This window comes from Anthonomus grandis, chromosome 1, assembly GCF_022605725.1.
Source record: "Anthonomus grandis grandis chromosome 1, icAntGran1.3, whole genome shotgun sequence".
Classification (NCBI taxonomy): domain Eukaryota; kingdom Metazoa; phylum Arthropoda; class Insecta; order Coleoptera; family Curculionidae; genus Anthonomus; species Anthonomus grandis.
The window spans coordinates 20601371-20673459 of record NC_065546.1 but is presented as its reverse complement, the minus strand read 5'-3'; the positions used below and the strand labels follow the sequence as shown (position 1 = coordinate 20673459).

Here is a 72089-nt window from a genome sequence, read left to right as displayed (position 1 = left end):
ATTTACAAATGTCTGGAGGAATAGCTGGAGTTTTTCGTAGAAAGTTCGGCTCGGCAAGGGGTGCAGGGAATATGTGTGCTAAATTTCAGAAATATTCTAATGAAAGAAGTTTTGAATCTTATACTATTTTATGCTTTACTATTATATAATTTTACGGTGTAGGTCCTTACACTCTTCGACCTTCATAGCAAACTCCCATAAAAGCCAATAGAACAGTGAACCATCGATTGAATGTTACACCCTCTGAATGTCCAGGATTAATATTAACCGGAAACAAAAATGAATTTGTGACTTTAGTAATAGCGGGAAATCTAAAATTTGGTTATGGTATAATCATATAAATTTGTTTTACCACTAACCAAAATTCTTTATGTTACTCTCGACACGTGTTTCGCAACACGATGTTAACATCTTCGGGAGAAGAATAAGACTGAGTTTACAGATAAAATTAAATTTAAAAACAGTTTTAATTTTGTCCCGTAATGCTAACACGTTTCGAGAGTAAAATAAAGATTTCTTCTTTCTTTATTTCTTATCTTATGATTTTACTAGACCGTGAGCTTGAAATGACTGGAAAATGAGTGTTTTTTTCGGAAACTATATTGGGCAGATTGAAAAAGTGCCAAATGGGGATTGTTTAGTCTCCATATTAGACAAAGTCCTCCATTTTGTTCCCGTTTCTTCACTGTATTTTTTGCAAATCTATTCGCTCTTTTGATAATTTATTCTTTTCTGCATTTTTATTTGGTTTGGATGTCTTAACTATCTCATACACATTAATATTAAATAAATTAAAACTAATACTAAGAAATATAATGCTTCTTAACTCTAAAAAAAATATAAAAAAATTGATATCAATATTTATTGTTTATTATTGTTTGTATAGCTTCCCTATAACTTTGACATATCGAGTTTATTAGCGGTCTCGAGAGACTTAGGGTATGTACGGTTTTGAACTGTCAGTACAGGATTGTACTGTGCTGATTTTACTGTAATTTGTCGTTCCGATTTTATACAGCGTGCTGTTTTGCTCCAAAAAAAGAACAGTTTTCAGCACTGTTTTCACAACCACAATAACAAAAACCACATAACCTATAAAACTTTCGAACAAACATATTTCCTGTGAAAAGGAAAATACACATGTACTTTTGTGCCTTTTACTTTCTGCAGTGCAGTATGTACACAATACACTATTGAGTTTTCTAAAAAATTTAAAGGGCTAAAGAGCGCAAATTTGTGGTCTTAGGAAAAATTGTGTATACCTACATTACTCATGAAAAAAGTAAATTTCATACACTCGTGTAAATTTCAAAAACATCACCACTTGAGTGAAAAATATCACTTTCTTCACTAGTAATGTAATATACTATATTATCTTTTGAATTTGTACCTAGGTACCTGAAATGCATCCTAAATTCCTCTTCGGAATATAGGTTTATCACGTTTTCCAAATAATTTGGAAGGCGAATACGGGCCTGTCCTTAAGCCTATAATTGGGCAATATAAAAGTCTTCTTGGTCCAGTTCATCTTCCTCGTCATCAGTTAATAATAAAACGGAAACGGTGTTTGCCACTATCATGGCTGCTACATTATTGGGGTTCATAGCCATAGCTTTTATTTTGAACAATTTATGTTTTGAACTCCCACAACGTAAACAAGAAGATTCAAGAAATCAACATCAACAACACTTCTGACAGTTTTGACATTCCCCCACTATTTTACTGTATCTACAGTAGCTTTTATCCCCAGTCAATCCAGTAAAGATTAATGACGTCACTGACGCATTTATGACGTCATTCAGTACTGAATCAGTAAACTGAAATAAATATTGGAACGACGTCCAGTAAATTCAGTACTGACAGTTGATAACGGTACATACCCTAAAAGCGCCTTATACGACAACATCATGACTTTATCGCTCGAATGAGATGTCTTAAAGTCGCTTATAGCCATTTACTCGCTAAAATATGGCTTAAATAACGGTAATGAAATTGACGACGCTAATGTTTGACGTGTGACCTGTCACGAACTAATTTTTTTTTTATTGACATTGTTTTTAAACCATCATTGGGATTCCAAAATCACACACTAAAATCTTGACACGATGACTCGATATGACTAATTCTAAATAACATTGTCAATTGTAAGTATAGAGGATTGTCTAGTTTTTGGCGATTTGTAAAGACAAGACGCCACTAAAAAGCACCCGATTCCCGTCACCATTCATCTCCGACTGTCCCATTCGGATATTTAAATATTATGTGAATGGCGGGATTGGCGGGCAACCAAAAAAAGAGCAATTCTTTGGGCGGACATGGACTTATTTGATTTTGGATATTATTTAAAATTACTATAGTTTATTTTTGAAAAAGTGTTATTTGAAAAATGTATTTTTCTACTACCTTGTAAGAACATTTTTAATTTTATTTCCCTGCCTAATTGAATTTTTTTATTTGACTATATCTTGCTTATTATTTTTTATAAAATTAATTTTTTACATTAAATTGTGCTTATTAATAAAAATCAAAGTAGAAATTATGTGAATACTGTAGGAGCAGTGTCATTTCCTCACTGTGGATGCTTTTGCTGGATCAAACTTCATCCACGTAAGGAAATTATGCACGTTGCTCCCTTTTGTTATACAATTAACTATTATTTTTTTAAGTTCTCTATATGTGGACATATCAAAAGGAAAAGCCCAACTTAAACAATAGGGTATTGTATATTTAGAAAAAATAAATAAATGGAAAACAAAATTTATAAAATATTGTAGTATTGTACTTTAATTTTAATCTGAAATATATAAATGTTATTCATCTTTTTGAAATAAGTACCTATTTTTTTAAATAACTTTTATACCTAGGTAGGGAGGAAATTTTGGTAAGTGAAAACACAATGGATTTAGTTATACTGTTATATAAATGTACCATATATTAAAAGTTTTATTTTATAAATGCTGCAAAGACAAGTATATGACTTAGTTGAAAAGAAACTTAATTATTTTATGCTAAAATAATAATTTACAATTTGCAGTTTCGATTAATACTCATAAGAAACTGCAAGAAACTTATGAGATAGGTAATATTTTTTCAAATATTTGCCTAAAACTTACATAAAAAATTAAAATACACATATACATACATACTTCAAAAATTCAAAAAAATATCAATAAGAATTCATCGAGTTTTAAAGAAAAAATTAAAATTAATCCTAACTCCATGTTTCTTTTTCCAGTTAATACAAATGAACTTATAATGCACATTAAAACATTAAAAAATAACTCAGCACCAGGGGAAGATAAAATTTCAACAAATTTAATTAAAAAAGTACATGTTCATATTTTAAAACCTTTAATTTACTTAATAAATTTGTCATTTTCAACGTTTAACTTACCCTCTGATTGGAAAGCCTCTCTGGTATCTCCTATATATAAATCAGATAATTGTGATGAAACTACTAATTATAGACCCATTTCTCTCATAAATAACTTTGCTAAGATATTTGAAAAATGTTTAAAGTCTAGAATAATGAATTTCCTGGAAAAGAATAATCTTTTATATAAAAAGCAATATGGTTTTCAAGATAAAAAAAAATACGGAGAAAGCCGTATTTGATTTAGTTAATAATATTAACATTAATCTACAAAACAGAAAAAAAAGTTTAGCAGTTTTTATGGATCTTTCGAAAGCCTTCGATACCGTTTCACATTAAATTCTCTTTAACCGTTTAGAAAAAATTGGTATTCGAAACGGGCCTCTTAACTTACTAAAAAATTATTTATCAGATAGAAAACAATTTGTTAAGATTAATAACACAATGAGCTCTCCTAAGTACATTAAAACCGGAGTTCCACAAGGGACCGTGCTGGGACCAGTACTCGTCCTTGTGTATATTAATAGTATAGGAAGCTTATTGGACGACTGCGAAGTTATTACGTACGCAGATGATACTGCATTATTGTTTTCTGATAAGTCTTGAAAGAGAGTCTTTAAAAAAGCCGAAATTGGCCTTAGTAAAATGTATGAGTGGCTCAACAATAGTCTTTTAAGTTTAAACTTTAATAAAACTTATTATATGAGTTTTTCCGCAACGTCAGTAGATCAACCACCGCCCACAGAGATTGTTATTCATAATAATGACTGCTTATCGCATAATGATGCATGTAATTGTATCAAAATAAAAAAAATTGAAAAAATCAAATATCTGAGGGTTATACTGGATCAGTATCTTAAATGGGGGGAACATATTGCATTCGTTAATAAAAAAAATAGGAATATTTTCTATAAATTGTATCAGGTACGTGAAATCCTAAATGTAAAAATGTTAAAAACTTTATATAACGCACTAATAGAATCCAATTTAAGGTACTGTATTATTATATGGGGTTGCGCGTATAACATGATGGTATAATAGCGTGTATAATATGAAATATTTATATCCATTCCACTTTAAACTATGTCCATACTACATTATCACCAATTAATAGTGATTCTATCAACTATCTCACAAGAGCAACAAAAGAGATAATTATGTTTATTCTATTTAAACGTACAAATGTGACCCAAAGATTTGTAACCTATTATGGACCAGTTCTTTTTAACACACTGCCTGCTGAATTGAAAAAATATTATAATTATCCAAAAATTTTCAAAGCCAAAACCAAACAATTTTTATTGAAAAATCAAACATTTTTTGAAACGTTGTTCTGAGTGTGTGGATATTGGGTTATTTTAGTGCATATTAGTCGTAATTTTTACTACCTTTTTGTTCTCTCGCCTGCATAGCGGCCGGGCTGTTGCCGTTCTTAACCTCTTAATATCTGTGCCATTTTGGAAGAGGAAATCTGCACACAAGGTACGTCATTAGATGGCCTTAGGCCGATTCCTTTTCTTGGATTTTTACATTAGGTATATAGGTATTTAACGTTATTTTTCTTCTCTCATGAAATAGGGTTGTTATCTATTTTTATTTGTACCTATTTTTCCTATGTAACAATAACACTTTTGTATATAACTTTATGTAATATATTTGATTTTGAAATTTGAATTTAAACTTAAAACTATAAAAATATACCTACTATTATATAAAAAAAATACTGATAAATAGAAACAAATATACAATTTATTATTTTTATTTACTGCTCCTTCTTCTTCTTTGATGGAAAATAAACTTGTTTCTCCATTTTTCGTTTACCTGTATTTGTCTTATTTACCTGTTCCATCATTGATGTCAGTTGTCTCATGCCCCTAGACATTTACAGGTATATGTTAATACATCTTATATAACTTTATAAAAAGATAACTTACTTATCATAAGTTTCATCATTTAAAGATCTTAAAAAGTTTGATACGTCCTCAATTTCAATTTCTCTTGTTGATTGCTTGTTCAATCGTTGTACTGCTACTTGTTGATTTTCAGTTGTCTTCTCATTAACAAACGTTTCAATTTCTACACTATGGCTAGTTTCAATATTATTGGAAGAACATTCCCCAAGGAGTTCATCTAAAACAGAATTGCTTCCCTTCCTTTAATCACACACCATAAAGACAATACAAAAATAAGGCTTACAGCCATGCTACTGGTGATCATCCAGGCTCGTTGTGTGGATACCCTAAAGGACTATATTATAATGTTACCTGCACCATAAATCTTGACATTTAAACGAGAAGGACATACACCATTCATTTTAATGGAACCACTACATTTTATTGTTCTCTTACTACATTTGCTTTGAAATCCTAGAAACAGCTACACATTAGGTACATGTTTATAGCAATCTTTCACTAAATAGTACAACGAATATGTACAGTATGTAATAAATACTTTGCTTGAATTGAAATTGCTACAAATTTACCTCTAAAATCGATTCGATAGCAACAATATACTTTTTCAATCTTGTCTTCAATTTTCCTTGTGGGAACAAGTGCATAGTTTGTGCTTATTTTATGCTCTCTTAAGTCTTAACTATTCCTCAAATCTTTCTTCGCTGGAAAAATGGAAAGTTGAGGACTCTATTTTGATATCACGACTTACCTGTAAATGAGCTTCAAGTTTTTGGTAAGTCCTACAAGAATATGACTTTGAGTTATCTGGGAGCTGCTGCTTATGAATAACCTTAATATGTTTGTTCTTAGCTGAAATGGAAGAAAACATTTTACTGCATAAGTGGCACATATTTTTGTTGATAGTTTGGGCCGTCCATCTTTACAGCTAAAATCGCTGAATTGGAATTAATACAGCTTTTCAAGTATTATTTTAAAACACTATAAGCAACAATATGGTCAATATTTCACAAAGAAACAGGAACAAGGAAAGTTCAGTATAATCGCAATAATCGATCAAATTAGTTTTGACGATTATTGTATTATTACCAAACGTATTTAACTGTTTCTCAACACCGAATTATTGTGAATTGTCTGTCTGTGTTGTTTATCCATAGAATAATATATAGAGTTGTTTATTTTTCTATATAGACCTTTGCTAATTACAAACTCTCATTTGATTTTTATAGATATACCTATTAATGTGGAAACTCTGTTTATAGAAGGAAAGTGGAAGTAGTAAAAATATACAGAAAATAAGTGTTCTTAACTAAATTTGTCAAGTAGACATAAGCAAAAATTTAAATGAAGATCATCAGTTTCATGGTATTAGGATTTATAACATTGAAATTTATCAGAATAATAATACAAATAGTTTAAAGTGCCTGCATCTATCACAAGTTAATTGAAATTTTGTCTCATTTTAGGTCAGGATAACTTTTATAAATTTTAATGATATTCTTAAAGAAGTACAAGAAAAATACTCAGATCTAATAATGCAACTATCTTGTCGCGTCTATTCCTAACTAAATATAACTTTTTATTTTATTTTTTTTAACATAACCTCCCAAAAACTTTAATTGTTTTATTTCCATGCAATTGGCACACCTGAAATTTGTCAGAGTGGCCAAGATCCAAAGGACACAATCACGGAAAATGGCAGCCACCTAGTAGTGGTCATTTACTTTTCATTGAATTGGCAGTCCAGGCAAGGGCGTACCCAGGATTTCAGCTAGAGGGGAGCAGCTCATACCTTACTTATACTTATACTTTATTTATTCATTCATAAAAATAATACATCTCAAGCCAAATATATGATATTAATTATAAACAATGGAGCATAGCTCTGTGTGTGTATAAGGGTATCTAATTAATATACCGGGTGACACACAGAAAAAAGGGAACACTTAATAACTTTTTTCTTTTGAAGATAAACAAATGAAATTTGGTATATCGATAGAATGGTTATAAGAGCATCTTTTGACATATTCTATTGTTTTCCATCACTTCCGGTTTAACAGGAAGTGACAGTAACTCTTATTTATTTTAAATGGGACACTTGGTATATTATTACGTATTTCGATAGAAAATACTGAAAACAATGATACTCTATTTGCTACCTTTTATTTTATACTCATAGAAAAAATCATTTTTTTAAATTTTAAAATAGGGTGCCATGAATGCCTCAAAAGTTTTAATTTTTATTCAAGTAATCACGGAAAAATAGTTTTCATTGCATTTTTCATTTCATGACTTAAATGTTTTACACGCCTATTTAAAATGTCCAAACCATTAATTTTGGCATTTACTTTATTTTTTAAATAGCACATTATTGGGAACAACCACTTTTAAAATGCGGTTTCTTTTTCCCAATAATTTGGATACTGACCCGTGTGTGTTGGTTTTCTATAAACTGAAGTTCGTAGATTTCCACTGACCTTTTTAACGAGGACATCTAGGAAAGGTAGAGCTGAGTCCTTCTCTGTCTCCATCGTGAACTTGATTGTTGGTCTGAAGTTGTTGAGGTGAAGCAGAAACTCCTGAAGTGCTTTTTCCTCTTTGTCCCAGTTGATGAAGGTGTCGTCCACATATCGAAGCCAGAGCTTGGGTTTGCAATGGGAGGCATCTATTGCATGTTCCTCGAACCATTCCATGAAGATGTTGCACTGAGTTGCACTGAGAGTTAAATCGGTTGTGTGGTGACAGGTGTTTATACCGTTTATACAACTTTTATAATCATTGAACTGCTGTCTATTTTCTTTTTTTCTGACATTTTTCTTTGGCTGGTGATATATTTTCTATTTTTCTTTTTTCTTTTGTTATCTGTTACTTTTTGATTTTCTTCCAGGTTTAGTTTAGGCTTCTTAACGGGCTTCTTCTCTATAGATAATTCCATTTCGTCTTTGTAAAGCATGGAAGTTAGCACAGCCGATTATCCTCTTCTCCTATAATTAGCATTCTTTTTTCTTTCTACGTAAGGAAATAGAACTATTTGTTTAGGTGTTACCTAAAATTTCGTGGTGGTGTACGAAAATGAGGGAGTCGCATTTCCATAAAAGTAAACATTTGGATCTTTTCTTTAGCACTGTCATACCCGTCTCATCGATGTTGTAAATCCATTTGAAAGGTTTTTTTTTGAAGCACCTTACAAAGTAAAGGAAAAGTATACAACAGGTCTTTTATAGCCTATAGCTCTAGCAATGACGTTGGCTCAGGTGTGCGAAATTTAACGTTTGAATGTCTCTCTAAAAATGTATATAACCAAGTTTTACTCGCCAGTTACTCGGAAAAAAAATCACAAAGTCACAAATCGAAAACATAGCAAGGTGAAGTTGAGTAGAATTGGACTTAAAAGCATCTGGATATAGATACAAGCTAATAAAAGTAAATAAATAGGTTAATATTAAAATTTAAATCCTGAAAAAAAAACCTCATAATTTTGGCCATATCAAATTTAAATAAATAAAATATAGGCTATATAGCATTTATTCAATTGGTTAATTATTGATTCAGCAATTTAGCCTCTAGCGTAGAATAAACATAGATATATGGCGTTGGGTATAACGGGATAGTGTCCTGTTTTACCCAATTTCCAGGTATTCCATTTTACCCAACTTCACATGTTTAAATGTGTTTCTAAATTATCACAACAAAAGAAATGTTAAATATTCACTTCTTAGAATACAGCAAAATACCTACAGAATCATCAATACACACCCTTATTGAATTGCCGACCTTTTGAGAAACCCTTCCCTACTTATATAATTATTTAATTTTTAATTAAGATGGAGTAATTATTTTGTCTGTAATTTTGTTTAAAAGAAAAAATTTAGTTTAGCATTTTCATTTCATTAAACATACTTTTTTATGGCCTTATAGTCTCTCCTGAGAAGTCACTAAAATATGGGATAAAATAATGAGAAAAAACAAGCTAGTTTTATTATTCTCAGGCCTCTGACCCTTTTCCGGACGACAATTTTTCATTTCTGTCTCTCCAGGTGAGTATTTTACACGTAAAAACCATTTAAAAAACTCATATGTTTTTATCCGATGCTGATTTTCAGAATTATGGATTTGTCACGGTAGTCTAATTAGTGGGCCTCCAAGCTCTCCAGACCTCATGCCACTGGATTGAGAGGCTCTAATTCAACGCCTTATAAATGCAGCAGTATATGTCAAAGAATGACATAAATCACTTAGAAAAGCAACAACGGCCCTTTTCACGGGCAAAGTAGAATGTGCTTAGACGTTAATGGCTGTATTTTTGAACAGTTGTTAAATAGCGCCAAGATTAAAACCCTATTAATAGATTTTACGATATATTTTGAAAACAAATAAGAATCGCATAAGGGCATGCACTCAGCATCTCAGGCGTGACAGAACTAATCGCAACGGTTATTCTTGTTTTTAAGTCAAGGGATTTAGCTGTGTAGATAGTATTTTTCATGAATCCCCATAAAAATAAGTCTAATGATGTCAGATCAGGAGATCGTGCTGGCCATTTCATCGATAAAATTCGCTCAATCAAAATCATTCGTTCAAGTAAAATCGGAATCTAAGTTTTAAAGACAGTCAAAAAAGTAAATTCTTATTAAAGTGTTTTTTAAGTGTTATAAGAATATAATTGCAATTCTTGGTTGTACGTATTTAAGTTTCTTTTTGTACATAGGAGGCATTTAGAAATATATTTAGATGGCAAAGTAATTATTTTTAGTTTTTTAAATGAATCCCTTACATCCTCTCTATACCCACGATCCTTAACAACTCGCAAGGCCCGCCTTTGCAGTCCAAAAACCCTCTCTATCCAAAGTAAATTGGATCTGGATCCAAGTAAACACCCAGAAATCTCACTGCATCAGACCTCAACACCCTTGTCTTCAGTGTTTCACCTAACTGGATCATAGATGTTTCATCTAACTGAAAGCATTTGTGTCGTCCGAAAAGGACACCACTTTTGCCTCCACAGACCGAGCCCTCAGGTAGTCCATGGGCAATAAAATTCTCCGCCGATTTGCATAGGCTTTCTGGGTGCGTCCTACAAGATATGTTTTAAGAAAAGCAAGATGGCACATAAACCATAATGTTTCAATTCTTCAAAAAGGATCTCGTGGAATATGCGGTCAAAGGCCTTTGAAAGGTCGAAAAATGCTTCTAGAACAGTGAAGACCCTCATTAAAGCCCACAATTACATACTCCAGAAGCTCCAATATTGCCCCTGTGGTAGACTTGTCTTTTTGCAAACTATATTGGAAATTTTTTACAATATTTTGTTTTTTAAAACGTTTATAAAGTTTGTCTTTTAGTAGCTTTTTAAAGATTTAGAAATTGTTGGTATTAAAGAAATCGCTCTATAGAAGTATATTTTTTGTGTATTTTGGATGGATTTTTTGTGGATAGACACCACTAATAAATTTTAAGACATTTTGGGTTAACTCCCTGCTTGATACATAAGTTGAAAAGTTTGATTAATGGAAAAATAATATATTCTCTAATTTATTTTAGGAAAAGCACATTTACACAATAGAGTTGATTATGATCTGGTTAGAAAGTTTGCGAGACTTTGGTCAAATTTTGTCAATGTTTTTTTTTTACTGGTAGCGCAGTGTTAGTCAGGATAAATAATTATATTTCTAATAGTATTAAAGTATTTTCAGATGTGCTTCAGGGTTCGCATATTGGCCCCGTCTTTCTTAACTTGTGCATAAGAGACGTAATTGTTCATTTAAAGCATCTTGCTTTTGCTGATGATTTTAAACTGTATAAGCCCATTGAGTTATATCCTGATGCTGATCTACTTCAATTAGATCTAAATAATTGGCGAGATTTAAGCAAAATTCTGGAACTTAATATAAAGAAGCATGTATTTGGATGTATGTGTTATTTGCAATAGCCAAAATAGACCACTGCCCGTGATTTTTACCCACAGCGTGTTGTGACTATTAGGCTTTACCCAGAATGCGTTGAGAGGTAAGTGGTCCGTATCAGTCTGCCACAGGTGTGTGCACCGGCTACCTCGTTTATGCTATGTGATTTATTGTGTTAATTTTAACACAAAACTTGAACGAAGATGATTGAACTTGAGATCAGTTGAAGACAGGTCGCCGTTATTATCAGGCGAACGATATTTATAAATTGTCAACTAGACCAAAGTAGCACTACAAAGGAAGCGACATGGGCTTAAATTACCATGTAAACAATACCGTAGATTAAAACAATATGATAAGTTTATTAATATGGATTAAAGTTTCTTATGGGGATCAAAATATTTATATTGGAAATGTCGATAGGCCACCTCGTACAAATATCAACGAATTTCTGATCAAATTTGAGGACATTCTATGGGAATTTTATCTCAAATATAGTAATATCTTAAGTTTTGGAGGTTTTAATATATATTTTTTAGATTATGAAAAACCGCAAACAAAAAATGTGATAAATGTTCTTAATGTTTTTAATCTGAGGCAGGTTATAGATATACCTACAAGAATAACAAAACAAAACAAAGGTAAAAACACAAAGTCACGGTCTCATCAAATCCATATAATTTTTTAAAAGCTACACATGTTTCGCTCCTATCGGAGCATCATCAAGCTTAGACCTGCACAGATCACATTACAAATCTGTTGTAATGTTACAACTTCGTGTCAACTCTGTGCTTTCAAAAGTATTAGAAAAAATAATGGAATATCAAATCAATATATTTTTAAATAGAAATAGAATTCTTCCAGAGAAACAATCTGGTTTTATATTGGGATTTAGCTGCAATACTGCTCTTTGTGACATAATAGATGATATAGTCAGTGCTCATGATCAAAACCAAGCAACTGCTTTGGTTCTATTAGATTATACTAAAGCGTTCGATATGATGAATCACAAGTTGCTACTCGCGATTTTAAAATATGTTGGTTTTGAGGAAACCGCTTATAATCTTGTTTCTTGATATTTAACTGATAGGTTTCAAAGGGTAGTTGTAGAGGATATATTTTCTGATTTAGAGCGGGTAACGGTAGGGGTTCCTTAGGGTTCAATATTGGGACCTTTGTTTTATAGTATCTTTAGCTCAAATATCGTAAAATCCCTGCAATACTGTCAGTATCATCTCTATACGCTGATGACACGCAAATATACAAGTCTTTTCCCATTAGTAACTCTATTAATGCAAATGATGATATCAATTATGATTTAAACAAATTATTAACTGTGTCAAATGATCATTTACTTAAAATAAATCCCAGCAAAAGCGTGGCTATATTATTTTGTCCTGCAAATTATCGCACGATTCTAATGGATAGACTGAGCATTAAATTAGGGGATGATTATATATCTTTTAAGGATTCTGCGAGGAACCTAGGGCGCATCTTAGATAACCGACTTAAATTTAAGGAACATGTGAGTCTGCTTAAAAAAATCATTTTCAAAACTAAAATTAATTTATGCACACCGTCATTCACTGACTTCTAAGACTAAAGCCTTATGTGAATCTCTAATACTATCAATTTTTAATTTTGGCGATTTGGTCTATGGTCCATTTTTGGATGTCGTTGATATAAACCGTATTGATATACGGAATACGACGAAGATAACCTGTCTCTTATAAGCTAAAAGAATTGGGGTGGCTGAGCATGGTTAAAAGCACTCTTTGTGTTTATTTTAAAAAATAATAAAATTCAAAAGTCCGCCCTATTTGTATAATAAGATTAGATTTCGGACAGATGTTCATAATCTAAATATTCGACAATATATTTTAACAGTGCCAAATCATAAAAAAAAACTTTTTAAGAATTCATATTTGATCCATATTTGATTCTATTCATATTTGATTTTACTGGATCTGCAGGGTGTTTTAAAAACTATATGAAACAAAATATTCTCTCTGGTCCCTGAGAAGTAGTTTAGATTTACGATTATTATTTTCTTTATAATTTTTTTTAGTCCTTATTATGTATTAATTTATATTAATAGTATCTAGTGTTTAAAATTTGATAGTGCTAATTTCCGTAAAGTATTATTAAATATTCTATAACCTTTTCTTGTCCCAATATTTGATTAGCAGTGCCAATGTATATACCGTTATTTGTAGAATCTTGTCAATTCAAGGCTTCAACAGCCCTTTTTTTGTGTAAAGAATGGAAGCTGAAATTGCCTTTTATTCCATGAAATTTTGTTTTTGTTTTTTTTTGTATACAGTGTATTATTATTATTATTGTAATATTGCATTATTTTTATGGAATAATAAAAGTATTATTATTATTATGTAATCCTAAATGCATTAAAAGCATTCCTTGTAAAAACAAATAATTTTTTAGTTACGTTTAACCTATTTTTCCTTTTTATTTGTGTATTATTTTCAATATCACTATCCAACACATGCCTAATGTAATTATGTGCTTTAATAATAAACCTTTAAGTAAAAGTTTTTTTTAATTCATTATTTTATTAAAAACGTATTCTGGGAAAATCTCAACGAACAGAACGCGGTTGTGGGTATATTAAGTAACCCACAACACTTTCTAGTCAATTAGGTTTACTCAGTGCTTAAAAAATTGTTCTCGTCGCGTCGTGAATAATTTTGTATAGACAGAACGCGTTGTGGTAAAAATTTCGGCCAGTGGTTGATTTCGGCAATTGCGAATAACATACAGTGAGGACGCGCAAGCGATTTTTTTGATGATGAATGTATGTATACAGGGTGAACCAAAAATAAGCAACGACAATCAACTTCAATTTTTTAAATGGAAACACCAAATTTCCATTTTTGAATTCTGCATAGAATTTTAAGTATATTTTGTATACCATGTCTTATACCTAATACTAACATTATTAATAAATTTGCCACTGTTTGGGTCATTTGAGCATATTCAAACATGTTTCTTCATAGTTTTTTAGCAGGTATATTTGATTGTTGATACCTTGTCAATATTCAAACGCATGGAAACAGTATGTATTACTTTACGTAAATGTCAGTAACTGTCAAGTCGAGTTGCAAAGTTTAAAAGTATGGCGCGTTTGACTGAAAAACAAAGAATTGAAATTTTGATGATGGTAGGATATGGCAACAAGACTCGAACACAGGCCGAAGTTTCCGATATGTTTAACAATAAGTACCCGGAGAGGCATATTACACGTTCGGTAGTAAGCAAAATTGAAAAAAATTAGTGATTTTGGTCATGTTAGAGACGAATATGACCTGGAGCGTCCCACGCTTCCAGAAAACAGACAATTAGTTTTTTTTTCTTGATTTACAAGAAAATCCACATAAATCAACTCGACAAGTTGCTGCAGATCAGTCGGTTAGTAAATCATGTGTTTTTAAATATTTACATAGTTATAAATGGCATCCATATAAAATTTATTAAATTCAGGAGCTTATTGAAAATGATCACATCCGCAGAATAGTTTTGCCAAATAATGATGAATAAATGTAATGCAAACCCACAATTTTTAAGTAAGATTAAATGGTTTTGTAAATAGGCAAAATTTTCGTTATTGGGCACCAGAAAATCCACACTGGAGTATGGAAAGTCACACACAATTTCTCAAGAAGTTAAACGTATGAGCAGGAATTGTGGGCACGTCAATTGTGGGTCCCATTTATACCGGTAGATTCGATATGGTTTCGATAGGATTGGCGCCCTCCCCACACTATTCGCGAACAGTACGAGATTACCTTACCAACTTTTTCCCAAACAGATGGATTGGAAGGGAGGGTTTTATTGAATGGCCAGCAAGGTCGCCAGATTTAACTCCATTGGATTTTTATCTATGGGGTTATCTAAAATCTAAAGTTTATTTCGATAAACCTAAAAGTTTAGAAGAATTGGAAAATAGAATTAGAGCCGAAATACAACAAATCCGGCCTCAAACAATAAGTAAAGTATTACAAGAAATTGAATATCGATTTGGTTACTGTCAGGAAGTTAATGGTCAACAATTTGAATATTTATTTTAGTTTTTTTGGTTTGTTTTTTATAAACTGTTCCAAAACTTCATGGCTATTTCTAAAAAATGTAATCGCAAATTTCTTAATAAAGATTATGGTTAGGTATAGGATATGGTATACAAAATATACTTAAAATTTTATACAGAATTAGAAAATAAAATAAAAATGGATTTTTCTTTTTAAAAAAATTAAGTTGATAGTCGTAGCTCATTTTTGGTTCACCCTGTATGCATGAATTCATCATCGAAAAAACCGCGACAAAAAAATCAAAATTAACGTGTCCGAGCGTTTTTTTTCGAACACACACTTTTTTACTTGTTTTAAAAGTTTTATATGACATTCAAAAAATTTAAAATAAATAATACCAACACTTGTCTCCAACTGCCAAAGATGCGATTTAAATAAAATAGTAAATAAATATTATTTAATTTTTTTTTTTAAATTGATGTCGAAATTGGTTGCTCCTAGCGACTTTTATTTTGATTTAAGCCGATATACGGGGCTGAAAAAAAGTTCTAAAGGGGTTCTAAAAAAGTAAAAACTAACGAACAAGCGCCCTCTACCGAAAACTGTATACGAAATGTTATTTTTCTTTTTAAAAGACTCGTATGTTTTAAATTTCATGTCAGTATGTCAATTGGTTCAGGACCTATAAGAAAAAAACGATAAATCCAATAATACTTTGACACCCCGTATTTCAGTTACTATTAAAGTTAGGATAAGGCAAGTTGACCTCAATCACATTTTTTTGACGTAACGAATCTACTGTTTTTCTATGTACCACTACTTTCCTGACACCCATATATATTTTATAAGTCCATGTCTTTATTTCAGTTCCTAAGAAACCCGCAAAACGTTGCACTAGACTATGTGTTCCATTCCAACTCCTAACGGTTTCGAGGGTTCCGACGAACCTTTCCGCTTTACAAAAAATTTATTTAAGAAGACGAAACTTACAATTAATCTAATTTGTAAAAATAAAGTCTTTTGATTAACTAACAAACTATCGCCCTTTAACCCTTTCATATGTATCGTTCAAACATTGTTCATTCCAAATTGACTGAATTGAAATTTAAATAAAATTTGTTACTAATAGAACTAATAAAAAAAACAAAGAAGGATTTTTTTAGGAACAGCCTTTAATAAATTATATCACAATTAAATATTTACAATCCCATAAAGTAAGAAAACCAAATAACAAAAACAATATTATGCACTAATTATAAATTAAATGTTGTGTAAAATTATGTAAATGTTCAAATCAAGATAGTCTTGTTTCATAACAATATTATTATAAGATATGTAAAATAAAAAAATTCAGTTCCAAGTTTTATGAATAAAAAGTACATATTTCAATGTAAATACTAAAACATGTTCATTTTACAGTTCACTGAATCACACCACTAACCTACTGTGGCTTAAGCATAATATAAGTGCCTCAAAAGAAAAAAAGAAAAACAAGAAGAAAGATCATTTACCTAGTGGACAAAGTGTGTTTGGGACATATTAATTATACACCCTGCGTTGTATTAGGCTGATTCCCTGTATTCGTTGTAGGACTTGTTGCCTGCCTTGTGACAATATTTATAGCATTTTGCATTACTTGTTTTCTGAAAAAATCTGATGTCATAGATCCAAATCCTTGATTGTTTCCCATTCTACAGCGTAAATACCCATGTAAATTGGCCCCGTTTAACGTCAAAGCAATCAAAACCAATAGCTAAAACGAACTTAAATGTTGAAATTGAATTTTAGCATTCTGGTTTTACTTACAGTCCATTTAATATTAAAACTAAATAGGGAAACCAGGAAGAAAAGACTCCACAGTAAAGGGCTAATTATTAGAGCAGTCCAAAATATTCTAGACTCCCTTTCATTGATTTTACCTCCCTAAATAAGATTAATTAGTAAAATAATTACTACAAAAAACAAAAAAACACACCTGTTTTGACTCATATACCCAATGGCTCTTTCCCTCATCATCTACATAGTTCCACCACCGGAGTCCAACCATAAGTCTACCTGTGATGTTTTTCACTGTCCAAAAGTCCATGGAAAGGAGAATGACAATAACCACAAAACTGGTGATAAAACTGTTGCTAAACCATCCACAGAGCATGTATGAGACTATTGCTGCAACTTTGAAGGCCACATGAAAAAGGGTCACATATGGGTGCCTTTAAAAAAATATGTTTTTCACTTATTGACTAAATTAAAAATCATCCCTGAATAATGTAAAATAAAAAATATATCAGGAGGATTATCAGCTTATTTATTTAAATTTAAAAAATGTAATTACAAAGGTGACCATAGTGTGTAGTGCCTCACAGAATCAATATTATAATAATAATAATAATAATAATAATAATAATAAGCTTTATTTCCAACAGGTTACATATACCCAGTTACAGGAAAATCAATTAAATATATAAATGTACGAATGCATGAATTGTATTAGATTCATGCAACTAAACTATAAAAGAACTATAAAAGAATTGCTATATAATAAAAAAAAAAAAAAAAAGTAGTGAACTTGAGAAAATAAATAATAAAAAATCAACACTAAATTAGGATAAGAATCAAGAATTAATTTAAATCAAAAGACCAAAAAAAAAAAAAATTAGTAAATAAATGTATTCAAGCTAAAAACTAAATAACCAAAAACTAAATAACCTAGCCTCCCCCACCAACCATACGCAGGTGATTCAAGATAAGTGCCAAATCATCATGGTGAATGTCACAAGAATCAGCAATAGTGTTAAAGTTTTGACACATAAAGTGAATAGGACTCTGGTACAGAATGTTGGACCTGGCTGTGTCCAAGTTAAAAGCTGGACACTGTCTGGATCCTAGGCGTGGTATATGAAAGCAAATCCTTTGCAAAAGGGATGGGCAGTCAATCTTATGGTTAAGTAAATTAAACAAGAATTTCACCGAATGCATTTCTCTCCTCTTCGCAAGTGACCGTTCAGTATATCTAGAGAGCAGCAGGTTATGGTCAAAACCCCTTGGAGGATAGACTCCATCATCCTTAAATGCCAAACATTTAAGGAATCGCCGTTGGACTGATTCTAATAGGTGAATGTGCTGGTTGTAAATGGGAGACCAAACGAGGGAGCAGTAGTCCAGCCTGGATCTAACAAATGCATAGTAGAGCGTTTTGGCAGTGGCAGTGTTCAAAAAAAGTTTGCAATTTCTAATAATAAAGCCTAGCATGCGAGTAGCTCTAGAAACAGTATCTTCGATGTGAGGGATAAAAGAAAATTTTTGGTCAAAGGTGACTCCAAGATCCTTGAAACAGGTAGACCTTGCCAGAGACTCTCCATTAACTGAGTAATTAAAGGTAATTGGACTTTTGATACGAAAGTAGCTGGCCACATTACACTTGGAAACATTAAGGTTAAGCCGATTCAAAGTGCACCAATGGTGTACAGCATTCATGTTCTCTTGCAGTAGACCACAATCTGCTATAGAGTCAATCCTATGGAAAAGCTTTAGGTCATCAGCATATGCTAACCGAGAGCAATTGAGGGTGGAGATCAAGTCATTAGCGAAAACGTTAAAGAGAAGGGGGCCCAAGTTCGAGCCCTGAGGAACTCCAGAGGTGGGTGAAAAACAAGCAGATCTAAAGCCTTCGACCACTACAAACTGAGAGCGGTCAACTAAATAGGAGTTAAGGAGCTTTATCAAGCGATCGGAGAATCCAAACTGGCGTTCAAGCTTATTTAATAGGATGAAGTGGTCAATCTGGTCAAAAGCCTTTTGAAAGTCTGTGTAGATAACATCGATTTGACTTCTATCATTAAGTGCTTCGCACACAAACTGAGAGAAGAATGCTAGGTTTGTAGTACATGAGCGGCCAGAAACAAAGCCATGTTGATCGTTGGCCAGCATGGACTTAACCTTGGGAAAAATTAATTTATAGAGAGCCAACTCAAATAACTTTGAGAAATTGCACAGAATGGATATAGGGCGGTAATTCTCTATTGTTCCAGCATCGCCCTTTTTAAAGATAGGGCAAACTTTAGCTTGCTTCCAGATATTGGGAAAAATACCTGTGTTAAGGATCAGATTAAAAATGTGGAGCAGAGGGTCTGTAAGTGCAACAGAGCAGTCCTTAGCTAAAAAACTAGGAATTAGATCTGGGCCAGAGGTCATTTTGCTTTTGAGACACTTGCTCGCCATTATAATGTCGGTCGCCGCGAGCGCGACGACGTCTATGCAAGTTAAGGGAGGTTCAGAGACGACAGGATGATCGCTAGGAAGTGAGTTCGTGTATACACTCCTGAAATAATCTCCAAAAGCGGACACAATGCTGTCAGGCGTATTGTATGATTGGTTAGAAAGCTTCATTGAGCCGGGGATTTGAGACTGATTACGTTTGCTTCGAATAAAAGACCAAAATTCACTCGGATCGGAGGTTATTTTGTTCTCAATACTATGGATGTACATTTTGTAGGCTTGTGCAGTTAGAGCTTTAATTGTCTTGCGCAGAGATCTAAATATCTCTAGATGTTGTTTAGACTTGGAAATCTTAAAATCACGAAATGCTCTTTCCTTTTTATATATATTACGAATTATGTCAGCCGAAAACCAGGGAGGGAAACGTCTTTTACGTTTTACCTTGAAGGGTACCGCTCTAGCGAAAGTGTTGTTCAGTATATCATAAAAAACATCACATGCGGAGTTGACGTCCTGCTGCACCATGATAGGCGACCAATCAGTATCTAGTAGCAGCTGATACAAAAGCGGAAAGTTAGCCTTTCTAAAATTAAATTCCTTTATTTCAGATTTATTAAGGGGTAGGTTATTGAGAGAGATAAGGCCTGCATGGAATTCAAATGACAAAGAAGGATGGTAGGTATCCTCCGGGACAAGAGATGCACCGCTGTTAAGTACAGAGATGTTAAAGCTTGCAAAGATTAAATCCAAACAGCGAAGATTGTTATTTACCACGTTATTGAATTGCTTATAGTTTAGGAAATCAAAAAAATTACTTAGAAGTTGACGTTTACTATTGGGAGATACCGAGTGTTCAATATAAGTGGGGACATTAAAGTCTCCCAGGATAATCACATGTTCAGAATAGATTGCATTAACCATGGAAAAGGCTTCGAGAAAGCGTTCTAATTGCACGGAGTCGATGGAAGGAGGAACGTACAATACAAAAATATACAGTATGAAATGATTAAATTTGACTTTACATCCTACCAGATCGATTTCCGGTATTTCTTGGCTGATCGCAGAGAGGTCGAGGGCTTCCGAGGAGAGGTGGTTCAGAATCCCCAGTAAAACACCACCACCCCTTGAAGCAGCAACAAGGTCAATTCTTCTATCAGAACGGTACATTACGTATGAGTTGGGAAGGATTTCACCATCAAGTATATCATTTTGGAGCCAAGTTTCTGTGATGGAAATAATATCATAGCCAGAAGTAGACGCAGCACTAAAGCAGGTATTGGTCTTGGAGCGCAGGCCGCGGGCGTTCTGGTAATAGCAATAGCTATTACTATGAACGTTACTACGAACTGTTATTATTATGAACGTTACCTGCACATACCATACGTAGAGTTAATTATAGAGAACGGTAGTAGCAATTATCAGTTCATCTTCTTTCCTCAGGCATTTTTAACCTATGAAAATCAAAGTGCACAGAGTCTGTAGTAGTAAGTGTTAAGTCAACATAATTTAAAAAAAAACTTCAAAACAGGGAACATTGACATGTACCTGCATGTTTTATTTTTTCTTTGTTTCACTCTGATGACATTGAAGTTGGTTTATTTATTTTAAGGGTGCAAGGCCAGATGAAATTCCAGGTATTTTTGCAAAAGGGTGCACAAAATTGCAATTTCCCTACTCTTATCCTTAATACCTGTGTAATTAGTCACTTTCTTTTGGGAGGTTTTTCAGGCTTTTGGAAAGTATCTGCGATAATTTTAATATGTAAAAGTAGACTGAAAAATAATGCTAAAAATTATAGATCTGTTGGCAAACTGTGTACGTACACACGTTTCCAAACTTTTTAAAAAACCAGTCTATTCACATATTTTGAACTTTGTGATAATTGACATTATGCTGAGGCAGTGTGGTTTTTTGCAAAAAAAAAACTTAGAACTAAATTGAATTGAATGGTCTCTCATTTTATATAAATAAGTCTTTGGCTAATTCTAGCAGAACACAGATTTTAGCAAGGCATTTAATGATATTTCTCATACTATCATGATTGATAGGGTGGCAGAGAAGAGCTGTGGCGATTTTCTCAGATGGTTTGAGTCTGATCTCTTGAACAGATCTATCTTTGCTCTACTGGGCTTTTGTTTGGAAAGATTTTCATCATCTTCTGGAGTCCCTTAAATAACCAATCTTGGTTCTTTACTCTTTATATGTTAAATCAATTATATTAAAATCCTATTTGTTTCTTGCTCCTACCTTTGCTGTGCTGATGACCTAAATATATTTCTCTAAATCGGCTCTGTGCTTAATTGTAAGATTCTTCAAGCAAATGTTGACTCCTTAATTGGCCAACTTAAAAAGACACAGAGCTAGTTTTAACAATTTATTTGTTACAGGCCTAACTTTTTCATTGAGAATCATCATTACTCTGATGCTTCATTCAAATTTGAAAATCATTGAACTGGAAAAGAGATGTACTATTTTTTTTACAATATTGTTGACTTTGTACAATAATGTAAATAATCTCTCCATGCCTACTTAGTAAGATTTATTCCTGTTCAGCAACTTAGAAACCATGAGTTGTTCTATATTCTTTATTGCAAAACGAATTATGATCAGAATGCTCTTTTAGGGAAGAATAATTAAAACTGCCAATATTTGCAAAGAGTTTGCAATAAATGTAAGTTCCTGGGACTGGTTTGAGGTTGTGTGTTGCTTTATAATTTTGATATTTTGTTAAGTTACTTATGCACAAGTAGGAATTACATTTGTCATTAATATTTAAATTAGATTATATATTAGGTTAAAATTGTAATGTCAGGATACTCTTTTTGGATTCTGTCAATTTGTTTGTATGCTAAAACCTAAAAGATTTATAAAACCACTGCAAAAAAGTGCAATATAATACATTCTAATCAAGGTCATTCTTATAATTTTAGAAAAATGCAGTGACATTCAGTTAGGTAATGTTAGAACTAATATTGTGCAGCATAATCCTATAAGTGAGGCATCAGAGACTTTCAACACTAACTACAACCTCCCTACTCTTTAATTAATAAAAAAAACACAAAACGTTTTTACCAGAAACTTAAAGAAGTTTTATAAATGAATGTTAAAATATTTAAAAAAAAAAATTAATTAAAAAAGCGAAAGTAGTTTTTCCGGAAAACACCTTGGTGATGGATTAATATACAGATTGCCTCCGATTAAGTCGGCACTATTGGTATCTTTGTTAATGTTTAAGATACAGGGTCGGTTAAATTAGCAAACTAGTAGGATTTTTTCTGTTGATTAAAATGGTGAAAACAGAAAAAAAATTGAACATCGCGTTTTCGAGAAAATGTGAAAAATGTACTTTTGTTAAATGGAATCCCCTGTATGTTTTTACATAAATCAAAAGATAATAAGTTTCTTAATAAAAAATCTTATTTACACTAATAGCCTAAACCTAAAAATAACAAAGTTATAGCGATATTAATAATTTTGTCAAATTTAGGCAAGTTGGCCTTGAACTTTTTGAGAGCAAAACAAATAAATCATTTTCTGAATAATAAAATGACAGTAGCCGTAAAGATTTTATTAAATAAAGAAATACTGACAGTTACATGTTAGCAAAGTTTGTGATTTTTGTAAAATGTAAATTAGTAAAATGCCTTTTACGCATATTGTGATATGTTAGAATGTTACCTTGTATGTCGAAAAAATAGTGACAGAGCGCTAGAAGAGTACCGCCAAAGATTCCAGACTCGTAACTTGACAAACCGTAGATACTTTTTAATTCTCTACAGAAAATTTAGAAGTAACGAAAACACGTTAAAAGAACTAGAAGAAGGAACCAATTTATAGTAAGCGAGGATGTTGAAATTTCTATTATGGCATATTTTCAAGCTCATATGGAAAACTCAACTAGAAATTTAGCAAGAGCTTACGGTGTGAGCTTAGTAACAATTTGGCGGGTCTTAAAGAAACACAAATTTGTGCCATATAAGTATCGACCAGTACAAACATTGTTGCCTGGCGATAACGAAAGAAGACTTGCTTTTTGCAACTGGTTACGGAATGCATATGAAGCTAATGATAATATTTTAAAACGTATAATTTGGTGCGACGAAGCTAATTTTTCAAACAAAGGTATGTTTAACCGTAAAAATGTACACTATTGGTCCCAAGAAAATCTTTTCCTTACTGATCCCAGAAATCCTCAAAATCAATTTAGTATAAACGTTTGGTGCGGCTTAATAGGAAGCCAAGTAATAGGACCTGTGTTTTATGATGGCACTTTGACTGGAAGGAGATATGTTCAACTCATATTATCTGGAGCGCTGGAAGATTATTTGGATAATGTTAACTTGGAGGGACGGCAACAAATCTATTTTGAACTGGATGGAGCACCTCCCCATCAACTAAATGATGTAAGAATATTACTTAATAGACTGTTTGACGATAAATGGATTGCGACACGTGGCCCGATTCGTTGGCCACCTAGGTCACCAGACCTAACCCCTCTAGATTTTTATTTTTGGGGTTACATAAAAAATGTATAAAAAAAATACAGAAACCGTTGATGAACTTCAAACACATATTAGGCAAATAATTGGATCAATAGATAGAAGATCAATCTTAAAAGCTACAAGACGTATGCTTAAGTGTGCTCAGAAATGTATTGAACAAGATGGCGATGTTTTTGCTCATTTATTGTAAATTAGTAGTTTTACTTGATGTTATTTATTTCAAAGCCAACTTGCCTAAATTTGACAAAATTATTAATGTCGCTATAACTTTGTTATTTTTAGGTTTAGGCTATTAGTGTAAATAAACTTTTTTATTAAGAAAATTATTATCTTTTGATTTATGTAAAAATATACAGGGGATTCCATTTAACAAAAGTACATTTTTCACATTTTCTCGAAAACGCGATGTTCAATTTTTTTTCTGTTTTCACCATTTTAATCAACAGAAAAAATCCTACTAGTTTGCTAATTTAACCGACCCTGTATCTTAAATATTAACAAAGATACCAATAGTGCCGACTTAATCGGAGGCACCCTGTATATTAATAACTTATTTTAATTATTAAATCTTGAATAAAGGTCAACATTTTCAAAAAATAAAACAAATCAGAGTGTAATAACATGTGCCACAATGACCAGCCAAAATTATACAGTTAAAAATATTTTATACAAGCCTGGGTAGTATTATACTTTTTTTCTTCACTCACCAATGAGTTTTCATATTTAATCTTGGTATGTACTAGAAAACATGCAAATTCATACATTCATATAGAGATATTTAAGAAAAGGTGAAGCATAGGCACCAGACTAGAATGTTAATTGATCAAGTGCTTAAAATATCTGTCAAATAGAAATATTAACCAACAATTTATGATTGCCAGTATAGTGAAGATTAATGCTTAGAAATCAGAAATAGGAAAAAATTTAATTTATTGTGTACATACATATTTTTTTAATAATAACAGCCTTTTTGGATATTTTGTAACTTGCATATCTATCAATAGGCTAGACCTAAATTTATTCTTAAAATGATCCTACTTCTCTGAAACTTTTTTAGTTTTCATAGAAAAAAATTAATTTTTTAATTGTTATAATCGACAATGAATGCACTGAAAGTTTTAATTTTTAATCAAGTAATCACGGAAAAATAATATTCATTGTGTTTTATTACCTAAATCTTTTACTTACATGCCTATTTAAAATTTTCAAACCAGTATTTTTGATATTTACTTTATCTTTATAAAGCACACTATTTTAAACAACCACTTTTATAATGCAGTGTTATTTAATTATCCATTTAGAATCAATATTATAAATCAAAATCAACACCAGATAAAACATGTCATTACACAACAAGTCTACATATTAGTAAAACTTGCCTAAGCAGCTAATAACAATCCAAAACTTAAAACAAGTACCCAAACTCTTTAAAATTAATACAAATTTAATATTACATAAACCATAAAAGTTGCAACAGTACAAATCATTTAAACACTAGTTGTAAGTAGGTGGGTATCACAAAATTTTCTTTAAATCTCTACTAAAGCTTGTAAGACTGGAGTCAAAAAATTTATCTGGTCAGCCAAACTATCAGCCTTAAAAACCAAACATGAAATAGGGTCATTGATGTCATAGCTAGTCAAATGGAATGGAACAAATAAACTTTCTCTGCTCCTATTTCCAGAATGTATTAATTAAAAGTTAATTAAGTTCAACAATTGGGGGCAGTCAATGGTAGTATCAATGCTACCTGATGCATGAAACCCATATCAATCAGGATTCTCCTTGCTTCTGAAGAATGTAAATTCAGACTTAATCTAACCCACTCATATTCATATTCCTCTCTCTGATAACCAGATCTGTAAGCCACAACTCTTAAAAATGTATTATACACTCTTTTTATTTTATGGACTTAACAGTATTCTAAAATGGGATGTACACAAGAACAGTATAGTCAAAGTCAAAATGTGCTTTATTTGTTATTAATCAACAACAATTTATTGTTCTTAAAACAATAAATTGTTGTTGACAAAGCCATTAAAAATACCTACTTTACCTATAAATAATAAAAGAGACAGCACTCTACAAATAAATGTACAAATTATGAAAACATTATTAATAAAATTTTTGTCAGCAAACTCAACATTACACATTAAAATGCAAAAAAGATTAAAAATGAATAAATACAATAAATAAATACATCCACATAATATACCGGGTGGTGAGTCGCCGAGCGGAACATAGGAAATCCCATGTAAATTTTAAGGGGGTCAATTATTGGCTTCCCTGTACATTTTACAGAAAAAATGTAAGATAACTTTTGAAGAGACCAATCTGGCAAACCCTCGTGCAAAGTTTCAAAAAATTTTAATAAGCGAATCTTGAATTATTCAATTAAATGTAATTGCAAAATTACCAAATTTTCGGTTCAGGTAAAACCAGACACCAGCCACCAGCAAACAATTTGTTATAAGGCTTTGTCGAATCTGACGTACAACCGAATACAAGAAATGTTTTTTTTTTCGTTTTATCAATCTCACAACCATATATTCAAAGTAAGACATGTTACCATTACTTTTTTATCTAAACTTTTATTTAAGATAACGATGAAGTTAAACCAATAACAATTATTATTATCGATTATTAAAAAAATAATTTTATCATACTTAGAATTTAATTAAATCAATAGCAGTATCTGAAATATTTTCAATTTATTTTCCCATCAAGCCTATCTGGTCAATTTCAACCATTAAACCTATTGTTAGTAAATTAGAGTCCAAAGACATTGCAATAAATAATCGTAAGTGTTTAACTCAGAAGATCAAAAATAGATCCGAAAAAAGAGAGAACAGAACTCTTAATATTTTACTAAGTGTGGAAAAATACAATAACTTTTTTAAAAATAATAGAGAATTACATAAAAACATCAATTAATCAAATGTTCAAACAACCCCCCATTAACAGCTAAACAATATCCTAACCGATCATAAAATTCATTTCTAACGTTACTAAGTTGATATTGGGAAATTTTATTACGTTCTAACGAAATAGCGTTTTGTAACTGGTTTAGATTCTCAAATTTTACACTTTTATAAATAACACTTTTTAAATGACCCAACAAAAAGAAGTTATTCGGTGAAAGATCAGGTGACCTAGCTGGCCAAATTATCCGGTATCGTGGACCAATAATATTGCCGTTAAAAACATTTTCCAAGCACTCTTTAACCATACGGGCATTATAATAAATATACGATATATATAAATATCCTGAACAACTTCTTCCAAGGCGGGTTCAATTTCATTTTGAAATAAATCCAAATAGGTTTCAGCTATTAGGTTATAGTCCATAAAAAGGGTCCAATGATATGGTGTCCGATAATTCCCACGAATACATTTGTTTTTTGGGGATATTGTGTCCGAGTATGAACAAAGCGATGTTCATTTTCTTGGCTCCAATACCGGCAATTCGGAACATTTGGTTCATTGTTGAGGATAAATGTACATTCATCGGTAAAACAAATATTTCTTAAAAAATTCCTATCATTATTTGCTCTTTCGATCATTTCAAAACAAAATGCAATTCTTCGCTCTTCATCTCCTTCCTGCAGCTCTTGATGTTTTTCGAATTTATACGAATTATATTTGTGTTTTTATAAAGTGCGCAATACCATTGTATGATGTTCATTTACCTCTTGCCCAAGAACCCTCGTACTAACCATCTTGTTTTCCTCCACACTCAGTAGAATATTAAGATCTCTGTTCTCTCTTTCTTCGGCTCTATTTTCCATATCCTGAGTTGAACATTTACAATTATTTATTACGGTACCTTTCGACTCGAACTTATTGACAATACGTTTAATAGTAAAATTTTATGCTAAAATATTTTAGATGTTATGTTTGTTTGAAATTTGAAATTTAAAGTGAATTTAGAATTTTTTAGTTTTTAGGATGCTTGTACACAAGATTTTGTTTTGTCTTACGTAATATAGCACATTTTCTTTCTTTCTTTCTTTCTTTCTAGTTGAAATGGAAGGAATGGGCTTGGTGGGGAAATAAACTGAAAACATTTCAGTTACTGCTCTAAAACTGTTTCCCGCATAATGCCACTTAATTATGGCTATTTTTTCGTCGATTGAATAATTCATACTTGTTTTCAAATATCGACTGTCTCTGATTTATTGACACTTTTCCTTACGTCAGTGACAATATTCATTTTACTGGTGCCCGTTTGGTTTTACCTGAACCGAAAATTTAATTGAATAATTCAAGATTCGCTTATTAAAATTTTTTGAAATTTTGCAGAAGGGTTTGCCAGATTGGTCTCTTCAAAAAGTTATCTTACATTTTTTCTATAAAATGTACAGGGAAGCCAATAATTGACCTCTTTAAAATTTACATGGGTTTTCCTATGTTCTGCTTGGCGACACACCACCCGGTATAATTAAAATTTATTTATTTATTTATTTATTTATTTACGGGCATTACCCATTTTTACAGAAATAGCATAATTTACAATAACAATAATTTATAACCTCAAACAATTTATACTTAGTATTATTTTATATAATTATCATTTGATATTCACAACCCATCACTATCACAGTCATAGAATAAAACAGGATTAATAAATAATGGCAACAGGAGAACTTAAAAAATATACAACAAAAGAACACAATAAAATTAATTAAATTCAGTTTTCACTCCCTTGAACCCAATTATCACCTCCAAAATTGGTTTAAACCAGCACACAATAGTATGAAGTATGAATAGTATGTACACACAATTAAACAGAATAGCAAAAACCCCACAACAATATACAAAGTCACACATGAAAATCCTCAACAAACTTAGCAAAGCGCCTTGGACTTATATTGAAATCTATGTTCAGAGATGTACTATTATTTGCAAGCCTGGCTGATCTAGCAATAAAGCTATTGTACTTGATGTTTGTTCTACAGAAAGGTTGGTAGAAAAGGCTGTTTGACCTTGTATTTCTCGTAGGTATTGCTAGACCTATTGAATATAGCAGGTCTGGTGAATCTACAGAAGCAGTCAGAAGGTTATACAAATTTTTTAAATCCCGTTGTTCCCGACGAACAACAAGAGGAGGAAGACAAAACAGCTCATACAGAACCCTGTAATCATAATGGTAGTTGTCAACAGGATCAATTTTGGATTTAAATGCCAGGTATTTCAGCATTCTCCGTTGCACCTGTTCCAACCTGTGAATATAGCAGGCATAATGAGGACTCCAGACTGAGGAGGCATACTCCAACAAAGGTCTGATCAATGTACAGTAGAGCATGCGGATAGCAGGGGTATTTGTAAAATCTCTTGTGCATCTCTTGACAAAACCTATTATTTTAAGGGCTTTTGTTACTATCTCAGATATATGAAAGCTAAATGTAAGAGATGAGTCGAATATGACTCCAAGGTCCCTAATTGTTGTCACATTCGACAAGGGTCTATTGCACAAGGAATATGTGAATGTTGTGGTATTTCTACGCTTGGAGAAGCAAATACTATAGCACTTGGCTGGATTCAAATCCATGCAGTTCTGAACACACCACTCTTCCAGTCTGGAAAGATCTGACTGTAGATTGACACAGTCATTAAGAGAGGAGATAGCTAGAAAACATTTCAGGTCATCTGCAAAACATAAGAATCTGGAATATTTAAAACATGAGTGGATGTCGTTCATAAAAACATTAAAAAGAAGCGGCCCCAAATGTGATCCTTGAGGAACACCTGAGGGAACACTTAGCTCATAGGACATGAAGCCATTGACCCTTACAATTTGGGACCTATCTGATAGGTAGCTGCGAAACCATCTCAAGAAATTTCCCCCTACACCCACGGCTCCAAGCTTACTCAAAAGTATCTCATGATTGACCCTGTCGAACGCCTTCGAAAAGTCGGTATAGATAGTGTGAACCTCGCCTGGAAAATGGAAATGAGTGTTTATAAAATTCCAATAAAGAATAATATGCCTTCCCCACTAAGAGTGTACATAGTCGCTGTCTAAATATATTAATTGATGTTGCCTCTTTAATGTTACATGGTAGGTGATTAAATACCTTTATGCCCTCATAGCTGATAGATTTCTGCGTGAAAGTAGATGTAGGATAGGTAGATGCAAGTTGTTTACTTGACATGTAACATACCTGGGATTTTCTGCCATGAATTTATGACAATTTTGTATGAGATGCTAGCCACTTCCAGAATATAGATACTTATGACCATAAAAACACTCTCTTTGATGAACAGAGGTCTACAAGGCTCTCTGGGTTTTATCCTGGAAATGTACCAGAGAGCCTGTTTTGAGATAATGGCTAGCATTTCCTCGGAAACAAATACCATACCTAATATGCGACCCAATAAAAGCAAAATAAACAGATCTATCAACCAATGTTCGAAGTTCCTTAATTGTCTACTGTACTGCAAAACAGCCTAAAGATATTGCCTTAGCAAGACCAACAATATGCTCTCCAAAAGCAAGATTTTTATCTATGGTCAATCCAAGGAGCCGGCTGGTGCTGTATTGCTTGATGGAAATGCCCCCAAGAGATACTATCTCCTCCAGGGAGCCTTTAAAGCTCATAACCTTAATTTTGTCTGCATTTAATGACAAGAAATTTGAATCAAACCAGATCTTTAATTGCTGTAAATCTGCAGAAAAGAGTGTAGAGACTGGCTGTCTAAGATGTGCCATAAAATCGTGGTGTCATCAACAAATACAGTAAATTTCCCCTGGATGTAAAGGTTTGCCTAAATCATTAACATACAGAAGAAAAAGCGCTGGACTAAGACAGAGCCCTGTGGCACTCTTACCCAATTTACTGAGTCATAACCCAAACAAACAGAGCCAATAAACACTTGCTAATGCCATTTTTGACTTGCTTTTGCCACTATGATATGCTGTGGAAACTCCACCACTGTTGATTTGGCTATACAGATCAAAAAGGAACTTATAGATAGCATCACTGTCAAGATTATAACCTTTTAAATGTAAATATTGAAAAATTGGTTGAAGATCTTTGGATAAATCCTAATACCCACATTGCCTTTAAAGTAATTTGGTTTATGTGACTAGAAAAAGTAATCTTCAGATTTGAATAATTCTTATCCTTGTAAATTTTAAATCGCCCCACAGAAAAAAATCATTTGGGAAGAGATCAAAGACCTTAATGACCAATTTATTACATGCGGCAGGCCAATAACATTCCCCAACAGCAAGCATTGTACTCCATGCAACCATCCATTTAATATGAAACCTCTTGATTTTCCCCAGCAAGCTCATTTAAACTCGGCAAAATTTCTTCCTTATGTAGTTCTAAGTAATAATTTGTATTTAAATTTCGATTTCAAACATTAACTTTCTATGGATCCTGAGCTCCTGTTGTTACATATCTATGCTGATTTTCTTTATCCCAATACTGATAATTTTGAATGTTCATTGTTTAAAGTAAAAGTGCATTAAACTAGTTTTTTCTTCTCATTCAAATATTTACTAATTTTAGAATGTTTAAATCTATGTAGTGATTATAACTACACATACAGATTTTTATATCTAGGTGTACCTAGTGTAGATATTAAGACAAATGTAATTAATTCTAGAATTACCTATGTAACATATTGTAAATTATGTCAGTAATATATTCATTCATTCATTCATTCATTCATCTCTGAAGCAAATATATCTTACAAAATCCCTATCCATGTTTGCCATTTAACCATTAGTACTTTTTCTTCACAACTCATTGCTGAATTTTTTTAATGTAGAATTTTAATGCAGTGAACTTATAAGAAATTATTTGATGATGAACAAGTCAAAATTTTGGCTGGCATACCTGTGAATACAAGCCAACAAAAAAATCAACTAAAATTAAGATCGCATGGCTGGAGTCCCAGCACAAAGCGATTATAGTAGACCTGACAGGAGTCCTAGTAGGTCAGTAAAGCCTCCACTGACACCTACTATTCTTAAGCACAGTGCCCAGCCACAAGAAAAGCTAAAGGACCTTAACTTGGAAGGCCTACTTGCTAACATTTAGATGAGTCATCTGTTAAGGGAGACTAGGGAGAGTGACCATCAGTAATGGGAGAGTTTCAGGGGCTGGCAGAAAGCAACTATTAGGCCTTTTTGCTGGACACTGTCCCCTCACTATTACTGCTACTACTAATACCCGATATTTTATTGTCAAATTTTACTTGGAAATTAGAATAGAGTTTATAATAAAGAAAACATTGAAAATAAAGGCAAGATACTCACGTTAATATACCATTTTGACCAATCTGGGAGTCTTCCTCACCGAATGCAAGAGTATCATCAGCTACCAGAGCCATGCCATTCAAGCTTTGTTTATCCAGAAATAGGTATGAATCTATTATCTCTACCCTTTAAATGAAATCTATCTTTTCAGCAAAGAACACTTTTACTGAAAAAATCACAGACCAACATATTTGTTGACATTTGGCTGTGATGTATGACGTCGTACGTCATCAAAATAAATAGAATGAAGTTAGTGGCAAGAGTAATGTCATGGCATTGACATAGCCGATTTTAGTCCAGCCGCGAAATGATAACATCGGCAACATGGCTTACAGATCCGTTTTCGTTTCAGTTCTCATGGGACTCAATGGGGATCGTTTGAATTCCTCTTGTAAATTTGGGTTTTTAAGTAAAATTTCGGAAAGGAAAGTGAATCTAGTTATTATTAAGAACTTACTAAATCTGAGTAACATCTCCCAGCCAGTGTCGGTGTGTTATGTATTTTCAAGTTTATTTTACATATCACTTTTAAGATTTTTGTGTTGTGCTTTTATCTGTGTGATTTGGGATTTGTTGTGAATATCTTGTGTTCCACTAAAACTAGAAACTAATGCCTAAGATCCGAGGTTAATGCTTTATTCACATGAAAAAATTTAGGTTTTATTTTATTTATAAATATATTTGGAGGAAATCTGGTAAGGAATACCCATAGTATTAGTAAGTATAGGTAAATCTATTAGTTTTATTTATATATAGGAATTAATTGAAGAATTTTTTTGCCTTTTGAAACATGCCAAGTCCCTGCTGTGTTCCCGTATGTAAATCTAATTACAAAAGTAGTTTAAGAGTAGGGGAGGCAAGTATTTTTGTTTTTGGCTTCCCCAAAGATAAAGAACTTAAAATTAAATGGCTAACAGCCATACCTAGAGATAATTGGGCTCCTACTTAATATTGTGTGGTTTGACCTGAATTATATTATATGTAAAAATAATTAGCTTTTACCTGATGGCACAATCACTAAGATTAGAGTTAACGCAAGATTAGTTTACTCAGCAGTGCCTCAAATTTTTCCAAATTTACCGCCATATTTAACAAAAACAGTGCCTCTTCCTAGAAAAGCCAGACAAAAGAAATAGTGAACAACAAAAATGTAATGAACTTGCCAATAAAGCCTTTGAGCAACTTGATTTCATAACAAATTTTCAAGATATTTATTATAGTAATTATTCCCAAAAAATATCGGACCTGTGGAATGTAAAAATTGTTGGAGAGATATAAAACTATATTTCTATACTTTAAACTTAAATCATGCTTATATAACTATTTTTATCACATATCAATAGATAGCGATGTAGGTCGTTAAAGTGTTTTTAAAAAACAATGAGTCCCAAAATGACCTAAAATGGATTTTACCTTTCGAATTGAAATTAAGTAGGTGGTCTCAACTCGAAAATCTATTAACTAGGTATAAGTCTTCGGAATATTGTGAGCTTAATAAACCATACCTCTCATCCAAAGTTTAGATTTCTTAAAATAGGCGTTAAATTTATTGGAAAGTTCTGATTCACACAACTTAAAGAATAAAAAAGATAGTGACATTTTTAATCGAGTAATACTTTTAATAGACCATAAAACTTTTTGAAGAGACCAATCTGGCAAACCCTTGTGCAAAATTTTAAAAAAATTTTAATAAGCGAATATTGAATTAATCAATTAAATGCGACTGCAAAATTAGCAAATTTTCGGTTCAGGTAAAACCAAACGGGCACCAGTAAAATGAATATTGTGACTGACGTGAGGAAAAGTGTCAATGAATAGTCGATACTGACAGTCGATATTTGAAAACAAGTATGAATTATTCAATCGACGAAAAAATAGCCATAATTAAGTGGTATTATGCGGGAAACGAAATGTTTCTGAAATGTTTTCAGTTTATTTCCCCACCAAGCCCATTCCGTCCATTTTAACTATTAAACGTATTGTCAATAAGTTTGAGTCCAAAGGTACCGTAATAAATAATTGTAAATGTTCAACTCAGGATATCGAAAATAGAGCCGAAGAAAGAGAGAACAGAGATCTTAATATTCTACTGAGTGTGGAGGAAAACAAGATGGTTAGTACGAGGGTTCTTGGGCAAGAGGTAAATAAACATCATACAACGGTATTGCGCACTTTAAAAAAGCACAAATATTATTCGTATAAATTCAAAAAACATTAAGAGCTGCAGGAAGGAGATGAAGAGCGAAAAATGGCATTTTGTTTTGAAATGATGGAAAGAGCCAATAATGATAGGAATTTTTTAAGAAATATTTGATTTACCGATGAATGTACATTTACCCTTAACAATGAACCAAATGTTCAAAATTGCCGATTGAAGCCAAGAAAATGAACATCGCTTTGTTCATACTCGGACACAATATCCCCAAAAAACAAATGTATTCATGGGAATTATCGGACACTATATCATTTGACCCTTTTTTGTGGACTATAACCTAACAGCTGAAACCTATTTGGACTTATTTCAAAATCAAATTGGACCCGCCTTGGAAGAAGTTGTTCAGGAAAATCAATCAATCAATCATCAAATGATCTGGTACCAAATGAATGGTTGCCCGGCCCATAACGCCCGTATGGTTAGAGAGTGCTTGGAAAATGCTTTTAACGGCAATATAATTGGTCCACGGTACCGGATACTTTGGCCAGCCAGGTCACCTGATCTTTCACCGAATGATTTCTTTTTGTGGGGTCATTTAAAAAGTGTCATTTATAAAAGTGTAAAATTTGAGAATCTAAACCAGTTACAAAACGCTATTTCGTTAGAATGTAATAAAATTTCCCAATATCAACTTAGTAACGTTAAAAATGAATTTTATGATCGGTTAGGATATTGTTTAGCTGTTAATGGGGGTTGTTTGAATATTTGATTAATTGATGTTTTTATGTAATTCTCTATTATTTTTAAAAAAGTTATTGTATTTTATTTTATTTTTCCACACTTAGTAAAATATTAAGGGTTCTGTTCTCCCTTTTTTCGGATCTATGTTCGATCTTCTGAGTTAAACATTTACAATTATGTATTGCAATGTCTTTGGACTCGAATTTACTAACAATAGGTTTAATGGTTGAAATGGACCAGATAGGCTTGATGGGAAAATAAATTGAAAATATTTTAGATACTGCTATTTATTTAATTATATTCTAAGTATGATAAAATAATTTTTTTAATAATCGATACTAATAGTTGTTATTGGTTTAACTTCATCGTTATATTAAATCAAAGTTTAGATAAAAAAGTAATGTTAACGTGTCTTACTTTGAATGTATGGTTGTGAGATTGATAAAACGAAAAAAAAAATTCTTGTATTCGGCTGTAGGTCAGATTTGACAAAGCCTTATAACAAATTGTTTGCTGGTGGCTGGTGTCTGGTTTTACCTGAACCGAAAATTTAGTAATTTTGCAATTACATTTAATTGAATAATTCAAGATTGGCTTATTAAAATTTTACAGAAACTTTGCACGAGGGTTTTTACATTTTTTCTGTAAAATGCACAGGGAAGCCAATAATTGACCCCCTTAAAATTTACATGGGCTCGGCGACGCACCACCCGGTATATTATATCTCCTTGCGCATAAGAATTGCTTAGAGATTATTTTAATCTACTCACTAAGAGGTACCTACAGTATGTTTCTTCTAACTTTGTGTGTCATCAAATTCTGACTTAAATAAAACTAACGACACCACTAATTATTTAAACATTGTATCCACTTCTTTAGCACCGACTGAGAAAGTTGTCAATTTATTAATTGATGAAATTTATATAACCTAAAGACTAGATTATAGGGGAAAAAGTCTAATAATGCATTTATGTATTTATTAACGGCGCCTATACATATTTGAAACAATAAGTCAATCACATAAATAAAATATTCTCATTTGTAAATAAAGCAAAATCAAAATTGAACGTCCATCTCGGCAGAGCGGCGCTTTCAAAGCGTAAACGGATCCACCAAAACGGATCCGAATCCGGCCTGTGTAAAGTCGGCTGTGGCATTGAAATGCCAGCCAGTGGTGCCAGAGCTACCGTTTTTGCGGTAGATCTACCGTTTTAGCGTTTTGTCTACCGCTCTACCGCAAAACATAAAATATTTACCGTTTTTTGTACGGTCTCTAAAAAATGAGTAACTATACAAAATTATAAAAGTATACTCTTAATTTTTTAATAGAAAAACGAAGAATGTAAATTCAAACTTTATTTTTAACAACCCGTGTAACAAGCCGAAAATGCAATAGGTGTCAATACTGATCGCTCTGCCTGATTGGTCGGCCGTGACTGTAGCGGGGATTCACAAGAGCATTAGTTTGCTGTGTTTGTCGACACTTGTTAATATTGTCGAATTAAGTTAGATTTATGCCGTTTATTTACTTACTGTATTTTAATTAGAGATATTCGATGTGTTAACAGAGATTAGTGCAAAGTTATTAGTGACCTTCTTTAATATAATATATCTATTAATAAGCATTACAAAAAACTTAACTTTTAGAATAATGAGGTAAGCGATTATTTGTAAATTTATTATAAGGAATTTTCAATGTATTCTTGAATAATTAGTTGTAGTTCGGATGAAGAAAATAAAGGCACCTCATCAAAAAATATTAAAAAGCTAAAATATAACCAGCAGTATAAGAAGGAATGGCAAATTGAGTTTAAAAACTGGTTAGTACCTAGTGCAAATAAAAATGAGGGGTATTATACAATATGTAATAAAAGTATTAATGTAAGTTCAGGAAAATTACAGTTAGTAAGACACCAAGATAGTGAGGCGCATAGAAAAAAGTGTAGGGCGGTTGATTCTACTAGTCAGGCAACATTAACATCATTTATTGCTCAAGGCAAAAATAAAACCACAATGGACACGACAACCAAGAAAGCAGATTTATATATTTCGGCATTTATATCTGAGCATAACCGTTTAAGCTGGCCGAATATATTCCTTCTCTTTTAAAAAACATTTGCACAGACTCGGAAATAGCAAAAAATATAAAATGCAGCCGAACTAAGACAACAGCTTTGATAAAAAATGTCATAGGCGTATCCAGTTTTGAAGAAACATGCAGGATTTTATGAACTGTAAAGTTTTCGCTGATTATTGACGAATCGACTGACTTAAGCACCACCAAACATTTGGCAATGGTTGGTAGATATTTTTATGAAAATAGGTGAGTTTTTTTAGGAAATATTAGAGATTTCTTACATGTATAACAATAATATATTTTTTAGGGTTCAGGATAGATTTCTAACACTTGTTCCAATGAAAAATGCAGCAGCTTCGGATATATATGGAGAAATTGTGAATTTCTTTAAAAAGAATAATATTCCCTATTTAGAAAATCTCATAGGATTTACTTCGGACGGTGCAAGTGTTATGGTAGGCCAACAAAATTCGGTTGTAACAAGACTAAAGAATGATATTCCCAACATTTTTTTAATGAAATGTATATGTCACAGCTTTAATTTGTGTTCCTCCTATGCCTGTCTAAAACTTAGTCTAAAAAACTTAGTCTAAAAAACCAAGAGCTACGGAGGATTGTGTACGTGATATTTACAATTATGTATGTAATAGTCCTAAACGAGTTGAAACTCTTAAAGAATTTCAGAAGTTCACTCATACTAAAATTCACAAGATTTTACATCCGTCCCAAACGCGCTGGTTGTCCTTAGAATCTGTAGTGTGTAGATTATAATTGAGCAATATAATGCTTTGAAATTATATTTTGTCGATGCCATTGCAAGTGATAAACTTCAAGAGGCCGAAAATATTTATCACAAATTAGAAGATCCCTTATTATTAGCATTTCTGTTGTTTTTGGAACATGTTTTTGCCATTATTTAATAGCCTTAATAAGGAAATGCAGTCTGCTGAGCCTAAATTATACAATTTGCACACACGTATGTGTGATATTTATAGAACCCTTTTAGATTTTTTTATTAAAAAGGAAGTTTTAAATCTATATTCTATTGAAAAAAATTAATGTTAAAAATCCAAACAATTTCAAACCTTTAGAAAACATATATTTAGGGGCTAAACTTATACAATATCTCTTGTCAAACAAATTATCTGTAGAGCAAAAACATATATTGCAAACCCAATGTTTAGATTTTTATATAGAAGCAGCCCAGCAGATTTTAAAAAGGCATGACTTTGGTAATGATATATTAAAAGCTATGGATCTTATAAATCCAAAAATAATATCTAAGGCTGAAAAAGAGTCAGTTGTTCCCTTAGCTCAATATTTTCCGAATTTAATTTCAAATTCGGAACTTCAAAAACTTGATATGGAGTGGAGACTTCGTAGAAACTCTCAGTTGGCCAGAGAGCATAAAGATGAAGATTCAATAACAAGTTTTTGGGTCAAAGTTCATAGTGAAAAATATGCAGATGATACATGTGTATATCCATTACTTTGTTCTTTTGCTTTTAAAATTCTTAGCATTCCTTAACGAATGTGGAAAGAATTTTCTCGCATATAAATTTGTAAAAATGAAAGCAAAGAAATACATTATCTACCAGTTCCATTATTGGACTATTGCACTCAAAGCAGTATATTGAGAATGAATGTTTTAATTTAAACATAACACCAGGCTTGATGAGGCTTCACAATAGCCAAATGTACAAAAAATCAGACAGATTATCTGATTCGGATTCAGAATAGTAATAAATATAATAATTATTATCTTAGAAATACATATTTTTTTTGATTAGAATAATATTTGTTTGCGGATTTATTTGCTTTTGGCGTTTTTCAGTTCACTTTGTTTTTTTTTTAAGATTTAATAAAAACAAAATTAGTAAAATGGTCTTTTCATTCATTTCCTTTTCTCGCGAACTTCAAAATATACAGGGTGTCCCGTAAATAGTCGTCCAAATGAAAAATCCTAATAGATTTGACTATTTCCAATCAGAATAATCCAACATAGCTCTAACGAAAGTGTTACGGTTTTCGAGATATGATTGATTTTTGCGATATTTTAAGAAATACCTACCTGTAATCAGTTTTTTTATGGTGTGTCACTAAATGAAAAAAAATTACAATTTCTTGGGTTGGATATTATTTGCCAATAAAGGCGCTTTATGATGCGTATTAAAATTATTGAGTTATGCAAATATTTTTCACAGGAAAAATTTTTGAAATTGCTATATCGGATTTTTTTCTTCTTTTCAAAAAGTTTGAAGTCTTATGACGCAATAAAATAATAATAGACTCTTGGTGCCCATTAGCGCAAAAACTTATTTATCCCATGCCGTATTAAAGACAAAAACTTTTTGAATTTTTTGTTAACCCCAAAAAAAATGGTAGTTTAAATGCCGAAAGAACTATTTTGTGAAAAAAAAATCGTTTTTTTTTTTCGATGTAAATTAATTCGGTTTATTTGTGTTTTGCAATTTTACAAAAGGTGTTCAAAATGGCCACCACCTGCTGCTATACACGCCCTACACCTTCTTATAAAGCATTGCTTAATCCGTTGAGCGTGGCCAGCTCTATTTATCTCTTGAGCAGCAGTTTGGATGCGCCCGCGCAGATTTTCAATGTTTTGTATGGGTCTCCTGTATACAATTTCTTTGAGGCATCCCCAGTAAAAAAACTCAAGAGGATTTAGGTCAGGTGACCGTGGTATTGCGCCATACTAACAACTAGAGGTATTAAAAAACTTTAAGCTTAAGTTAGTTCCAAGTTGTCAACGGTGACAATTTTAATATCGGTGTCATAGGTCATAGATAAGAAATATAAGTAGGTTATTAGATAGGCAACTGCCTATGTACGGGCTTGGCTGTTGTACTCGTGGCGCCCTCCAGCGTCCGGAAAATCCACATATTAATAGAGAAGATAAATCGCAATACCAATTTAAAATCAATTTGTGGAGAGGGATTATTAATGGTAAAATTATAGGACCGTTTGAGTTGCCGCAAAATCTCAGTGCTGAATATTATCTTCATTTTTTGCAAAATATTCTCCCCATCCTTTTGAAAAATGTTCCTTTAGATATTCGCAGAAATATGTGGCTGCACGACGGATGTCCTGCGCACTACGATGTGCAAGTTAGAAATTTTTTAAATGAACCCTACCCTAACCGATGGATCGAACGTCTAGGACCTATACTGTGGCCCCACGGTCACATGACCTAAATCCTCTTGATTTTTTTTACTGGGGATGCCTTAAAGAAATTGTATACAGGAGACCCATACAAAACATTGAAAATCTGCGCGAGCGCATCCAAACTGCTGCTCAAGAGATAAATAGAGCTGGCTACGCTCAACGGATTAAGCGATCCTTAAGGTGTAGGGCATGTATAGCAGCAGGTGGTGGCCATTTTGAACTCCTTTTGTAAAATTGCAAAACACAAATAAACCGAATTAATTTACATCGAAAAAAAAAACGATTTTTTTTTAACAAAATAGTTCTTTTGGCATTTAAACAACCATTTTTTTTTTTGAGGTTAACAAAAAATTCAAAAAGTTTTTGTCTTTAATACGGCATGGGATAAATAAGTTTTTACGCTAATGGGCACCAAGGTTCTATTTTTATTTTATTGCGTCATAGGACTTCAAACTTTTTGAAAAGAAAAAAAAAATCCGATATTGCAATTTCAAAAATTTTTCCTGTGAAAAATATTTGCATAACTGAAAAATTTTAATACGCATCATAAAGCGTATCTATCGGCAAATAATATCCAACTCAAGAAATTGTGATTTTTTTTTCATTTAGTGACACACCATAAAAAAACTGATTACAGGTAGGTATTTCTTAAAATTTCGCAAAAATCAAAATATCTCGAAAACCGTAATACTTTCGTTAGAGCTATGTTGGATTATTCTGATTGGAACTAGTCCAATCTATTAGGAGTTTTCATTTGGACCACTATTTACGGGACACCCTGTATACGTCAAAATATATTTTCTACCGTTTCCTAATTCAAATCTACCGCTTTTTCGCCACTCTACTACCGCTTTTCCAATTATACATCTGGCACCACTGATGCCAGCTAAATAAAGCAAGAGTTTACGTAGCCGAATAAAACTAAATAAAGTTCATCTTCGCCATTTGGAAGAGTCTAACTAATGGAGTTATTTATGTAACAAGTGTATAAATTGATCCTTCTTTTATGAGAAATTCCCATGAGTTATCGCGAAATTATAAATTAAATGTCAAATAATTTTTTAAAAAGGCACTAATGCTTTAAAACACTTTTTTTATGTACTGGTGCATAAACACTACAGCGAAACTTTATAAACCCTGGAAAGTGCGTAAAGTGAGTACTTTACGCACAGTAGTAGAAAAAAGTATTTTAACCTTTCCTGCTATGCTTTTTAATTTTTCAATGTTTTTCTAGTATTCTTCTTTTGACTATTTTCTTATTCCGTTTCGGATCTATGAGGACTTCGCTTAATTTGGGTTTCGATATTTGAGGTTAAGAATAAGTACGTGAAAATTCAAGATATAGCCTATAAAACTTTTTTTGCTTTTATGCTATATTTGTGTTCTGTGTATTGCATTTTCACTCAAAAAATCGTATAAATTTGCGTTTTATTTTAACGCGTGTCTTAGGAAAATGACTATAAGGCTAAAAATCTACCCAAAATCAATCAGCGATGCTTTAGTAACCACATTTATGTTCGGAATAATCCCAGTCATTTACTATTTTGAATTATGGATAGTGCTTCCAAGATTCCATCAACCCTGGACCTGGACTTACCTCTTTCATTTCTGTATGGGCAACTTTATCTTGTTCAACTTGTGCTCAAACCTGTTGGCGGTAATATTAACTGACACTAGTATAAACGGAAAAATCCTGAGTGCCGAAAAGAACTGGAGGTTTTGCTCCATATGCGAGACTTTGGCTCCTCCAAGGTCTTGGCACTGTGCTACATGCAACACATGCATCTTAAAAAGAGACCATCATTGCATGTTCACAAGTTGCTGCATCGGACATCTCAACCATAGATATTTTCTTGTTTTTGTTTTTTATATATTCATTGCCACTTTGTATTCTAGTATTTTTAACATACAATATTTGTACAGATATGTACCATTTGGTTCATGGCTATCAGTACTTAAAATTGTGTTCCCATTAGCAACCTTATTTTTGGATTGGACAGAAACCCAACTTTATGTTGCATTTATGATAATTGTTTTTATTGGGTGTTTGTTCACTGGAGCCTTATTATATTATCATCTAAATTTAATTTTAAAAGGCATGGTCACACATGAGAGAAATGAAGTTATGAGTGTGTATGATCATGGGAGATTGGGGAATTTGAAAGTTGCTCTAGGAGAAAGGTGGTTTTGGGTTTGGGTTAGTCCATTTTTGATTAGTAAACTTCCTGGTGATGGTATAAAGTGGGTCACTAAAGTTTCTGAAAAAGGAAAATAATAAGAGCTCTATAGATTACAAAGTTCAAATGGTGATAGCATTTAGAATTAAAGGTTTTTGTTGTGCATGTACCTATTATAAGTTTTGGTAGGTGAATACCTCTTTAGGTAAAAGATAATTTATTTTTAACTGAATCCATCAGCATCATTAATTAGATTATATTGTCTATGATACTTGAATTTCTTGTCTTGAAAATATGGATGTTGTGAAGCAGTTAAAGAAGAAAAATACATATCTGAATAAGCCAAAATTATAATGTCGCACTTCATTTTTAAGTTAGTTTAGGTAAATGCAGGTATGTTTTACTTAACTATTTTTTAGGGCAAACATATCTGAATTAAAATTTATTAATATTTAAAATAAAAAATTTCTTTCCACTTTTAATTTGAGAAACTTCATCCTTATTGCAATTTTCCTAAGGAACTTTTAACTACTAGTTTATAGGAAACAAAATATCAACAAATGAAATTCTGGAACCAACAGGATGGAGCTGTAGGTGATAATAAGTAACTGAATGGATTAAAAACATAAATATTAGCCTGCAATATTTTGAAATTGAAGGTATCCACTAAAAGTTATAAATACATTAATCAAAGTTACTAAACTATAAAACTAGGATTAGAAATGAGCTTCCATTTTATTGAGGGTCCAGCATAAAAATTCTCTTTGTTTTAATTGTTTTGCATTTTATGATAATCGGCAACTGTGCTTTTAAGTTCCTGATCTACATCATCATTATATTAATGATTTGCTGTGGAATTCGCAAACTTAGGCCTTCCATAAAAATATTTATTTGTGGCTGTTCTAAAACCTGGTATAACAGAAACAACAGGCTTGGAAAACATCAATTTTTTCTTTGAAAAAATCAGATGTTTGTATATTTTTTTTCAAGAAAATAACATATACTTAAATTGTAATATAAACTATTTTTTTTAGTATTAACTCATAGCTTGGATTTTTTCATATTTATTTTATCAATTTTCATGTCAACATTTGCAAAATACAAATAGTATAGTATATTATTGAAATATAAATATAATGCATTTGCAAAAGTAAATACTCAAAAAATGTCAATGTAATATAAAAAATTAGACAAAAATAGATATATTAATGTATTTTGCTCTAGACTCAATGTATTCAGTAACCCACAGAAGCAAAACACAACCACCTGATTAAACTCTGTTTCTTCATTCAATAAAGATGAATTTAAATTCTCCAAAAAAAAAGCAAGGAAATTAATTGAAATTAAAGAAATCAACTTAATTTAATCATCACTAGAATTATTTGATTCAAATCAGATCACCTTTAGCTCCAACCAGAGCTCTTTATCACCATACATTAAAATTGTGTATATCCCATAATGATCTCTAGTTGATAAAGCATATATTTGACTGTACTATTATAACATTTTTTTTTAATTATTTTACATTGACTTTGTCAAGATGATTTTTTTACTTTTGATAATAAAGAATTTCTAATTTTTTTTTCAAAATATTTCTATATTTTCGATAGGGATATTACACTCAATTGCTATTACCTTATTCTAGGTAAAATGTAGTAAACGAAAAGCTAACTTCTTATTTTTAAATTCTCCCCAAAAGTCTCTTCCAATAATTTATTATCCAATGTTCAAGAGCACATTTTAAAGAATTAGAGTTAACAAAATAGGAGTATTATTTCTAACCTTGATGTTTAGTGGTGATAAAATGTAATTTTGGTACTCTCAGGTACTGAGTCTTGTACAATATTTATTCAAAGAGCTCTTGGCCTTTTCGCCACTTGCCCCTTCCTTTTGGTTCTAGAATTCCAATTTGTTATTCTGTATCCTACAATTTAATATCTTTTTTCTCATTTAAAGAAATTTGTGAGATATTCTACCAGCTGATATCAAAAATTAAAACTGTAGGTAACAAATTGCATTTTAAATTGTTTGTATTTTTATCTTCATTTAGATAATGCTTTTTGTTTATTTAAATGATTTTTGTCCAATACAGTTGTCATGAAAAATTCATGTGACAAAAATTTATGAAATTTATATTTATTCTTATTCTCATAAATTTTATTAAAATATATATAACATGCAGTCACTGATAATAGAACAAAATCTCTTTTTTTATTGCATTTTATTTTAGCTTTATTCAAAAAATACAAATTCTATTTAAAATATTTAAATCACATACATATTTTGAAATGAGACTGCAATTTTAACATTATTTTACATAAAAATAAGATATAAGTTTTGAACATTTAATAATTATCTAAAAAAATATTATTTAAATGTCCTTAATAATAATAGAAGTGACAGTATTTCAAAAACACTTGACAGGGTGGTTAACTTTTTTTTTGCCTGGAAACAATCTATTAGAAATGTAAATTTTTTTTTATGGTTTTTTTATTTGACAGCTACCTGGTTTAGTACTTAGTTTATGTTTTACCTTTAAAATGTACTGTTAAAGTCCATTAATTTTTAATTAAAATATTAAGTTAGCTGTACTTAAAGGTAATATTATTCTTATCTAAATTATTTTTAAGATGGCACTATTGTATATATTATATATAATTCATTCTCATTCAGCATATATTTTATCACACCAGTAGTTTCTGTATTCCCTATTGTTAATATATTGCATCTTGCTATGTGGGTCACTGTTCAGAAAATTATTGTGGTAATATTTCATATCGTTATCATTTTCATAAATCAATGAAACCTATATAAATACGTATTTATGTCGTAGATTTAGATTAGAACTTTTAAACAGTTTGATATTTTTAGATCTTCTTAACAAAAATGCCAAAAAATACTTCAAAACTTTTATTTGAAATATGAATTTATAAAAAGCATTCTTGTTAAAAAATGTACAAAATTCAGCACCAACATATTATGGAATAGAAATTAAATCTAAAATTTTAAAGTATATAGAAATGGCACAGAAAGTCAAATTTAAAGATTTATTATTTAGACTATTTGAACAGGGTAACTACACTTTAAGGAGTAAAAAATTGATATATACATTATTAACCTATATATTATATAAATATTTATTATAAAAATACATATACTTTATAAGAATAATAATGCAAGTTAAAACATATTAAAGATCGTTTTTCTTTACAATTTCCTATCTATCCTACAACAAACTATATGTGTTCAAGATCAATTAAAATACTGCTTCTTCGTTACCATTACATCTGGCAGGTTGAGATCTCATTTGTAAAACTTGTATGAGACTCGCCTTTTCTTTCTCTAAAGTCGCTATTCTCTCACCTTTCTTATTTACTTCCTAGATGAAAAGAAACTTGTTAATAACTAATAATATCAATTAATCTCCCAAATTATAATACCTCTGTAAGTATTCTGTTTTGCTGTTTAAGCCTCTCACCAAAATCGTGTGGAGGATGGTGGACTGCCAAATTCATATGCAGAGGTAACCCACCTCTTTCCCAGCTTTCTGTTAGGGCTGCCAGATGCATGTTCACTTCCAAGACTCTGGCTCTTTGCAGTTCTATGCGCTCTTGTTGAGTCTCTGACCATGTTTCCTAAAAAAAGTGTAATAAGGTGAGACTATCTTCAAATGGCAGAAAAATATATAGTCAACCAAATTAATTACACTCAGTATGAAACAAATAATTTCTACTGTTATAATTTCTAAACAATTAATAATTACAAATCAATTTTACAACCGAATTTGCGAAGCACAAAATGCAACCTTAGCAATTTTGCGTATTTCATCTTTATTTTACTATGGCTGATTGACATAATTTTTAGGTACAAGCTCGAAATCCAGGGAAATCATCAGATCATTCGATCACCACTTCGTCCTAATCCTCTACCCTTAGGTAGAAACAGGTTGGACTATAAACCGCTGGTCCTCCGCCCTTCGGGGGAATCGACAAATTACCTGCAGTTACCCAGTCGGTCTCCTTACCTGAGGAAAAAATTTGCTTGGATAGCCAATAGCATAGTTGTCCAAAGGGTTGGATTTAAAACTATTTCTTAATTTAGGTATTTTTATTGTTGATAAGGCCCCCTTAGCTGAAAACCGATGGAGAAAGTTACATCCTGTATTACCCTTGGCCTTTTGTGGTAAGGCCCTTTGTACAGCCTAAGGTGATACAATACATTTGTCTAACAAACTAAGTCATTTTCCTTGAGCTATCTATCCCCCATACCCATACGCCGCGCATAATCAAGGAGCCAGAAAGGCCTACTGCCCCTTTAATCAACGAGCTGTGCAGGAACTACTTTATCTGAGAGGAGTTGGAGGTCCGGCGGACCAAGTTCACTAGACGGGCTGACTAATTATAAACTTGTATACCTTTGATATAAGAATTTGGTTTTATACACAGGATGTTTCAAAATATGAAGTCAATACTGAAGGAGGTTATTGTCTTATTATATCAGTTGAAAGCAGATAGACATGTTTTAAATTGCGTTATTTTTAAGGCTAATTCTATTTTTTCTAAGATTACTCATTTGAAAACTTTCAGTCCTATCTTGTAATTTGCCATTAGGAGCTTCATCATCTTGCTAGGTGGTGATGCTCATGCTTCGGGCTGGTCCTTCTCCTAGTTTATATAAATGCCTTCTACAAAGGGGTATGTATCATCTGCAAACTATTCATTCTTTGCAATAATTTTACAATTAATTAATCAGCAAGTTTAAAAAAGCAATCAACAGAGAGGTTGGAGGATGCTGAAGGGTGTATTAAGACTAAGTAGAAGGCTACTGAATAATGAGAACACTACGACAGAGCTTGTTGATCTTCGGAATATGGAAATCAAAAACAAAAAATATTACATTTTCTTCGATGTAATACATCAACACTAATCTTAAATATGGGACTTATTAACTGAAAGACTTTCCGGTATAACAATAGAACAATGACATTCATATTACTTACTAGAGACGGGATCCACTGAAATCTCTTTAAAAATAAAACAAAAATTGGATGAAAGTGTTGCACAAATATATTAAGTTTGTGATCACTTTATCATGTAACATGAATTTGTCTTATTTAACTGGATCTTTAATTGTTTTTCATTTTATACCAATTGATTTCAATATAAATCTAATATAAATAAAAGTTACGTATCAGAAACATAAATTTTCTACTAATTTATGATACTGCTACTGCAAGCTGTATGACCAACAATAGCGTTTCACTTTTGCTATACATTTTCTCCATACAAATACCAGTCATTAAAACCAATGATAGTAATTATTCAGCATTCAGAAGAAACAAATTTACATATTTATACCATAAAGAAAAGTCGTGCCTGTGGCACACTGACCCACATCCGTAAGATGTTTTAATATATTTCATTTCTTTCATAAAGACATGGAGGTTATTTGTTGTCAGCAAAGGTAATTCTACAAACGGCAAATAAGAACTAGAACAATAATGTTATAAAACAACAAAATTAATGTAATAGTTGATTGTGTGCGGTTTAATATTAAGCCTTTTTGTGGGAATAACTTTGTAGATTGGACCTGTTTGGTACCAAGCGGTTTCATAAATACGGTTTCGTCACTGTGGGATTTTTTATCTATTGTCAATTTATTATTTATTAGTAGGTAGCGAATACCTATAATCTAACAATTTGAATATTATCTATTAAAAGTTATTGAGTATGTGTATATCAAGAATTTAAAGTTAGAGGACTTACCACGTGACCCATTCGCCCTAAATACTTCATTTTTTCTTGAACCATGGCTACTTGTTTTAAGTACCAGTCCCTGGCTTTTTCCACGGCACTTAGTCCTGTCATAAGCACCTATAGTACATGAAATATAAGAACAATTAAAACATATAAAACATACATTTATAAGAAATACCTCTTTCTCTTGCTCAATCTGTTTCATCCTCTTTAGCATATTATAATCGATGCCATTTTGCAAGGTATGTCTTCTGGGTTCTCTTCTTCTCGCATTCGGTTTTTTCTGGAATATTCCCTGTATCTGGTGGCTGCTGGGTTGTGTTTGCCCCTGATCGCCTTGGACTGCGGCTTTACCATCACCTAAACTTCGACTAGTGCGAAGTAAGCCCGTATAACCCTAACAAAAATGGGAATTTATTATATATTTTATAAAAGTATGGAAGACCACTGAACAGTTTGTCAGTCAGAAGGCTTAATTAAAAAAACCTTTGAGTAATATATTAATTAATGCAACTTCTTTCAATTCTTGTAATATTACAAAAATGCTAAAGATTATAAAATGATAATCGTATTGATGAAAATTCTACCTCACAAAGTTTCATTATAAAAATAATAGTATTTGACTATTAAAAAGTAAAATAATAAATTAGTTTTGGATTTGCTTTTTCTCCTCTGCTTGTGAGCTTTTTGCTGATGATATTTTGTATCTCAGTGATATTTTTCTAATTAGATAATGTTCTTCTCAAAGGTCTGTATTTAAATAAGTTTAAATACCTATACAGAGTTTTAGAATTTGACCTAGAGGTCAAATTTTCATTTAGTTGCCGTTTCGATTTTCTATTGTTTTAAATATTATAGAACGCCGCTTTTAATTTGTATCTTTGACTAATTACTATCTAATTTTATTTTTCTTACTTCCCCACTACCACTTTTTAAACTTATTTTTAAATTATTTTTTAAACTTTCTTTTCTGTATCCTTTTAACTACTTTCATCCCTCTTTTCACCTGTTCGCCCCGCCATCATTTGAGTTTTTGTACTTTTATTATTTGGTATTTATAGAATTTTTTTTTTTATTACCCAATGTTTACAATTTAGAATGATCAAATTAGCAAAAAAGCAAGTAATTACTAGAGACAAGCCAAAATAAAGAAAAGATTTTTAAAAAGTATCTTAATCAAATAATGGAACATTATAACTAAAGAGTAAGAAAATAAAGATATTTGATGAACCAACACATATTGATGCTAATACCAATAGGTTAAAGACGATGATAATGATAGCTAAAAGACTAGAGGCACCTGTACGAGAGTAACCACGTAGAGTAAATCAAATCTCTACGTCTCGCCCATCGTCTTGCCAATTTATTTAGAGCGGACTACTTTTTTAATATCGGAATTCATTCATTATTGTAAGAAGATTAATAAAATAGTAATAACTTAGCTACTGGTCTATCTAAATGAAATCAAATTTATTTATTAAAAATTTAGTGTTATATCTACCGGTTGAGCAGACGCAGCACCATTTATAGTCCTTTTTGGATCTTTATTCCCTTGATCTTGATTAGTCAAAAGACCCATTTGCCAATTAGCCAGTGCCGTCCTTATTTCGGCCCTATCCATGTTACCACCAGCATTGGGATTCGGACGCTCCATCCCTAAAGCAGTTCTTGGTGGTTTTGGAGGGCCATAAAGTGGGGCTTTACTTACAGGAGGTACTATTAAATAACGTGTTAAAAGATAAACTGAAAAATTGACTAGGTAGTACCTGCAGGCAAATTGGTACCCTTTTCAAATCCTTGGTCAGATTGTAAGGGATCCTTTAATTGAGGCATACTAAGTGTCCTTGTAACGTTTTGTTGTGGAGGAATGACATTTGGTCTAATAGCGGCTGTATTGTTGGAATTTGTACCCCATGAAGGTTTTGACATTTGGTTGTTATCCGCAATGTCTAGAAGCGGTGCCGAAGGCGGTCTGTTAGTTAGTGGAGGTACTACCTGAGTAATTGGAATTAACATTATGTTCACTAAATTGATTTGGTAATACTTTTTACCTTTCCAATCTCTTGATTCTTTCCGCTGTTATCTGGTCGTCTTTCTACTTGATTTCTAAGCAGACATATTTTTAGGCCTGCACAGAATCTTTCAAAGCTGAGCATTCCGTTTGGTGGTGTAACTTTTCGTAAGCTTTCTATGACTCCTTTTGGAAGGCCTTTAGACCCGTCATCCTGCCATCTTGCTTCTAAAATATAAACAACATACGATAAGATTCGTTTATTTTCTTTGAACTTCTTTTTAAGAATGCAAGGAAGATACTGCTTGAAGAAAAAACATGCATATATTAACATTAATATTAATTTTTCTATTTAATAGAAAATATTTTGAGTAGCTTCTAATTAAGTTATGTCCAGAAATTTACGCTATGGTTGGACTATGGACGAAATTGACCCTACCTTATTAACAAAAACCGTTTTTATTGAATAAGAAATATTTTTTGTTAACTATAATAATACCTAATAATAATAATAATAATAATAATAATATCCTTTATTTGCCAACAAAATCGTATACAGGACGACAAAGCAAGGCGATACAAAGGAGGATCTAGCTCCCATAGAATACATTAATTTTTCTTATCTAGAATTCATAGAGGCAATAGCCTTATATAAACAAAAAAACAAAATTTAAACTAAATATGTAACATAAGTTATATTTATTATCTAAAAGTAAAATTATAAAAACATTTAATCTGCAACCAGTGGTAAACAGCTCTTTTAAATTGGACTGCAGTTTCAATGCTTGTAATATCAGCAGGTAGCATTCTATAAGCCCTGATGGCCTTATAATGAGAACCCCTCTCATAGTAAGCTGAATTATGCAATGGAATGCGGAAATCGCTTCTATGTCGTGTAATCATAGTCACATCCTCAGCGTACATTGCCCTATTCTCAACAAACAAATGATTGCGTTTTTTCACAAATAACACCAAGGAAGAAAAGTATAAGGAGGGAAGGGTGACTATTTTTAGTTTGCTGAAGTAAGGTCTACAGGAAGTTTTGTAGGTCAGGCCCAATAAACAACGAATGATACGCTTTTGCATTTTAAATATATCTAGAGCTCCTCTTGCTAATCCCCAGAAACAGATACCATATTGTAAGATCGACTGTACCTGTCCGAAATAAAATAGGCGAAGAGATACCTCGGACACTACATGCCTTAATCTTCTAATCAATCCGCACAAGCTAGCTAATCTGGAATAAAGGTTTATAATATGTTTCACCCAATTTAAAAGGGGGGGTCGAAAATTAATTAAACGAAAAATTAATCAACTCCGTTTTACTAGAGTTCAAAGACAACTTACTGTTCTTGAGCAGCCCCGTGAAATATTGGTATGTTTATTTATTATTTGATGGTGATTTAAATAATTCATAACTATTTGATAAATAACTCTTTCAAATACCTTCGATATGGATGGTAATACGGATACCGGCCGATAGTTGGCAATATTCGTTTTTTCTCCATTTCTTTAAAACAGGCACTACTTTTGCCCGCTTAGGAGCAAAAGGGAAGATTTGGGTAGCAAGACTCTCATTGATCACATTGGAAATGGGTGCGGCTAAGTAAATCCAAACAAACTTTAAAACGAATATCGCAATTTCTGCCAAGACAGAAGAAAATTTATTTGGAAGGTTCATCAATATCTTAAAGATATCCTGAGAATTAACAGGATTGAGAAATATGGTTGGATAATCATTATGCAAGTCATGTATATTGAAGTTACATCTTTGTTGATGGTCAAGAGTAAAATGTTGAGCAAATAATTCGGTGATTAAAGCTGGGTTTTCAATGGACTGACCATCTTCCCTTAAAACAATATTGTTGTTAGTTTTATTTTTACCTGACTCAGATTTTATGATTGACCATGCCGATTTTATCTTGTATTTTAGATTTTGTTATCATTTATAGACTTTTTATAAGAGGAGATTTAACATCGATATTGTTTCCTTTCACGTATGTATGTAACGTAGTGTTCACTAGAATTAGTATACTTATATATTTAAAATTTTTTAAGCACATTTTAATTTTTTGCATTTTGAGACATTTTAAATTGCATGTTTGAGACAGAAGTTCTCAACATATTTACTACGAAATATTAATTCTACCTGAATGTATTTTAATATACGTTATGAACGTATTATATAGCTTTCTAGTAAATGCCATGACTTCATAATAAAACATTCGAGATCAAGTTTGCTACTAATACACCAGTTAATTATGCAGGTACCTGATCCTTCAGTAAAATAAAATAAATAATACTAATTCAATCAAACAATTTAAACTAAAGAGATCATTAAATAAATAGAAAATCCGCAGTGGTGAGGAATCCAAAATTATGCTTTATATAATTAAGATTTAAAAAAATTTTATATGAAAAAAAATCTTTAAAGTTAAAAAATAAGGCTTCTGCAATATATTGCTAAAAGTTGTTTTACTGAAATATATGTTTATTATATTTTATTCAGCCCTTAAATAATCAAACAGGTCTTTGAATATTCAATTGGCTTTCTTTTACTTAGGTTGATTCCATTTTAAACAATTACTTTCCTGATAAGGGCTTATTTGTTATGAAGCAACGAATTCCAAAAATATACTGCTGTGATTCTTCTTAGTTCCAATGCTTGTCCCAGTTTGCTCGTGCATTGTATTATTCCAATTAATGAACACAATTGAGATTGGTCAGACGTATTCCGAGACATATGAAATGTATTGCAATCACGGTTTATTTATAATACAAGAAATCTTAAGCACTTTATACCATAATATAAAATAATGAAAATATTTTTTTCCATTGGTGTAGCAATTTCGTCAAACCCCATGCAAGTCAACATTATGACCTCTCTCACCTAATTCAATAGTTACAATGTCTTTGAACTCTCTATTTTTTTAGGACTTTTACAAAGTTTTTAACTAATTTTATTAAACATACCCATATGTGATTATACTGTTTGTTACTTCTTATGACATTAGTAATAGAGTAAATATTTTTTGATACGTAAAAAGTATTTTGTTTGAATGCCTATTCTATTTTTGTATTTTTGTGATTACATATTCAGAGTTTCTTCATAATTTCGCAACATTGGATGCATTATAGAAGACGATTCCAATATTTAATTTCAATTACACATACGGTTTGATATCTACCCAGCAAATAACCATTTACTTAGATTTTATCGCAGAATTAAATATAATATATTGGATACTATATGACTAATACAAAGTTGGACACAAATTCAAAAATGGTGTGATTTTTCAGCTATTCACTACTTGCCTTGACATTTTGAATATTTCTAGGCAAAATACCAATTTTATATACAAATTAATTTTATATGCTTCCTCCTTATTTAATATATGGATAATGTATCCAACATCCTTATTTAAACGTATTTGGTTCACAGGTTCTCAAAACCGAATTATTGTGAATTGTCTGTCTGTGTTGCTTATTATAGAATAATATATAGCTACAAACCCTCATAATCAATCAATCATTTATATCTTGATTTTTATAGATGGTTGTTTCTATTAAGGTGGAAACACTGGACATAGAAAAAAAAGTAAAAGTCGTAAGGTAAAAATAGGAAGAAAATAAAAGTGTTGTTAACTAAATTTTGTTAAGTAAACAAAAGCAAAAATTTAAATGAAGTTCATCATTTTCATGGTATTAGGATTACCTATAATGATCAAGTTTAGCAGAATAATAAAACAAATATTTTAAAGTGCATGCATCTATCCGAAGTTAGTTGAAGCTTTGTTTAAGCTTATTTTAAGTGAGGATTACTTTCTTTCATACACGAAATTCGTAAAGAAATACATTAAAAATCTCAGATCTGAGGGAACTATCATAAATTCTTAACTAAATGTAACTTTCTATCATAGAGAAATGAATATTATGTGTTATGTTTACAAAAACAAAATAGAAAGCATAGAGTAATTAAAAGTATATTCATTTTTAATATCCATTTCTCTATGGGAATAAGCAATGGCGACGATCGATGATGCGAAGGTGGGTGGTGGGAAGGGAGGAAAGAAAATCGATAATTTAATGACAATTATGACAGAAGTTAGCCCTCGATGCGGTCTAACCGAACTAAATTTTTAGGGTTAAGTTTTAAAACTTGATGATCAGGTTAGGCTCCTTTCGAACACTTTTTTAATATTCATTTCTCTATGACATAACATAACCTCTCAAAAACTTTAATTGTTTTGCTTCCCTACAATTGGCACTACTGAAATTTATCAGAGTGACCAACATCAAAAGGTTCACACAATCACGCAAAATGGCGGCCACCTAATAGTGGTCAAGTGGTCATTTACTTTTCATTGATTGGCAGTCCAGGTATATTTATTTATAAAGTTCGTGTCTCCAGCTAACCTCACTTTGATAATTATGTCAAATGGGAACCCCATCGTGTAAAACATCATTGTAAGCCCCATTAAAACGTCTATTCCACAGTACCAAGCGAAATGAAATCGGTTGAGGTACCAGCCAATAGTGACCAAAAATGTCTGGGAATAATGAATATCTTATGGATCTCAAAGTTTTGTATTTCAAGTGGCTACCCTAAGTGTGATACATCATTTTAAAGGGTAGACAATTTACCACCCAACGGTGTATAAAAAATGTAAGTTGTTTAAATATAAGTGTAAAAATTAATAGTGTAAAGTTGTTTAAAAAATTAACAAATTATCAGTTCATAGAATTTATTTATCAGTTCACCGACATAGATAGTAAATAAATATTTTTACAAGTATGTTTTATTTTGTATTTGTAGTTGTCTTGAAGTGATCGTGTTTACTATGTGCGTGTGCAAAAAAAAATCGGTTGACAGCATCAAGTGTTTGGCAAAACCAGTAATTATTAACCATGGGCGCCTGGTGCCAAATTGTCCTAATGTCTATTATATTTCAATTTCAAAAAGTGATGTCAACAAACGATGTGTCCAAAGAAAATTCCTAGCTAGAAGTTTAATACAATAAATTGCATAATAATTCTTGCCCCAATACTTTTAAAATAACCCACTTTTAATACAATTAATGAGGCTTATTTGAACCCCAAAAGAAATGAACAGAATGAAATGAAAAGAAAATGAACATGAATATTCTCAAATATGTAATTCACCCACATTCAAACGAAAAGCGACAATTGAATCGATATCTCAACCACAAGCCAAAATAATGAAGGGTATTTTAGCAGAAATAAATGAAACTTCCATCCATTGCCAATCTCATTCCATGAAAAGAAAAGACTATCAAATTAGCAAATTCGAAAACAATAAAATCTGCAAACTAAAAAGCAAAAATAAGTTAAAAACTCTTAAAATGTTAAATGTCATTGGAAATTGCATCGATCCAACTATGGCACAAGATTTAGAAATTTTGTCATTTAGAAATTTAAAATCAAAAAGACCAACATGGACAACAAACGAAAGTTTATGCTTTGGTCCTCTATAAAAGAGGGCTCATACACATTTTTAAAGACAGGTTTTGCTTTATCCAGCAAAGGCACGCTTCAGAAACTCCTTAAGGATATACCTTTTGAACTTTTACTATAGTAACTTTTTCCTTTTTTTAATGTAGGTATGAACTTTAAAAGAGATAGAACGGTTTTAAACCCTCCTGTTTTCTTAATATAACTCTTAAAATTGAATTTCAATTATTGTACTTTTTTCAATATATTTTTTATGTATAGGATAATTTTATTTTTAACTCTTCAAAATTGTTTTTCAACACTTTTTTATAAATTTTAGGTTTGGAATATAAATTGGAAGAAGCCTCATATGTAACTTTTATATTATATAGATTATCTCAAAGAAAATATTCTCTGTTAGTATTTTAATATATTTGTTTAAATATATTCGAATCCAAGGAAATATAAATATTACTTAATATTTCAAGATGTTTATTATTCCTATAAAACTTAAACTTTATTTTTTTTAAGTTCCTTCGTTTTAGCACTTTTATCCTGTTTTGTATGGCGTTCTATGTATTTTTACTTTCATGACCAGTAGTGTAGGCAAGAGCAAACATACTATGGTGTGAATAAAATTCAAATACCTTTGGTAAAGTATCTAAAATATTTTTGACTCTGACCTTTTAGTTCATAGTATTTATCCCGCAAAGTATAAGAAATACGGAAAAGGTTATAATTAAGCCCAATATGCTTTTAAAACCATATTTTAACCCTCTCGAACAGAACATTAACTGATTTTATTAGGCATGTTTTTAAATAGATCCAAAAGTTTTATCGCGTTTTTCACACATCATTTAATTTTATCAGCTAACAGTTTGGTTTTTATTTTCTTTTTTGGAAGATTCAAATATTATGAAAATAAAGAAGATATATCAAGAAATATAAAATTTAGCATAACTAAAGATGAGAACAATTGTATTTTTTTATGTGCAATGATTTGTAAATTCGTTTTAAACTAATATGCTCCTATTTTTTCTAAATATAACTTTTTCCTTATCTCTAAAAATTTGCAAGATTTATTGATCATGAATGTGTAGCACCTGCACTCCTTAAATTTAAATCTCTATGCTTCGCTAATTCTCTATGCTTTACACTCTTTGAAAGCAAGGATTATCAATACTGCTATTAACTTGTGGTTCCCAGCCTTGGTTATGTTGAGTATCCTCTCTGGAAATAGATAGACCGACAGTTTCTTTATCTCGTATAGGACATAAATACGATAGGACTATTGCATAAATGGTCTAGTCCTCGATTAGTTTGTTAGGCCAATCCTTTGGAATACAAATATAAACCCATCATTTCGTTAAAAAAAAAGGAGAAAAACATTATTAAAAAAATATAAATGAAAATATCAGAAATATAAAAAATCAATAAAGTTTCTGTAAACATAAATGGCTCTAATTTCATTAATCTTTTGTTTACATAAAAAAGAAAATATTCAAAATAAAAACAGAATATATTGGCTACTTGGTTTGAACCAATGTCATGATTAAAATATACGCACATACACACATTAGTTTTGTTTTTATGCTTTAATATTAAATGATTTTTTAGCTTATCTGTAAATGGTAGCATAAATAAATAAAATAAAATTTTTAAGTATATCGAAAGCTATCATTTATTTAGATAAAATCCCGAAATATTAAATAAAAATATAGTTTGACTACCAACATTAAAAAATCACTGTAGATGATGTCTTTATAGGCATATAGGATTTATAGATTCTTATAAGACTCATAGGAATCTATTAGTTCCCTGAATCAACGAAAACTCTTCTTCTGCAGCAATTTTCTGTAATCTGGGAAAAGAATTCGATTGCGTCACGAACTACCGGTGTTTCCGTGTTTCTACTTCTATGGTGCAGAGACTAAATGGATTAAGATACATGTCTCTGAGAGGATCTGTATTATGTACAACATTCTTTATAATTTACATTGATAATTGTTGAATAGAAGTCCATATTTTGTAGGAGAATGCGTATATAAAGATTACAAATAGGGGAAGTCTTTATCTCCAAGAAAAATGTATGTAGGACACTTAGGTAAATGTATTATGCATTTCGGCTGTGTAAACAGCCATCATCAGATACAGAACATTACAAAAAACATATACGTTCACCAAATAAACCAAAAAATTCCGTATATGTTTTTTGTAATGTTCTGTATCTGATGATGGCTGTTTACACAGCCGAAATGCATAATACATTTACCTAAGTGTCCTACATGCATTTTTCTTGGAGATAAAGACTTCCCTATTTGTAATCTTTACATTGATAATTTGCTAAATTATAATCGTTCATAGCAGATTAAAGTATTTGCTGGTTGAAGTAATTGGTAATTCTAATTAATTTTATCTAAGCCTAACAGAAACCTCACATTATAAAATTGTGAGATGTGACCCTACAGATTGCCATTTTGTTACTGTTTTCGAATATCTTGGCTTAAACATAGATTACATCTTAAAATTTGACTCCATTTAAATATTTTAAATAAAAGCTAGCTTCAGGAAAGCAATACCGAAGGATTTCACTGTTTATTTTGGACTCATCAAATCACTAAATACTGTAATCAATTCCAGAGTCTCTGTATATAAAATATTTTTCAGTTCTTTAATCTGTCAAAAGTAGTGCTACCTACTAATTCACGATGCCTTTAATTTTTATTGGAAATAGAATCCTTACATTCACAATTCTTTGTTTTAAAAATAGTGTATTTCATTCAAAATGGCTTTCTGATTTTTAAAATAACAGAACTTCAATCACACAAATATAGACCATGATAAGTATTTGCATACCTTTCATTTCAGTTGCATAAAGGACTCTATTATTTATACCACTGCTATGATCTTGGTGCTTTTATCTACAACTTTAACGTATAAGTTAATATTTTAACGGAATTGCGAAACTCCTTTATTTGGCCACACTTTTTCTATTGCACCACTTAGCTAATCTCTCTCTGTTTTTGTAAAAATTATTAAAGCTTAAAAAATATTTTAATTTCATGAAGGAGACATACTATTTTTTTAGATATTTAATATATGACTAAACAAAGCTAATTTAAAAACTGTCAAAGCTATAATCTAGACCTAAAATATATTATATAATCAGTATCTACAATGAAGTCGGTCTACACACTGTTGCCCATATTTAATTCAAAAAGTGCTTTCAAATCTTCCGAATTGATGAATACAACTATACATTTTTCGCTATTCGGCGAAGAAACTATAGAAGTTTGCTGAATTAAATAATAATTTGCTTAACGTAATCTTTTCTTACTGGTAGGTATGGTTTCTACTGCCAGTCATTTTGATTGTAGTACATATATCAACCTTAATTTGAAATACCAAATTTATTTTTAAAATGTAGGTAAATATTATGTTTACTTACCGATATCGGCAAAGTTAACAAACCCAGTCTGCTTATCATCCATTATTTCGAACAAAGTCCTCATAGCGTTTACAAATTGTTTAGGTAAACCATCCAAAGTAGAAGAGTTCGTTGTCATTTTTTAAAATTTCACCGAAAGGTCCAACACTACCCAAAAACTTGTTTACAAGCTTTTGGGTTATTCATTCATGAACACAAACCTGTCTTAATCCTAAATCATCATTTTTAATAAATTCCTGCTGAATATGATCATCATCAAAAAGAACTTTTACTGCAGTACTAACACGTACATATTTAATATCACAATACAATACAGGATTGTGTCAACACTATAACTCTTCTACACAGTAAACACTTTATTCCTAAAATTAACGATGGTAACGATTTCGTAAAAAGCAGACAGAGCCAAAACAACGAAAGTTGTGTTGTGCGAGGTTCGTTAACCCAAAAATCGAGATTTGAGCGGTCGCTCGTTCCAAGACGGTGGTACCGCGACTGGTTTAGCGCTGCTTCGGCCGGGTACCATTGGGTTTCAGATTTATACAGGTGCGTACTATTGATGCTCAAAGGATTTTTAATAATATCTTATATGGATGTACGATTTTGGTATTAGGAAAGTCGTAGCTTTTATGCTTTACCCAAATTATAACATCACACTCAAAAAACTGCATTTCAAAAACTCTTAACTTTTCGAAAAAAATTGTAATGATCCCGCATTTAATATTTCAAATTTAAAAGTGGAAGTACGTAATTTTTTTAAAAGAAATTTATGAAAATCTATGCGGTACAAATAGACTTCTCACAAAAAATAGAATTTTATCCATATAAAATTCCAATAATTTTGATGATTGGCCATCATACGTCTTATATATTCAAAATGCGTTATTTGTATTCCATCATATTAACAAATCACTTCGAAATTTTCAAAATCGTATTTTTTTTTTATTTCAATAATTTTTTTATTTATTTTTACGTAAAATAGCGACTTAGTCCAACGGCGCCACCCATTTCTACTAAAGTTGTATTATTTTGTTTATTTAAATATAAAAACATTTTTTTTTTGTTTTATTATTATTTTTTTTTATATACTTGAGCTTACTCGTGTTATTTCAGGTGACGTATCGGCTTTCACAGCATGATTCGTACGTTTGTGCACGCTTCCAAAACTGACCCTACGATTATTATTATTATTATTATATTATTATTAACATTTGAGAAAAAAAGTGAAAAAACTTCCTTTAATTGACCATGGTCGACCTAATAGCAAAAATTTTTCAAAATTTTTGTTTGACGCTTCCAAACGGTTCATTATTAAATGTATTAGAGATTTTCTTAACAATTAAATTCCCTTGTATAGAAAACTTCTTTTAAACAGAGCCTATATAGGGCCTTTGACTGAAAAATACTTGACGTATAAATTAGAAGAACAAAAGACCGAGCACAATTTGATGTATTTTGCTTTATGAGCAGTTTCCTTTATTTTAATTACAGTCCTGTTTCTTCTAAAGTAACAGTACAGCGGCAAAAGCCCGTCTCGGCCTTGGGTACTGTCAGTTAGAAGAGTTCCAAAGCTCACGGACGTACCGGAGTCGGTTAATTTAAATTTTCAATTCAATTGAGCACAACGTTTCAGTGGTAGTACCACTTATTTACTCTCTGCCTAATTATATTAAATAGTGTCTTTACTACGAATGTAGTAAAAAAATCAGAGACCTTAACCCCGAAATTCTCGATAGTTCGACATCGTCTAAATTGTAAACAAGGCGATAACCCAAACTAATGGATTTTTATACGGATATGGCCCGGTTGTGATATTGTAATCTTGGGGTCAATGAAAATGTATAAGTAAGCCATAAGCCAATAAGCAAGTCTGCTATCGTAATCTTAACAGTCCGGATGAAATTTTGCAGTACGTTTCGAAGACGATAAGATAAACGTTTTTAGAAATATATTTATTTGCATATCCTCGTAACAACTCTATCATTTGACAAGTTCTTTACACTCTGTTTTAAAATATCTCAGCTTTTTAAGGAAAAGTCTTCCCGCTCCAAATATAATTATAGTCGCGTTTAGTATTTTATCTATGAGTCAATAAGGAGATTCGTCACATATGATTTCATTAGCCCGTCAGAGATAAGCTAAAAGTTCACATGTGGAAATGTTCAAAACAGGAGCAGAAAAACAGAAAAATCAACATAGCTAGTGATTGGTTGAGAGACACGTGAATCTGCAATCTCTCTAATACGAGAGAGAAAAGTGTACGTACTAAAGAGGAATTCTTGTGATCTTGGTTGGATATCACAAACCTTTAGATCATAGTGATCCAGAGAAAATATTGCTTTGTCAGCGAATATTTGAAAGGTTCGATTATCGAAGAAAAAGTAATCAGGTTGATCTAACGCTTAAAAAAAATATTTATTCTTATTAATTATTATTTATTCTGTTCGTGCCACAGCTTCTACTTATTACTGCGTTGATCATACAAGTCTAAGCCTAATGTGGTAAGTTTTTCTTGCATATAGCGTTTGATATGAATTTCACTATATTAGTGAGAATTTATTTGAATACATTTAACCTGATATGAGTTAAAGATTTCAAGGCTAAGAATCTACAACAGTTTATTAGGCACTTTTTAAAAATATATTGTCGTAAGCAGAAATGTAATTGTTATAGGTATCGAATCTAAGCCAATAAAACAAGCAGCGAGAAAGACGGCAAAAAAAGTCATTTTTGGGTTAAAAATCATTTAGTAATTTTGATTTCTGTGTTTGTCGATATTGGTTTTTGTCCTTCAAAAAATGTCATATTCGAATATGTTTTAGTGAAACGATTATTATTTAAATTTTCTTTATTTCATCTAAAGGCACATGAAAACTTGTTCTCCTTTATTACATCCACTTTTCACTACTTTTTTATAAGCGACACTCCCGATATAGTATAATTACTAATTGTGATATTACCCATAATTCACGCCAAATTTTGATTATATAGAGACGAGTTTTCTTCCTTAAGTAAGTTATATAAAATCAGGTAAGATTGATAGATTTTGAAGATATTTTTTAAACTTAAACGATCTTTTTAAAAATTGTCTATGCCCTACAGCTGTGGCTGGTCAAATTAAAACTTGGTCATTACGAGGGTGATCAGAACCACTCCGACAGCCGCCGTGAAAGTACTATTTGGACTGATGACTACTTTGCACATATACCTGCAGGGAGAAACCATAAGAACTACTTACAGGCTGCATCATGTCATAAATGGCAAACAAAGTCTGGATGGAGTCAACTGAACTGGTTGGGAAGATGTGCAATCACAGCATACTTGCTATGTCATTAGACTCAATGACCAAGAAAAAAAAACACAAATTCATACTCGGTCAACAGTAACGGAACTAGAGAAAGCAGACATATAGGAAATAAGGCGGCTGACAAGCTACCCAAAAAAGGAGCAGAATCTAATCTGGTAGGTCCAACACAAGTATTAGGCATCGCCTACAATATGGCAAAACACACAATCGCAACCCTGCTGCATAACAAAGCAAAGCGCTACTGGGAGGGATTTACCACAACTATGCGAATGCTTTCATACCGGACGCAACAAGGAAGGTAACAGATACCATAAGGGAACCTAAAAGCCCTAATGCGAATGTATGCCGTCCGGACTGCAGACTGTGCCACTACATGAATAGGATTGGTTTGGCGGAAAGCGCCGAATGCAAACCATGCATGGAGGAGGACGAGAGTGAAGAGCACATCCTCTGTTGATGTCCGGCACTAGCGAGAACCAGGTAGGCCATCTTCAGCAATGCCTTACCTCAGACGGAAAACATTAAAAATGATTCTCCCAATCAAATTGTCGAACTTCTAAAGAGGGCGAACTTGATTGGGGAAGCATAAATACCTAGGAGTGAGCCAAAAAGAATACACCCAGGGTCGCAATAGCGTGTCTCACTCACAACAAATCTAACTTAAATCTAACCTACAGCTGCAGTAGAAAATTTTCAAAACAATTAAATTACCATCACAATATATGCCGTTTTTATATTATCAAATATGATATGAAACATAGACTTCATTTTAAAGTTTGAAGCCAAGGTTCTGGTTGGTTTATTTTTTCAATTTAATTAGAGTAAAAACTGTCTTAGTCTGAAGACTGGAAAAGAAATAAGAAATCGGACTTATCCCCACCAATACAAAGAAATTGTTGATTTGAAAGTTCATTTCATCGAATGAGACTATGAGGAAAAGAGCAAATATATCCAAGAGACTTAAAGTGTACCCATAAAACAAAAAAAAGCATTAGTATAGGAAACCCACTAATTTTCCTAACAGCGCATATAAGAGACCAGGCCTACTATATAACTCCTGATAATAGAAGAAACAGACACAAGGTAAAAAACTTATTAAATTGTATCTAAAATAGTATAGAATGATTTAACCAATCAAGAAGAAGAGAAATGGCTAATAACAATAAAATTAGACGGTATCCCACATGTGGTTTCACGCTCCATAAACCTGAAATGCCCCAAATCTTTCCAATCATGCCATAGGTGTGATTTAATTCTAAAGAAAATATTCTAATTAAAATTTCGCACTTCATAATAAATAAGATGAAATTCTAATTATAACAAAAAATAGCTTGCCTTCATTAATACCTAAAAACTAATAACCAATCTTACTTACTCTAGTATATAACCAATCCAACACATTTCTTCATATTTCAGGCTGATAAAAGTTACTTCTACCATTCATAAATTTCAAAGACTTAAAATCAATATACATGATTAAACGACAACCAACGATAGGATAGTCGTAATAATGTGCTTTAGATTTACAGTATTTACGTTCAAAATTTAAGCACATGCCATAACCTATAGGAAGGATTAAATGGAAAGCGTGACCAACCAGAACATATCTCAAAGTCTGGCACAATCGGAAGATGTCGAGAAAAAGCAGTACTTTAAATTAACTAGAATTTCAGATTATGTGCACATGCTTGCGGTAGTGTTTTTATAAAATAATGTAATATATTATGGGGAATTTCATTGAGTTGACATTACTAAGATAAACGACCATCTAAAAAAAACAAGTACTTTTATGAATTTCTTTACAATAAGCATTGAAAATGCATGTTGTAAAATTAATCATACAACTAACTCATTATACAAAAATTTTTCTTGTGGTATATCTTTAATCCTAATGCATTTTACATTTATTATTCTTCTTCTTTTTTAAAATCCGTTCTTTCTAAAGAATGGTTCCAAATGATTTATTTCTACCTGATGCCATGCCGTTCAAAAAAAAGTGAAAGGCAGGTAGGTATCATCAAAATAGCACGCGGAGTGACTTTTATACTTTAGGTCACTGTGTCAACAAATATTTTCATGGCGGTTTTAATACACTGAAATTGGTCGTTAAAGATGTTTACTATGCAGGTGTATTTGGGAAAAATATATTATGAGCTTCAAGAACTATAAGAATTTTGATAAATAAAAAATAATTTGTATTTAAAAATTAATCTGTTTTTTTTATTCATTCAATTATGTATAGTAATGTCGTGCCAGAAATTGGAAAAGCGTAGAGTGACAGATACTCAAAAAATCATATCTAAAAAAATATGATAAACAAGGAAGTTTGTTACGAGAAAAAAATTAAATCGGGATATACGGAAGTTAAATCTGCACCCATCACTTATGTTCTTTTTACTAATATACTACTAAATGTTACACAAAATTAAATTATTTTGGATGCTAATGTTTTGCATTATTTGTTTTGCAGAAAGAAATAGATATCTATTGCTTCAAACGGAAAAACAATAGCAAATCTTTTACATATCTTTTGAAGGAAACAGTTTTGTGCCAGCAGAAAGTATTCTCTATCTTGCGTCGGGTTTGCTTTGTTTGATACAAATACAGGAAATAATTTATTTTGGAAAATGTCTTTAATTTGAGAACAGTGGTCTTACCAGCATTCAGTTAAAACCTCTCACTTGCGGGATTTTAACAGGGCCAGCTATGTGTACCTTAGCCCGTGTGTGTGTGTATACCAGGTACTTACCGCTAATTTCGAAAGTCTTCTGGTATCAAATTGATTAGAACATAGCCAAATGTGTAACTGTTGCCGACAGCTACACATTTGGCCATGATAATTATAGGTCTCTGACTTACTGGTAGTTAAGCGGATCCCAGTCTATCAAGGTAATCTAACTTCCCCATTACCAGCAAAATTTGAGTAGCCAGGCAACCATATAAGCCTAGCCCTGGGTGCAGGGTCTTCACTAGTTTTCTACGGGATCTTTATACATTCCAATAATCCAAGTGGATTATGACAATTGCGTTGTAGCATCACGATTTACAATTTCATTCTATTCATTCATCTAACTGGACAGAATTTTGACTTTTAAGCCACGGACTTTGAGTGCTTGGACATTCAAAACGACATTAATATTTCTACTAAATATGATTCTTAAATTCTTCGTCGGTTTAAACTTTAAACTACTATTAATACTCCAAGAAATTGAATTATAACATATTGAATCATATCTTCAGAAATATTGCTGCTTATATGAAAAAAATATCTTTCGAATGCACTTGCTAGTAGGTGATTTGCCTCGAGAAAACCCAGGCTAGTGATCACTAAGAAGTAATCTTTGTTGTCATATCAAAATTGTAATGACCTTAACCGGCGCGAATATATCAGCTGGTCTCCATCAGTCGAAAATTATGTCGGTGACGTAAGCGGCAAGCACATCGCGCGACATCTCTGGAGAGATGTAGAAGGTTAGCGAATCTTCTCGAACATTAACTTAGCTAACCTATAAGGACCCTCGAGGCTAGGAGTCAAAGTTTACAGAATATACTACATTCTGTAAACTTTGTACGAGGTCAGTTCAAGTCCGAACATTGGTAGGACTTTTATACTAAACTAAATAGAAAGTAATACACAGAGTATAAATATTTCTAGTCGTGTGAACATGTGTAGTAGTATATCAGTTGATTCTTTTTGTGGTTTGAGTATTTTCACACTATTTAACATAATTCACACCTAACAAACGGTAAAAATGCTTCATGATATATTATGTATGTTATGTATAAGTAGATTGTATATCTTGAATTTGTATTTTATCTATACACTACATATCAGAAAATTGTTTTCTGTTTATTAAGGAAAACAATAAATAAAAACACTATTTTTAAATTTTTATCATTATTTAATTAAATGTTGAAAATGATTTCCGTTATAATTTTGAAGACAATAATAAAGCCTACTTTCAAATTCTTCACGCTGGAGTTGCTCTAGTGAGTCAGGTTGCAGTTTAAAAACTACAGATTTTAGGTGACCTCACAAAAAAAGTCAAGAGGTGTCGGGGATCTCGGTGGCCATTCAATAGGACCTCTTCTTCCAATCCATTAGTTAGGGTAATGATCATCCTACTACTGCTGAAGTGCTCCACCCTGCTGGAATTGTAGTAAGCGATCTTCTAAAAATAAATATCCATGTATGTCCCTCTGATTTTTTAATTCCTGCTCTATTAGAGGTTTAAAAGACCCTTAGAACAATGAAAGGCTAGCATTAGCATTGCCGTGAAACTATGGGCAGTTTGCTTGCAACATCTCTGATGCAATGATGCCAAATGCTTATGGAAAAATGGCAAAAAAAACACACTTTATAATATCATAAAAATTTTTACAGTTATACTTATTTTGACAGCCGCAAAACAATACTATTTTTCTACAAAGCATTTAATTTCTTCATTTAAATTCCTCTTTAACTTTATAGAAAGCATTTTTTTTATAAAATATAATAAGATATAAAGAAGTCAACATTCAAAGTTAAATGAATATGGATAACGTATATTAGAGAAAAAAAAAGGCAACAACATCACAACGCCGCTCGATCGCATTGTTGATTCCACCGACACAACTACGACCAGTGACGCCGCCAAAAAATATTTATTAATAATAGATTAAGCTTAAATTATAAACATTATTACGGTTTATAAACTCTATATGCGTTTTTTAAACGTACTTAATTAGAGTAAAGGTACTTATCTTATAAAAAGAATTTTTATGGAAATTAAATATTTTATAATGATCATAGATTTCTTAATAAGTTTTTATTATAAAACAAAGTTGTTATTTACTAATTCTAGCCTTTCAATGTTCTAAGGATAGACCTCTGTAACATTTTAACATATATGTGACTATTTAAATTTCCTGGTATAAATATTAGGCCAGTAATACCAGTTCCCGTCCTAACGTGGTATGCCCTTTTCTAAATACGTGTGGTTTTTCGTTATTTCAGTAACGAATGTTTTGGGTATTACCATATTCATTTAAATAAAACGTACACTTATAACTGAAGCAAATATTGTAACTAGTCAAGGTTCTGTCGTTATTCTATCTGTCATTATTTTACAAAACTGAATTCTTCTCTCCGGGTTGTTATGACCAAGTTCTTGCAGTATTGATTCACGAGATAGTCTAGCTGCTACAGCTGCTTGACGAGTTGATAAAGTTGGATTTATTAGAAACTGACCCAGAATTTCAATTTGCTTTATTTCGTCGACTAATCTCGGTTGACTTATCTTTTTAATCCTGACAGAACCAGTTTTTTCAAATTTGACTACTACTTGGCGAACAAACTCTTGGGTTTTCATTTTGACATGGTTTTGTTTCGTTTAAACGTTGAGCTGTTCTTAAGAAACCATTTATTCTAGGAATCTTAAAAGGAAATAATGTCAACACTTTCAGCTATGTTGTACACTATTGTTAATGATCAGCTGCTTTTCGTTTAAATTGAATCAAAAATCCACCGTTCATGTCTTATCACATTGTAACAATATAATTTTCTAATATGTGACTTTCTATGGTATCATTGGAAAGCATTTTTCAAGAGCTTTAAGATAATGTCGGTCCCTGAATCACTCGGTCCCTGTTTCCATTTAAGATTTTAGAGATGTTCAACGGGTTGCAGATAAGGGTGAGATAATATGCTTGTTTTCCCCCTTTTCTTTATAGAAACTGTTTTCAGCGTTTTTTATTCAGTTTTTCGTTCCCAATATATAGTCATTTCAATTTTTGAAATTGTTACACTGTACATACAGGGCTTTTATTCCAAAACGAACCATCCTTATAACTTCTTAAAAAGATTTCCCTGTATATAGGTACACGTTTAATTTTATATTTGACAAAGATCTGTCAATCACCTCCAGCTAACCTCACCTTCTTTATCCATCATGTGACATATCATTTTAAGCATTATTCAAATGTCTATTCAACAGTGCCAAAAAAAATTAAATCGGTTGACGTACTAGCGAATAGTGAGCTAAAATGTCTAGTTAATGAATATTTTATCGACGTCAAACTTACTTTGGTAAACTGTAAAATGTTAAATGGTTATCCTATTGTGATACATATGAAGAAGTTATTAAGGGTGATTCGTTTTGAAATAAAAGCACTGTATATATCGGATGTCCAGGAACTCTACCGACAAACTTTACAGGGTGATTCTCCAACAAAATATCAGAAAAAAATTTTATTTGTATGAATGTAAAATAAATTTTATTTTTTAAATCCCTATTTAGTTTTGAGCAAATTTGTATTTTTCAGTTTTTTTTTATTTCGAGCATTTTTTTGCATAAATTAATAAAAACCATTTTTGAAATCGTCAAATTGATAATATTTACTCAATATTAGTTGTTGATCGAATTTTTCGTATTCATTTTAATTTAAAATGAATGAACTTAATCTTCTTCACAAGTCAATGCAATTTTTCAGCCTTTTATACGATAACTAAGAGAAAAAGCAAACGACAAGTGATTGTTAAGTGTAAATTCCTAATAAATTAAACATTTCGGGCCACGTAATTCTAGTTTTTAAATAATTTTATTTATTATAAACTTTAAGCTAAATAGAAAACCATTAAATAATTTTAAAAAAATACTATATAAAAACCTCAACAATAATAAAATAAAACAAAACAAAATATTTACTTTAAGTGTTTTACATGCCAGCCATCTGATTCAATACATAATCATGCTTTTTTTGGACCAGTAAATTCTTTAAAAAATCTCCACTTTATTTCGAAATTTATTGTAAGCCTGTCCCATTCCTTCCCAAAGCTGTTCTCCAGTTTTTATGAAAATGGCATAATCTTGGCGCGATTTTATAGACCCCCAACTGTAAAAATCACAGAAATTTAAATCGGGGTATTTTTGTATCTTTTTTTTTAAGGTTTAGGTGAACTCGTATCTATGAATAATGGGGCCAGTTGTAAAGATGTCATTTACCCATTTATGTCCGACTCCGGTATAATCCGACAGAATAAGCCCCCTTTCCTTTGTTTTTCTGCTACGGTTATTTGGTCCCGTCCATAGAACAGCTCTTCAAATGACCACTGGTGTGCCCTTTTTTGTTTTTTTTTCTTTTTCTTCTGATATTTGACCTTCCTTGCGTAATTGTTCGTTTATTTCATGTAATTTTCGTTTCGCACTATTTTATTATATATTTTGGATATCTCTTGTCGCTTCTTCGTCTTTTTATTTTTTTTATGATATACTGGATATAGTTTGCTATTATTCCGTAATAATATTTATATATATAACCGTAATATTTTTCCCTAGTTCTATTCTTAGTTGGGTTCTTTCAGATTCCCATCGTTGGCAGCTAAACAATGTGTATTCAGGGGAGTCTGTGTCACTTCGGCAGTAGACACAGGAGTCGTCATTTCTTTTCTTGATTTTGTGCAAATAGGTTCCGAAAGTACCGTGTCCTGTAAAAGCCTGTGTTTAGGTGGTACGAAGCTTCGCCCCACTTTCTTTTGTACCACTTCGCACATCCTTTATTAGTAGTCGTGTCCAGTTATTTCTGCTTGTTGCCATTTGTATAAGGTTATGTCCCGTTCTAGTTGACGTTTCGATTCTGTTATCACATCTTCAGATTCGAAGAGTCGTGCTCTTTCTTCGGCAAGTAGGTGTAGTGGGATAAGACCGCCTATAACCAAAACTCCATTTGAAAATACTGTATGCGGAGGAGCCTCGTAGTGCCATTGTTCGCTGCGTGCTTATCAGCTTGTTTTTTACGTTTTTTATCTTTGTTGAGGCGTGCCATATTGGCGCTCCATATAAAATTATGCTCTCACAGACAAAAGCAAGGACTCTTCTTTTCGTCTGACGTTTGGCATTAGGGCACAAAGTGCTTTGGCAGTACGTTGGGACTTCAGGCAGACATGTGTTATCTGTTTCGACATAGTGAGTCCTCGGTCTAGGTGGAAACCGAGATACGTGATAGTGCTTTTTGTTATTACTTGGTTTTCTTCAAATTCAAAAATTATGTGCCTAATTTTCCATTTATAGCTAAGTAGAATACCTTCGGTCTTGCTTACTTCAACCTTTAGGTTGTGCTGGTGTATCCAGTCTTGAATTAGTTCTAGGGTCTGATTAACTGTGTTTTTGAAGGTGGTAGACAATGGTACAGTGAAAACATCTTGTCGGACTTGCATTGTCTTATTTATATATAATATATATACATAAATAAGCCAATGCAAGTCCGACATATGTATATATATTATATATAAATAAGACAATGCAAGTCCGACAAGATGTTTTCTCTGATTAACTGCTTCTATCATTCTTGCTTCTGTTTCGGAGCCGGCCAGAACTACTAAATTATCCGCGTAACAAATAAGATGCACGTTTCTTGGTACAGGCTTTTCTTATATTTTATTGCTTCTATCCACAATGACTGATCTATTGCTTAGGTAGCTTCGGATTAGGTTTGTTAAATGGGGACTTTAAATGGAAATTTTCTAGCTTTTTCTAATATTGTTTTCCATGATACGGTATTAAACGCATTTTGCACATTAACGAGTACCATCGCGCAGTGCCTGCCTAGTTTTTCCATTTTGATTTTCTGTACTCGTTTCATGGTCGATTTATCCTTTACGAATGCGAACTGGTTGGTATGAAAGCCATCTATTTTTTGCTGGATTTCCTGCAGTAGTTTTTCGTTAACAAGTGTTTCATGTTTGTCAGATGTTCCTTTCCGATCACATCTATGAGACATATTGGCCGGTATTTAGGTTTTTCGTCGTGTTGTTTTTTAGCTTTTTGTATAAGAACTAATTTAGACCTTTTCCATTCATTTGGGAAAGTCTGACTGCCAAATAGGGAATTGAAAAATTGCAAAAAGTAGTCTATATTGGCCAAGATAATTTCCTTGTTAACGATAGGAGGTATGTTATCGCAACCCGGTGCGTTTTTAATTTTGACTTTTTACATGCTCTAGTTAGTTCTTCTGGCGTTACGAGGTCCAATATATTTATTGCTGATAACTCAGATTCTGGTAGGATTTCGTTTGCTTTTTTTTATGTGTGAACGATTTTTTGAGTTGGTCTATCATTTCTTTATCCTTGCAGCACTGATTTTTTGTGCGCCTGATTTCCAAGGCTAGGTCTAGTTTTGTCCTTTTATATAATATGTTTGTGCGTTGTTCTCTTAGAGCTTTATTATTTGTAGTTCTTTGAAATAGTCTTCTCTTAACTTCAACCTCTGTAATCTTTGTTTGAATATTTATATTCCACCAGTAGGGCATATTATAGTCATTGTCACATTTAACTAGAGGAGAGCTCTGGTGGTAGGCTCTGCGTATAATACTAATTAGTTTGCCGACAGTCTTAGGAGGCTCTCTTCTTGCGATGCTTGCTCTGAAGCATTGTTTTAGTTTTATTATGTTAGTTTCACCGTACTTTCGTTTAGTTCGCTTTGTATTCGTGTTATTAAAAGGAATATCTGTAAATATAAATGTATGTTCAGTGATGTCTGGGTCCGGCAGTATTTTCCATGATGGTCTTTTTTTAATTGTTTTATCGCAT

At 31.8% G+C, this 72089-nt stretch overlaps 3 protein-coding genes across 3 annotated transcripts; 1 reads left to right on the top strand and 2 right to left on the bottom strand.

The window, feature by feature from the left end:
- Window positions 1-16381: 16381 nt before the first annotated feature.
- On the bottom strand, window positions 16382-32438 carry LOC126738162 (uncharacterized Golgi apparatus membrane protein-like protein CG5021). The gene is made up of 4 exons (XM_050443358.1): window positions 32219-32438; window positions 17205-17439; window positions 17036-17152; window positions 16382-16982 (listed from the first exon to the last, which is right to left on the bottom strand). The coding sequence occupies exons 1-4, from the start codon at window positions 32290-32292 to the stop codon at window positions 16773-16775; spliced, it is 636 nt and encodes a 211-aa protein (XP_050299315.1). The 5' UTR covers window positions 32293-32438; the 3' UTR covers window positions 16382-16772.
- A 9277-nt stretch (window positions 32439-41715) lies between these two features.
- Window positions 41716-44853, top strand: LOC126738082 (probable palmitoyltransferase ZDHHC24). Its single transcript, XM_050443244.1, has one exon. The coding sequence runs from the start codon at window positions 41828-41830 to the stop codon at window positions 42647-42649; it is 822 nt and encodes a 273-aa protein (XP_050299201.1). The 5' UTR covers window positions 41716-41827; the 3' UTR covers window positions 42650-44853.
- A 593-nt stretch (window positions 44854-45446) lies between these two features.
- On the bottom strand, window positions 45447-59700 carry LOC126738066 (suppressor APC domain-containing protein 2). The gene is made up of 8 exons (XM_050443243.1): window positions 59218-59700; window positions 50359-50546; window positions 50074-50302; window positions 49809-50023; window positions 48486-48704; window positions 48317-48424; window positions 45992-46186; window positions 45447-45930 (listed from the first exon to the last, which is right to left on the bottom strand). Exons 1-8 carry the CDS (start codon window positions 59333-59335, stop codon window positions 45808-45810), a joined length of 1395 nt encoding a protein of 464 aa, XP_050299200.1. The 5' UTR covers window positions 59336-59700; the 3' UTR covers window positions 45447-45807.
- Window positions 59701-72089: the final 12389 nt, after the last annotated feature.

Coding starts and splice junctions, on each gene's coding strand:
- LOC126738162 (XM_050443358.1), bottom strand. CDS start 32,292: ATGGCTCTGGTAGCTGATGATACTCTTGCATTCGGTGAGGAAGACTCC. Junction 17,440..32,218: donor GGTCAAAATGGTATATTAAC/GTGAGTATCTTG, acceptor ATTTTTTTAAAG/GCACCCATATGTGACCCTTT. Junction 16,983..17,035: donor GTTTTAATATTAAATGGACT/GTAAGTAAAACC, acceptor AGTTCGTTTTAG/CTATTGGTTTTGATTGCTTT.
- LOC126738082 (XM_050443244.1), top strand. CDS start 41,828: ATGACTATAAGGCTAAAAATCTACCCAAAATCAATCAGCGATGCTTTA.
- LOC126738066 (XM_050443243.1), bottom strand. CDS start 59,335: ATGACAACGAACTCTTCTACTTTGGATGGTTTACCTAAACAATTTGTA. Junction 50,547..59,217: donor TGTTAACTTTGCCGATATCG/GTAAGTAAACAT, acceptor TTTATATTTTAG/AAGCAAGATGGCAGGATGAC. Junction 48,705..49,808: donor GTGCTGCGTCTGCTCAACCG/GTAGATATAACA, acceptor CATTTTTGTTAG/GGTTATACGGGCTTACTTCG.